This window comes from Anthonomus grandis, chromosome 9, assembly GCF_022605725.1.
Source record: "Anthonomus grandis grandis chromosome 9, icAntGran1.3, whole genome shotgun sequence".
NCBI lineage: Eukaryota > Metazoa > Arthropoda > Insecta > Coleoptera > Curculionidae > Anthonomus > Anthonomus grandis.
In genome coordinates, this window is record NC_065554.1 from 16,845,091 (window position 1) to 16,906,038 (window position 60,948).

At 31.2% G+C, this 60,948-nt stretch overlaps 6 protein-coding genes and 1 long non-coding RNA gene across 10 annotated transcripts in view; 3 read left to right on the forward strand and 4 right to left on the reverse strand.

Annotated features, from left to right (window-relative positions):
* Positions 1-536, forward strand: part of LOC126740300 (uncharacterized) — a 3,212-nt gene extending 2,676 nt beyond the window's left edge. Inside the window, exon 2 of the long non-coding RNA XR_007661858.1 lies at positions 1-536. This exon is cut by the window's left edge and continues 2,059 nt beyond it. This is a non-coding gene — a long non-coding RNA (uncharacterized LOC126740300).
* Positions 466-5,475, reverse strand: LOC126740297 (N-sulphoglucosamine sulphohydrolase). Its single transcript, XM_050446258.1, has 7 exons — positions 5,344-5,475; positions 2,369-2,498; positions 1,925-2,313; positions 1,604-1,741; positions 1,345-1,548; positions 1,165-1,290; positions 466-1,103 (listed from the first exon to the last, which is right to left on the reverse strand). The coding sequence occupies exons 1-7, from the start codon at positions 5,447-5,449 to the stop codon at positions 637-639; spliced, it is 1,560 nt and encodes a 519-aa protein (XP_050302215.1). The 5' UTR covers positions 5,450-5,475; the 3' UTR covers positions 466-636.
* Positions 5,476-5,519: 44 nt separating this feature from the next.
* LOC126740299 (phosphomannomutase 2) lies at positions 5,520-8,760 on the forward strand. Its single transcript, XM_050446260.1, has 4 exons — positions 5,520-5,667; positions 7,964-8,089; positions 8,168-8,518; positions 8,566-8,760. The coding sequence occupies exons 1-4, from the start codon at positions 5,547-5,549 to the stop codon at positions 8,709-8,711; spliced, it is 744 nt and encodes a 247-aa protein (XP_050302217.1). The 5' UTR covers positions 5,520-5,546; the 3' UTR covers positions 8,712-8,760.
* A 98-nt stretch (positions 8,761-8,858) lies between these two features.
* LOC126740298 (methylglutaconyl-CoA hydratase, mitochondrial) lies at positions 8,859-12,771 on the reverse strand. Its single transcript, XM_050446259.1, has 6 exons — positions 12,523-12,771; positions 9,945-10,085; positions 9,749-9,883; positions 9,385-9,585; positions 9,175-9,330; positions 8,859-9,118 (listed from the first exon to the last, which is right to left on the reverse strand). The coding sequence occupies exons 1-6, from the start codon at positions 12,668-12,670 to the stop codon at positions 9,009-9,011; spliced, it is 891 nt and encodes a 296-aa protein (XP_050302216.1). The 5' UTR covers positions 12,671-12,771; the 3' UTR covers positions 8,859-9,008.
* A 12,002-nt stretch (positions 12,772-24,773) lies between these two features.
* Positions 24,774-28,987, reverse strand: LOC126740698 (uncharacterized). The gene is made up of 2 exons (XM_050446824.1): positions 28,596-28,987; positions 24,774-25,255 (listed from the first exon to the last, which is right to left on the reverse strand). The coding sequence occupies exons 1-2, from the start codon at positions 28,755-28,757 to the stop codon at positions 24,902-24,904; spliced, it is 516 nt and encodes a 171-aa protein (XP_050302781.1). The 5' UTR covers positions 28,758-28,987; the 3' UTR covers positions 24,774-24,901.
* Positions 28,988-32,578: 3,591 nt separating this feature from the next.
* Positions 32,579-41,473, reverse strand: LOC126740628 (germ cell nuclear acidic protein). Of its 2 annotated transcripts, XM_050446733.1 has the most exons (8): positions 41,268-41,473; positions 40,774-41,208; positions 39,420-40,011; positions 38,860-39,296; positions 35,562-35,791; positions 35,157-35,293; positions 34,829-34,936; positions 32,579-32,999 (listed from the first exon to the last, which is right to left on the reverse strand). In XM_050446733.1, exons 1-8 carry the CDS (start codon positions 41,344-41,346, stop codon positions 32,738-32,740), a joined length of 2,280 nt encoding a protein of 759 aa, XP_050302690.1. In that variant the 5' UTR covers positions 41,347-41,473; the 3' UTR covers positions 32,579-32,737. The 2 variants fall into 2 exon arrangements, 1 of the variants encoding a protein (XP_050302690.1); XR_007661960.1 differs by lacking the exon at positions 32,579-32,999 and having other exon boundaries at positions 35,552-35,791.
* A 5,027-nt stretch (positions 41,474-46,500) lies between these two features.
* LOC126740585 (zinc finger protein 883-like) lies at positions 46,501-60,326 on the forward strand. 3 transcript variants are annotated; one of them, XM_050446669.1, is made up of 15 exons: positions 46,501-46,753; positions 46,852-47,027; positions 47,482-47,612; positions 47,680-47,774; positions 47,832-47,902; positions 47,959-48,332; positions 51,098-51,203; positions 51,256-51,371; positions 51,440-51,647; positions 51,704-51,855; positions 52,146-52,297; positions 56,855-56,977; positions 57,192-57,385; positions 59,555-59,716; positions 59,906-60,326. In XM_050446669.1, exons 2-15 carry the CDS (start codon positions 47,009-47,011, stop codon positions 60,028-60,030), a joined length of 2,028 nt encoding a protein of 675 aa, XP_050302626.1. In that variant the 5' UTR covers positions 46,501-46,753; positions 46,852-47,008; the 3' UTR covers positions 60,031-60,326. The 3 variants fall into 3 exon arrangements, with proteins under 3 accessions (XP_050302626.1, XP_050302625.1, XP_050302627.1); XM_050446668.1 differs by having other exon boundaries at positions 46,502-46,753; positions 59,552-59,716; XM_050446670.1 differs by lacking the exons at positions 51,098-51,203; positions 51,256-51,371 and having other exon boundaries at positions 46,502-46,753; positions 59,552-59,716.
* The last annotated feature ends 622 nt before the right edge of the window (positions 60,327-60,948 follow it).

The window sequence follows — 60,948 nt, forward strand, 5'->3', positions numbered from 1 at the left end:
TTGATATACTTTTTGAACAAAAATTCAACAAAACTTCATTCTGGATACCAACATTTCTATTAAGGTTTTCTCAACACCAGTAGTGACATTAAATCCTTCCATCTACGTTATTAATAACATCGTTGATTGAAAAGGGAAGCGCCTTGAATTGATTGAAAAAGCGCCTCTTCAATCAACGATAACATGTTCAATTTTCTTTTTTTTTTTAACCAAAAGATGTATGTAATGTTGCCGTAATGGGTGGGATCAGCACAGGTTTAATTGTAATTTTCACCTGGAGAAAAGCTAATCTATGTAAGTTGTCCAAGCTTCATAAAAAGTTATGCACTAGGCTACAGCTCAAATAATAGATTTTATTATTGTTACATGTTATTATTTATTAATTCTAGGATATTTTTTACTAACTTATTATATGTATAGTATATTATATTGTACTTATGTAATAATTGTATTATGATCTGTTACTAAGTTTGAAATTTTATTCAGTGTTTTGTAATTTTTATGTAACAATAAAATATATTTATATTCATTAAAAATATACGTTTTTATTTTAATCTAGAAGTTCTTAAAGTAAATATATATTTACGCCAAAACTTTTGTTTTCTAATGTCACTACGAGATTCTTAAAAATATATTTCACCACAAATTATCCAAACCCATACAAGAAGGATGCTCTCTAAAAGCACCCTTATCTTCCAAAACTGAATGAGGGGCACAGATCCAAGGATCCTGCGTTTCTTTCTGCCAATCAAACAATCTTTTTCTAAGATCTTCTAACGTAGGTTTCATACTAGGTTTCCCTGCCAAATTTGACACCTCAGATGGATCGAATTTAAGATCATATAACTCCCATTCTGGCCTTTTGTAGTATTGCTTTAAAGTTTTGAACCAGAAAGTTTCTTGAGAGGATTTTGTCTTGTTAAGAAGGTCTTGAAAAGTGGGTGATACATAGAAGTCTTGGTCAATGGGAAACGGACTGAAATAATTTATGTTATGGATCAACTTATAACGTTGCGTCCTTATCATTCTCATAGGATAGTACATCGTTACTTCGTGTAAATTATGACTGGCAAAAATGGCTTCATTTGTTTTGTCAGTTGGCTCTAAAATTTTAATATATGGACAATTCTTCCTAACTCAATATAAAAAAAAATATTTAATTACCTTCTATTAACAGTGGAAGCAGAGTTTTTCCTGTAAAATAACGTTTTTCTTTAATTTCATTAGTTTCCCATATTTTACTATCATTTGGCGAGATATCAAACCAGTCTAAGATGGTCGGAGTAATGTCTACAATAAGTGAAGCTATGAGAGCAGTTTTTTACTATTTAGCAATATTGTTACCCAAATGGCTTGCCAATGAATTAGTAACTTGGTTCCTCCTTTCTCTATGATAAGGGGATGAAATAAACATAGGTTCAGCAATGCCGGAATCATAAAAATTAGTTCTACCATTTGGAAATGGTATTCCATTGTCTGAACTAAAAATGACCAACGTGTTATCTAAATGACCAGAATCTCTCAATTCTTTTAACACTAATCCAACACCTAAAAAAATAATAGTTTCAGGTTGTTTCAATTTTTATTTTTTATAAAGACTAACCCTGATCTAGTCTGGACATGGTAATATATTGCGAAGCAATATCTCTTTTAGCGGCCTCACTGTTTGGGACATAGTAAGGAGGCTCAATTTCATCCCATTGGTAGTGAATCGGTACCCAGTCTGGGATCAAACCCATGCCTATAGTTTAAAAAATGTTTTATTGATATCAGATCCATAATATTAGGTATTTGTGTGACTAATCTTTCATAAATTTATTATAAAGAGTGATTTTATTATGACAATAAAATATAATTTCTTTTCAGTAATGTATGTAAGTTATTTTTTTACTAAATTACTGCGCATATAACTGACTTGTCTTACCTTCTTCTCCATTACCAAACTTCTGACAGAATTCCCCAAATTCTGGATTTGTATGACCGCAACGGTGAGGATCATGAAAAGCGACATATAAAAAGAATTGATCATCCGTCATATTTTTTAAAAATTCCCTGGTGAGCAATTTAATAAATGTGATATTTCTGCCCACTTGTAAAATTGAATGATTTTCTTCCGTTTGCGAATAGTCGAAAGGATAAACATCGTCTGGACCGACGTGTTTTTTCCCAATAATCCCTGTTTTAATGCCATTTCTTTTTAATATTTTCGGCAAGCTGTCAACGTTATCCAAAGAGTCAAAATGATGTACTCCTTGATGCAAACCATACATTCCATTTTGGTGAGACGGTTTGCCCGTTAAAATTGCTGAACGACTAAAAAGTTGAGAAAATAACTTAATGTATATGAGTAGTTTAATAAGAAATTTACCTGGGTGAACAGCTACTAACCGATGTAAAAGCCTTATTAAAAATTAAACTATTTTTGGATAATTCATCTAAATTGGGCGTTTGGCAGATTTTGTTACCATAAGCGCCGATTTCGAAACCCGCGTCGTCAGCTAAAACGAGAAACTTACTTCGGTATCAAACTTCCGTATACATGGTGAAAATGTAAAAACTTGAAATGACCATATATTAGGAACGAAAAAAGTTTTATTCCGTTTTTCGTGAAACAATAAACGATGAAAACAATTTCTATAAAACGAAGGGGGCACAAAAACAAGCGTATTAACTCACCCCTATCTGATGCAACTGCAACTGGAGATCGAGAGATACATCATAATATATAACACACATACATGATTAAATATTGAAAATAATTTCAGTTATTTTAAAAACAATAATAGCGCCTATTTTAAAAATTTTCACGTAACTTTACAAATGTTTCTCTGGATGTAGAATGGTATTCCTGAACTATTCTATGCTGGAGTTGCTCTAGTGACTCAAGTTGCGTTTTAAAAACCACAGAGTTTAGGTGATCCCACAAAAAGAAGTCAAGAGGTGTTTAGGTCCGGAGATCTAAATGGCTATTCAATAGGACCTCTTCTTCCAATCCACTCGATAGGATAATAAACATGCAACCATTGCCTAACGGGAACTACATAATGAGGATACTCCATCCTGTTGGAATTGTCCCTCCAATTTTCTAATTCCTGCCCTATTAGTGGTTCGATAGGCCTCTGTAGCATTTCAGCGTATGCATGTCGGCTTTTCCTGGTATAATTATTGAGCTGATAATACCATCTCCCAATATATCAGCTTAAGAGTTAATTTTCTGGGGGTACCCTTCTCTGAATACGCGTGGGTTCTCGTTATTCCAGTAACAACAGTTTTGCTAAACAAGTCGAGGTTCTGCCATAATTATATATATCTGTCATTATTTCAGAAAATTAGATTCTTCTGTCCGGGTTGTCGTCATCATGTTTTGCAGTTTATAGGGATAAAACTGAAGTACCTAAGTATGAAATTTAAGTACCTTTCTTATCGATTCACGAGTTAATCCAACTGGATTAACTCGTGATCCAACTGGTTAATCCGTTATTACTAGTTAATCCAACTCGTCAAGCAGCTGAAGAAGTTGAATTAATTGCAAACTGACCCAAAAGTTCAATTTGCGCTGTTTCGTGAGTTTCCTCGACTTAGATCCGTTGATTTCTATTTTTATTTTATTCATGACAGATCCAGTTGCTTCAAATTTGGCTACTAGTTGGCGAACATACTTCGGGCTTACATTTTGACCTGGATGCCTTTCGTTAAAACGTTGAGCTGTCCTTAAGAAACATTTATTCTGTGAACCATAAATGAAAATAATGTCCACACGTTCAGCTATGCTGTACGTTATTGTTAAAGATAAGGAGTGCTGCTTTCGTTTAAAATGAACCGAAAGTCAACTGTTCTTAAAATAATAATACCAGTACAACTTACTTTTAAAGTAAATTCTGTAATTATTATCACGCTTTTATTAAATGCGAATATTTATAAACAACGGTTTTTTTTCGGAAACAAACCACAGGCTCGACATGTTTCGAATGCTTAAGAGACATGCCAGTATATCGGTAGCCATTATTTTAACCATTTAATTAAATAGTCATATAAAAAAAAATTAAAAATGTGTTTTTATTAATTGGTTTTCTTGATAAAGAGAGAAGAGTTTTCTGAAATGTGCCTTGCTATGGTATTATTGGGAAGCATTTTTTAAGATGGTGTATCACTCGACCTCTCTTTCTATTTAAGATTTGAGGGGTGTATCTCACCCTGTCTAAGGGATGGCAGATAAGAGTGAGATAATATGCTTATTTTTGTTCCCCCTTCGTTTTATAGAAACTATTTTCAGTGATTTTTAATTCAGATTTTGTTGCTAATATATAAACCTGTAAAGACTTTTTGGAAGAAAGGGAATTTTGAAAGGCTTAGAATTTTAGATTTTTTAGGCCAGCGAGGAAATAGGCTAGCCTGGAAAAATCGGAATTTCGGGTCTTTTTGGATAATAAGTCAGAATTCTGGATCTTCCTGGGTTAACGAAATCAGTTTCACCCAGAGAGGCTGAAAATTTGGATCTTTCTAGGTTAGCGAGATCGAAGTGTCTTCATTCTGTTCTTACTCTTTTTAAGAAAAATCTTTCTTCTTTCTTTTAATATTTAGTTTTTCTGTTCATTTTGCCAGTTTTCCCAATTGAAATTTTTTAAAGACAATACTTTATCCAATTTTTAAAATTTCATTCAGAAAGCCCAAATTTTCTATATATTTTTTACTTGATATCTGTAAGATTTAAACATTTTAAGCTCTGTGGGACAATCCAGGTTTGCTATACTATAAGTCCAAAACCTGGACAAAATTTCACTAATACCTACAAATGATGAAATGCGTGGGTGAAATACATAGAAATGACCATTTATTTTTATAAAAGATGTTGAACTAGAAGGAAAATGGGACCTTTTTGCTTGTGTTAATAAGCGTTATGTAAGTTCAATGTCCTGTATAATCCAGAAAAGTTGTATTTGAATGGCTTCCCTATAGAGCTCATCTTTAGGATTTAAGAACGTTAACGAACACGTTAACGTTTTTAGCAGTATGATACTTTCGCCCCGGTACGCTAAGTAAAAATATAATTTTTCTTCGTCATACCAGAAAAATAATTTACTCACAAGGGGAGGGAATAAAAAAATTGATTAGTAGTTCGCAGTTTAATTATCCTAGTCTTCGTCTTGAGATCGCAATTACATGACCATCCTTTTTCTCCCTAGGTCAGAAATCTATTTTTTGAATTTATTGTAAATGTGCCCTTAGGCATCTCTGTCAAAAAAATGATAACATAACCTATTTTTATTTGTTTTGCTCGGCATAAACGCAAATAACTTCTGTTTACGTGTCTCTAACACTCTGATAACGATATTTTCTGCTTACCTATGATTAATAGTACATTTCGCTTTACTTTGTGGTTATCATTTATTGATATAACGTAAGCAACATAGTGCAAAACTAAACACAACAAGACAACTTTACACACCATCTTGAACTGGTTCAAAGTACTTTGAGGTCAAAAAGAAAAGAGAAGAAGTGGTAACTGGCCCGAATTATACCATTACTGATACAATTTAAATTTTAAAATGCCCGGGAAAATTTTGTGCTTGTTTGATGTGGATGGTACACTTACCAAACCCAGGAATAATATTGATGCTTCTTTAGAAGAATTTTTACAAAAAAAACTAAAAAACAAATGCACCTTAGGTAGGTTGTTAATAAATTCAAATTTGAAATGATTTACTTCCACTTACTTAAAGTTAACTTTGATTTACTGCATACATAATTATTAAAGAACATTAGAATAGTTATCATAAATTAATACTTTTATCATGTAGGAAAAAACTAAGGGAATGTTAACATAATATTATATTCAAGCATCAAATGTAAAATTTATATGTGAACTTGTAGAGGTGGGACATTAGGCGACACTTGGAATTATTAACATAAAGTTTTTGATTTAATAATTCAAAGCCCTTTGACATTTTTGAATCAAATATCAAAATGTAGTTAGTTTTACTATAGGTTTTCTTATTAGAGGATTAGTATCAAAAATGTAGGAAGAAGCTAGTGTGAAGGAAGAACAAATTCTCATGCCAATTCAAGTTTTTTTAGTACTTTTTATGAACTGAGATAAGGCATACATATGTTAATGTAAATTTATTTAAAAACCTCTTTGAACCAGACAAAAGCAATATAAATTATTGTTAAAAATGTGGTTTCACAGGATTTATAGTTGTATTAATCACTAAAAGTGTAATATTGATAATTCATTATAACCTGGAAAAGCTTGTTATAACTTGAAGTCAAAGTAAAAATATGTTTTATTATCATAACCATATTGTTATTGACAAAGAGGAAAATAAAAATATGAAAGTTACAAATGTAGTATACAAACAGCAGATAACAAAAACTCACAAACATACTGACATGTATAGAATTAAAATGCATAGGTTCAGATAGTCCTATGGTTGGAACCTTTGGTGTGATGCTCAAATTACAAGACAGTTTTACCACTAACCAAAACTCTTTATTTAGATTAAAAATAAAGAGTTTTGTAGGTGTTATTTCAACATTGTTGAAATAGACAACATACAAATTATTCAGGGCTAAAAATGTACAGTTTAAGTAGTCATTGACTTAAAATTTATATACAGTGCATTTTTTTTATCTCGGGTCATAGGGTTTTACGTGTAATATTTTCAACCCCATGTTTTGTAGTGAGTTTTTGAATGCCACGTTCCCAGGACGCTGGATTGGACGTTTTGGGCCATCTAAATGGCCGTCGCGAAGCCCCGACCTTTCGCCTTTAGATAACTTTTATTGGGGCTATCTATCATCGAAAGTGTTTGATATTGTTAGAGGCAGACCCAACAATATCGAAGAACTTCATAATAGAATTATCGAGGCTTCGCGTACCATTACTCCCCGGCAGCTCCTAAATGTTAAAAGACATTTCTACAACTGTCTGGGCTTTTGTTTGGCTCAATTTGGAGGTCACTTTGAACAATCTATTTGAAAGGTTTTATTTGTTTATTGTTGATTTTTGAGGAAATTATTTTGTGTCACTGTCAGATATTTGTCTACCTGCTTTGAAGTGTAAAGGTAATGAAGGTTACGAGGTGCAGAAAAAGCAAACTTTTTCATCAGAAAAACGTATTTTAAATAGGTTTCTCGCAAATTTTTCGCAAAATAATGGGATTTTTTAAAGTCTGTTAACTTAAACTTCACTTGTTCTAAGTTTCAATCCTATCGATTAAATAGAACAGGTTCTGACATGGGGTTGAAAATATTACACGTAAAACCCTATGACCCGAGATAAAAAAATGCACTGTATATGAGACAAGCAGCTTAACATCAATTCTGAAACTCTTGTAATTATCAAGCTGCCTGATTGTAAAGGACATGCATTTTAGTCAAAGCTGAGTGGGTTCTCCATTTTCCATGGTTTCTCCATTGTCCATGGTATTATAATTAAACATTAAACATTGTCCAAGTATTCATTATAAAAAATTGCTTTTTGTTTTCTCATTAATCTAGGTATTATTATTTGTGATTTCTGCAAACTCTAGATTATGCTATTCTCAATATTGTGGATGTGACACAGGCAGGGAATATTTTAAGTCATGTAAAATAATGACCCTATTATAAATTAATATGAGTCAGGAAATATAAAAAAATTATGTTGTGGGGTCTGATGATTTAGCTGTGAAATGGCTGCAATAATTTAGTTTTACTTCAGATAAGATTGAGTAGAGTAAGCACCAAAGAAATTAAATTATGTAACTGCATGATAAAATATATCCTTACTACATAATATAAAATTTTAAAAAGTACAGTGTTTTAGAATCTGGTATACAAGATTGTATAAAATTCTTATAAAACTCCTTACTTTTATAAATGAATGAGATGTTTCACATATTATATTAATAATTAATGGAAGTTAATAAATTACTCTTCTTCAATGCCAAAAAATTTAATTTAGCCTTTCACACTTATATAGCATTGGTTGGTGGCTCAGATTTCAAAAAAATTTCTGAGCAAATGCTGGGAGATGATGTGATTCATAGATACAACTATGTGTTTACTGAAAATGGATTAGTATGGTTCAAGAATGGAATTGAAGGAGGTATGATGTAAAATTATATTTACAAATATCCATACAATTCAGTCCATATCTAATAATGTTGGTTATGTGCCTTTTCAGATCGACAAAATATTGTAAAACACATGGGAGAAGAAAATATCCAGAAGTTTATCAATTATTGTTTGGAATATCTTTCAAAAATCACCCTACCAGTGAAAAGAGGTACTTTTGTCGAGTTCAGATCGGGAATGCTGAATATTTCACCCATCGGTAGATCCTGTTCTCAATCAGAAAGAGATCAGTTCGAAAAATATGATAAAGAACACAATATTAGAGAAAAAATGATTGACGCTTTGAAAAAACAATTTCCCGACATTGGATTTACTTATAGCATAGGGGGGCAGATAAGTTTTGATGTTTTTCCTAATGGCTGGGACAAAACCTTTTGCTTGAGATATCTTGAAAATGAAGGTAATGAGGTTATTTAATAAAAAAAAGGAATAAAATTGTTTCTTCAGGCTTTGATGAAATACACTTCTTTGGTGACAAGACTAGCGCAGGAGGTAATGACTTTGAAATTTTCAATGATAGTAGGACTGTTGGCCACACTGTAACTAGTCCAGAGGATACCAGAAAACAACTTGAAAAAATGTTTAATTTATAGTAATATTTATGTAGATTTTCAAAACACTTATTATATATAAATATTTGGATTTCTCAGAGATTTATTTCACCCTGCTTATCTTAGGGTCATATTATGAAGTAAGACGGGCAGTATAGTGATAATTTAACAAAAACAATTTTAAATATGTAACCAGTATAAGAATATATTTTTATAAAACAATAACAGTATACTTTTAGAATATAACAGTATGGAATATAGAAAAACTTTTTGTTTATATACCTAAACCATAAAAAGTGTAAAAATAATGTGTGAGTTATATAAAAGTCAGTCAGTTTATTAGGCACCTTGATATTTTGGCTTTCTCTTTTCCTTAAATGCACTTAAACCCTCTATCCTATCTTTGGTAGGAATTATTTGAGCATAACAAGCCTCCTCTATTGTTAAACCTAAAATGATTAATTATCAGCATAAATATAGACAGATGTGGTTATTCTTACAGTACCTGTTTCCAAATCAACTTCTATTCCTCTATTTATTGCCATCTTAGCCATTTGCAAGGCAAGAGGTCCATTTGGCAAAATTTCTTCAGCTATTTCTAAAGACTTTATATATGCTGCCTCACCTTTTTCATCTTGTTCGAGTACATGATTTACCAATCCTTGAACCAAGAAAATCATTCATAAAAGTTACTAAAAAAATAGATCAGTAGTACCCAAAGCATGTGCAGCCTTTCCGTCAACAATTTTAGAGGTGAAAATTAGTTCTTTTGCTATGGAAGGACCTACAATTCGTGGTAATCTTTGAGTACCCCCAGCTCCAGGAATAATGGCTAATTTTGTCTCCACTAAACCCATTTTTGAGTCGCTAGAAGCTACCCTAATATCACAGGCTAAAGCCATCTCCAATCCACCACCTAAAAGATGCAAAGTAGTACATACAGTATTTTTTATTTGTTGTACATGCCTAAAATATGCATCTATAATTAATATATTTGCATAATAATATGTATAGATACTTATTTTCTCTAAATTGGTAGCAATTAAAAACTATAATATTTCAAGTAGTATTTTACTGACCTAGAGCTACGCCATCAATAGCAGCTATAACTGGAACAGGAATATTCTGAAGCTTGTTCATTAAAGCTCTAAGGTTTGTCAGAAAATTACATACCTCTCGTGGAGTCATTTCTGCCCGTTCTTTTAAATCTGCCCCTACACAATAAGATTACAGTGATTAAAAAAAAATTTAAAAAGTTTTTCAGTAAAATCTTACCTGCACAGAATATTTTTGGAGTCATGCTTCTCAGAACAACAACTCTGGCCAGATTTTCATAATTTATTTTGTCAATGTACCGACTCAATTCTTTTACTAAATTGACACTAAAAGAGTTTTTTTGTTCTGGTCTATTAAGGCCTGAAAATTATTAAATTTATGAATGAGTTATTAGTTAAACCAATATATTTTCGTTTGTTAAAGAAAACTGAATTAAGTTGATGGTGTATGCTATTACTAAGGAACTAGTGTTGAGAAATGGGTTAACCTATAAGTAAAGGAAGAAGGAATGTTTTACATATTTCTTGATTTTTTATCATGCTTTCTCTATATATCACAATAATGATATGTTAATTTATTACTCATTAGAAACTCAGTTAGTTAGTACTAAAGTTAATTCTAAGACTAAAGCTTTTAAAAATTTTATCCCGATTTTTATACTTGGGCAAAACGAACTCATGTTGCTTGTCAGCATTTCAAAAGTGAATGAAATAATTATGTCAAAAGTATTTGTTTTATATGTAAAAAGCGTAATTTTACATGCAAATCTTGCTTCATACAAAAAAAAGGCAGGAAATCAGATTTGGTCCTGAACAAGGATTTTAGAAATAATATTCCACATACTAAGTTTTCTTTATAGAAAATTCAGTTTAAAATCCCGTATGGACACCAAGAATACATTTTTTTTTAAATATTTCACATCAAGCTTTTTTGTCTAAACCACAATAAATACACTGAAACAATCATTAGTCTAAAATATATTATTGTAATAAAAAAAATGAATGGTACAACACAAATACCAGCAATAGATTAAAACCTAAACTATATCCATTATTATTTATGAAATTTGAACAGTACTTACAATATATGATTATTATATTTAATATTTAAAATACACATTAACTGAAATATTACCTGCACCCTATAAAGCAGGTTTTTTTTTTTAAAGCAGTTAATTAGAGTAATATTTCTTTTACATTAGCAGTCTCACTTTTCTACTATATTCACACAATTCTACTATATTAGCATTCAATTTTGACCTTGAAGCTGTACTCACAACTCCAAAAGGATCTGCAGGACAGATATTTTACTTGCGCAAGTTAGCTGTTTATAACTTGACAGTTTATAATATTGGAAATCAATATGGCATTTGCTATCTATGGGATGAAACCCAGGCTAAAAGGGGTTCAAATTAAATCGCTTCTTGTATCTATGAATACGTATTATCCAATCCAGAAGTAACAGAAGTTAGAATGATGTCAGATGGCTGTGGTGGCCTGCAAAAGATTTCAAATTTTGCTACTATGTGTATGCAGCTCATTTCTGTTCATCCTAGCTTGAAAATCATAGATCATAAATTTTTCGAAAGTGGACACACTGAAATGGAATGCGATTCCATACATTCCAAAATTGAGCAGAAAGCTAAGCATGTTCCTGTATACATTCCTGAAGGTTGGGTGCAAGTAATACGAGATGCTCGTATGAAACCACGCCCATTTGAAGTGAGGAGTAGAAGCTTTGATGATGTTTATGATTTTAAAGAATTTGCAGTGCAAAAATTTGAAATGAACAAAATACCATGGCGTAAGGTTTGCTGGATTCGTTATCTTAAATCGGACATGACGAAGGTGTTTTACAAAATGGATTTGGAACAAGAATTTCATGACATAAACTGCATGAAAAAATTTCGAGGTCGACCAAAAACAGAGGAGTTAAAAAAATCATATGAATGTGAGTTACCCATTGCGAAGCCAAAATATCAGGATTTACAAAAAATGTGTTCTGATTTAACAATCCCAAAAGTTCATCACAGTTTTTACAAGTCACTAAAAATTAATAATAATGTTAGGGATAGATTACCAGAACCAGATGACAGTGAAAATACTGACTCAGGTGAAAATTAAACCATTTCACTTTATACTCAAGCTCATTTAAACATATGAATTTAGTTCCTTTTGTATTTTCAGTATTTTTTGAGAAAACCTTTTTCGTTTTTATAGTTTATTTTGCCAATGATTTAGAAGTTTAAGTAGTTTTGTTTTCTTAGATTTATAGATCCTGAGTTTATCCTAGTTTCCCAATGAAAATACACATGTTTATTGATATTTCAAATCAATAAAAATTTTGAAAATCATTGTGTCTTTAGGTTTTCTTATTGTACTGTAAGTGATTTGAAGGAAAATTTTGCAATGCCAAATCCACGAATGTGACGTTTTGGAAGGTGGGGGCTAATAAACAGAAAAAATTATAAGCAAGTCATAAACTGTCAAAGTAGACCCTATGTCTGATGTCCCAAAAAATGAAATTATTCCGACAAAAATCTGAATTTTCATAGAGTATCAAAACCTTCAAACCCAAATATCTCCAAATCACAATTTTTCACGTTCTTGGTTTTGGCATTGGGTCGACGATATATTTGTATATAATATATAATTCCCTCCACCAAAAATGTATTTTGGATTACCAAACGAACCTCTCTCTTTTCAGTGTCACCTTTGAAGCATAAAATAGAACATTAATGGAGACAACTGTACATACTTATTTATGATTTTAACAGTCACATGAAATATTTTCTTACCAATAACAGCGATGCCTTCATACCTTCCTTGTAAATAGTTGAAAATTACATCATGATTATGTCCTTTTTGTGAATAATTACCAACAAAAAACAAATTTTTGTTAAACCTAAAAAGACTACAAGTAGCAGCTGCTCGGTTCAGTAACATGGCGAATGTTACTAAAAAAAAATGTCTGTATGAAATTTTTAGGCATTTATCAGTTTTTTCCTTATCTTTTTATTTGTTTGAAATTAAAAATAAAAACAAATAATCTACATGGTAATGACAGATGTCATTACAGCACGCAACTCACACAAGTTCAAACAAACGGACACGGGACAACCAGAGATATTTGGTAGTTACCAAATGTTTTCGTTATAGCACTATTAAAAATTATTAGCAAAATGTCTTTAATATATTTTTATCATACATCTATTTACTAGTTGCCCGCTTAAAAATTACTCAAATTATCTGACACACATCTCAGCAGAACCGCTTGAATAATGTACTTAAAGATTACCAGATATTTGGTATTTACCACTTGACCGCTTGAAAATAGCTTTCTAAAATTAATACCGTTTTCCATTTGTAATGAAAGTGCAGCACTTAGTGCGCACTGCCCCTTTTTTTGTGCTGTCAAAATTGTGCACGATTGTGTCGTAAATGGAATAGTAATTTTTAATCTTGATGCTTGATGGTAAATTTTATCACTTTTTTTTGGTTAGGTTTGAATTAATTTGACAATTAATTTGTTAAGGTGTTTTCACTTGCCAATTTAAAGTATTTTTTAAAATGCAAAGATTTGATAACCAAATACCTTTATTATAAGTATAACTATATACATTGCAAATGTATTAATATGCTTGTTTGTTTTATTACTATTTCATCTTCAGACTCTGAATCGCTGATGACTGCTTAATATAGATAAAATAGCAGTTATATTATTATTATTTTGTTTTTGCCGCTATATTTAATAAATGCACTGAACCGACACGACCTCTCAGCGAAGATGCCTGAAAACCATAGAGTAATTAAAAGTTTAATATTCATTTCTCTATGATGCACTCCGTCCAATATTACCTGCAATGGTTTTTAACTGGAAACCAGGGCCGTAGCCAGGTTTCTGTTTGTATCAGGGCATTGCTGGTTATCATCAGGGCGAAATTTTTCGGCTCTACTTTTTTTTACAAGCGAAAAATGCATTTTTTTGTTTTGCAACCTTTTTCTACTATTAAGGCATATTAAACAAATGTTTTTAATAAGACGACCTTTATTGAAAATTATTTTTTGAGTTTCCATAACTACCGAACACATCATACAAATAACGTAAAAAACATAATACCAAACACAAACTAACCAATATAATTCTAATAAATTTCTGTAAAATAAATGGGATCTTGTAAAAAGAGTTATTAAGTAAACTTACAGTAACACGCACTAACAGTAACAAAAAAATATAAATAACAAAAACATATAATTTAAAATCACTACCCATGTATTCATTCCTTAATTCTTTATATTGTTTGTTATATAAAATAAAAGGTCGACACAAAAAAAATAGGAATCCATAAAAAAAATCTAAATTTATTTTAATTTAATTTACTAAAATAGGGGAATCTTTCTATTAGCAGAACTATGGAATTTTCGCAGAAATAATTCCATGTCTATTTCTCTAGCTCTTCTTCTCTCAAACGCTAGAAAGGAAAAGTCTGCCATTCGTTGGTGTTGCATTGAATACCTTTGAGGTCTATTGATGGCTGTCAATGAAGAAAAAGATGACTCGCGCCGTAAGTGCCGTACTGCAACGAAAGTAGCGACAGATGCAAATAGTTGATAAGTTGCTTTAAAAGCTTCTCTATGTTTATAAAGTTTAGGAAATATATTATCCTTTGGTTCCATGCCGACCAACTCTTTGACCACCGCCGATTCTTCCGCAGGTGGTAGGGCGATACCTGAAATAATAACAATTATAAGTTTGGTTAAAACAAATTGAGGTAAAATAATTATTTTTACCCAGTGGTTTTAAGGGTTGAAGTTTAACCAAATTGAATTCTTCGATGCTACTAATAGCCATTAATATATCGTTATTCTCGGAGAATCTTTCGTCCAACTGAAGAATTGTTAGATCCATAGCCTCGAAATATAAACTTTTATATTGCAAGCTACAATCTTCGGTGTCGTCCTTGTTACTGGGTAGGGTATCCATAACAAGAAAATCATTCAAGCTACGATTACATCGCTTTTTTCGTTTTTCGTCGGAATTTGTAACATTAGGTTCATCATAGGCTACCAGATTTTGTGCTTCATTGAAAATATCTAGAAAACATTCTGAGGTTCGCAGCAATTGAATCTTATTTTTGACGCAGGGTATTATTTCCATGGCATCTTTAAGACTTGTCGATCTTCCTTGCAATGCAGCATCTGCCGGTTCCAATAATCCCAGAATTTTTTTCATTAATATTAAAGTGAATATAAAGTCTGTCTTTAACATGACCGATATTCCAATACTTTTAGCGATGTCTTTTCCAGAAAATAATTTCGTCTAACGTTCTAATTATTTCTTTATAGTTAGCTAATATTACATTAATAATCGCCGAGTGGCCGGATCATCTTTGTTCTAGAAGTCAGACAATAGCCTTTCCTTTATAAATACTTGAAACTTCGCCATGCTGAAAGAATTCGTGCAGCATTATACACTGGTCATAAAATACATTTATTACATTGACTTCAGAAACAACCTTCACTACAACTAAATGAAGCCGGTGGTTATAACAGTGAATGTAAGGAATACTTCTTTGAATCTCTTTTTGCATAAGAGCAGAAACTCCACCTTTTTTACCACTCATGACGTTGGCTCCGTCAAAGCACTGACTCAACAAACGCGAACGTTCAATTTCATATTTATCAAAAATTTTAAGTGTCATATCTGTAAACGTTTTAGCATCCATTTTGTCAGTTACATAAATACCTAGTAAGGATTCATTAACGACCCCATCTTTTACGTAACGAATTTCTATAGACACATTTTCCCTGTTATTTTTATCTCTAGTACCATCTTCTAGCAATGTCAACCATGGTACATCAGAATTTTTTACATCATTTTACTATGCTTTCATGTACTATTTCAGCTAATATTCCTATAATTTCATTTTGTATCTCAGGAGACGTGTGCTTTGCGTTTTTGGGGATATGTTTATTAACCTCTCCAAGAAGTTTATCCTTTTTAAGAGTATAATCAAAAAGACTAGCAAATAAACCTCGCTCCTTTGCTTCTTCCACAACATAGCTTCCTCGCATAGCAAGTTCGTTGACTGCTAAAAACTGTATGATCTCAGCGATTGATTTTACATAATATCGATATTTTTCAAGCAACTCGCTATTAATAAGTGTTGAAACTGCAGTGACTGTTAAGTCCCGAGAAGATCGTTCTTTCCACATAATCATAGCTCTTAAATGAATTTCTGTTTTGTCATGTCGTGGAAATCCATTTTTGGAATCCATTGCATTTTTCCAATTCGTAAATCCTACATGAGTGTATCTTAAATCTTTATTGCTAAACGTTTGAAACTGGCGGCAAGCATAACAAAAAGCGGCATCTTTTTCTATAGAATATTCAAGCCATTTAAATGATTTAAACCAAAACGCACGAAAAACACGACCATTATTTTGTTTTGGATATTCTTTTAGGAAAATTTGCTTTATAGGCTCACCTGTTTTTGGCAGTAACTTGCATGTTAAGACCCTGTCCCTGTGCTTTTGAAGAGTTTGTCAAGTTTTTTCCGGCGGTAGAGCAGTCAGGCTCAGTATCAATCGGGGAAGTATCATCTCCATCAAGAGTTCGTTTTTTAGTGGTCAAAAATTTTCTTATATCCATACTAACACCTTTCGCACTTTAAAAAAACAAGTTTTGATTTGATTGCGGAGCAAAAATATAATATAATTAACAATTCCGAACCGAAATAATATAAAAAACCGAAATGTGCTTTAAAAAATTCAACGACAGAAATCTAACTACTGCCACCCGCCACGCCACCCGCCGAGATACCCGTTTTGCGGAATTTTTTTATTTAAAAGGGAAAAGTAAGCTTTAAACAGGAATACTTTAAATTTAGTTTAAATTACCAACAAAATTCAAGCTTTTTACCAAAAAGTTCCTGGTATGTAAAGAATGTTTATTTTTTATTTTTTAAATTTAATTTTTGTATAAATTTTTTACCAGGGCGGTGGTTTTGCCTGCCAGGGCGGTGCCCTGATCCGCCATATTGTAGCTACGGCCCTGCTGGAAACTGGAACGTATAAACTTTAAAGAGGCAATCAAATGAAATGAATACGAAAACTGCGTTTAGTGCGCACCAGTGCATCAAATGGAAAACGCTGTAAATGACGTTATGTGAAATTTATGAATGTTTGTATCAGGTCCTTCTGTTCAATTTTAAAAATTATTTAGAAAACTATACTATACTGTAGCAAATATGAAAAATAATCACCATTTAGTGGGATGGAGATATGCCGCCTTAATAGGTGGGCTATTAGGCGCTATATGCTTGGCTACTTATCCAATCATAATTGACCCTGCAATTAATCCAGATAAGTGGAAAAAGATTCAAGCAGAGACTAGGAAAAATATCAGACAGGAGGATATTCAACCAGGCAATATGAAAGTTTGGACTGATCCCTTTGATAGAAAAAAACAGGATGAATGATTAGAGTTACCATTAGTTAGGTTAATTTCTTTTTTGTAAACATTTTAGCTTATAGTGTTTGTTACATAATATAAGCCTGAATCGTTGATAAAAACTGGTTTCTTGTTTTTACACATTGGGTTATATAATTTTTCAAAGGACCACTTTTGTCTGTAACTCATTAATTTAAAAATAATAATAAAGTTAAAGTGTGTAGAGGGGTACCAATACAACAAATCAAACTTTACTTAATAAGAAAGTAGTAAAATGTAGAAAATAAAAGGTTGATAAATACAATACAAAAACAAATTAACTATAACAATACTTATCTAAAACAAATCTTCTCCTGAGTTGCTTGAATTAGTTTAGGCTATCTTTATCATTATTGATAACTTGTTAAATTCAGTCCTGTGCAAAACAGAGTTAAGGGCTGAATTGCATCAATGCAACTAAATAAATTCTGTACGATTCCTTGTTTGAGAACTGCATAGATCTCTAAAGGCCTTTAATCTATTATATAAGTAACTGGGTATTAAACCATGCTTAAGTTAAAAAATTAACAGATACATATTAAAGATACTCCTTTGTTGATATATTTAGAACACTTTAATAGATGTATGCCAGTCACACCTTAATGTCTCTCGGCTGCTCTATTCTGTATCTTCTCCATTCGATTTATCTTTTGCTTATTTACAAACAACAATTTTATAGAAGAATATAATTTGATATCACAGTTCTCAGACACTGGTGTAAAAGTAATGGCCTGATATGTAACAATTTTTCTTTTAAATGTGGTCTTCCAGATTTTTATGAAAATAATGAGTTATACTTTTCCTCCCACACAACATAAATATCTAAGCAATATTAATGTGGATATTAACTGCAAGAACAGTTTAACAAGCTTACATTCATTATGACACCTGGTTTTGGGGTTCATGGAATTACTTTCAGGCTCTTTTTTTCTAAAAAGGGCTATTAGCCATTTGTATATAGTGTATACTCAACACTTTTTATCCTATATATTATGTTTATTTGTTCTGGCATAATGTCACTCAAAATATAGTCAAGTCTTGGAGTTCAATTCAAAACAATCATTCTTTGACAAGAAAGATTGTTTTGAATTTCGAATAATTTTTATACTTTTTTAATGGGTTTTAGAGTTAATGGGTTTTAGAGCAAAATTGCTTTTAAATCTACTACTTTTTAAATATTGTCTAAGGAGTATTATGATGACGTTTTTATACTTTTCTTACTGACATGTGTAAGTAAATGTAATTTTGTACTGGATGTAATGAATTCATCTATTATATCTCCATTAAATAGCAAAAGCTTATCTTCATAGCTATTTTTGGTATACATTTTGCTTTAAAGATTCATTTGGATGGCATCTGAAATCTAATATACTGTCAACCAACTAAATGTTATCTCAGTTAATTAACTTTACTTTTAAAAAAATAATTAATAATTATTATTATACAAACTGAATTTTTAAACTGACATAGTATGACTTCTTACAAAAGGATGCAATGGGAGCAACAATATAACATATGTAGCTTACATTGTGTGACTCTAACCTGCAGTTTTTGAAAAAATATATATATAATTTTTTACCAAAAAGATAGTAATTCAACAAAATTATCAGAATATTGCAAATGGTTCAAGAAAATTGTTTGAAAAAAATACAAAAGAAAATTCTTTTGTAAAACAGCAAATGCAAAAAATACTTTTTTAGAAAGAAACACTACTTCCATATTCTCCATCTCTTATGGAGCAAACTCTGCATGCAAAGAACAAAAAAGTGCTGGTGAGAAAGGATTTCCAAATTATATTGGAAATCCTTATGAAGGCTATAGGCCAGAGTATAATCGTTGATTGAATATTTGGGAAGATACGCAACCTTATGGGCTAAAGCGTGACCGCAAATATGCGTGAAAAATAGATGGCGATTCTCTCCAGTATGCGCGAAAATAATTTCGTCCGTCGCTTCTCATTAGTAATCGGCCGATCATCCGAGTCGTGTGGGAGAGTTTTTGCACAGGTTCGTGTTTGCCGTATTGCAATTTGGTAGTTGTTAAAAAATTTTCTTGGATATCATAATCACAAATAGATAGATATATGTAAATGTGTTTAGTTTGTGAGACGATGGCTCCTTTAGGCAAAATTAATCAGTGTGCGTATATTAATTAAGACTTTGATTTATAACAACCTAATATGGGAATCTCAAAATCTTATTAGAAAATCTTTAAAAAAATCTAATTATAAACCTCACAGAAAATTATCTATTTTATCTACAAAAATCAATCCGAACTCTTAAAAATACTGTCTCTTCATGTCTATGAGAGCCATTTTCTCTTTTTCTTTTTTTTACTTTAAGAAAATTTTAAATCAATATATTATGTTTATGGTCTTTAGTGTTTTAAGTATTTTCAATAATTGTTTTCATGATGAAATTCATTCATGAAAAAGATAAAAATAAAGCCTAAAAAGCCTTTAAAGTTATTGAGAAACTGGTTATAGTACGAATGGTAGCTTTCCTAATAAAAAAAATAACATATTAAATGAATGTCGAGTAATGTTTTCATTCCTGGAGAGATTATATTTGAGCTTGAAGAAGGTCACTTTGCTGCAGCGGTATTCTGCGACTTCTCTAAAGACTTTGACTGTGTCAACCATGGAAATTGCTCGATAAGCTTTCTAGATATGGGTTTAGGGGAGTTGCTCTAGAATGGTTAAAATTTTGTTTTGTTAGACAGAAAAAAGTTTGTTTGGCCAAATGGCAGTTTGTCTGAACTTTGTGTAGTAAGCAGGGTTCGTTTCTCGGTCCTATTTTATTTCTATTGTATATAAATGACCTGGCGTTTCTCCAGATAAGAGGATTCTTCACTATTTTTGCAGATGACACCACTATCTTATGGGCAGACAATAATAAAAGCACATTAACAAAAACAATTTCTACAGATTTATTAATGATTAAACAGTGATTTGATGCTAATTTGTTGTCTTTAAACATAGATAAGACTAAATTGTTAAGTTTTTATGTTCAGAGCAGTTCATGATTCACAAGAAAGAATTGGAAGTGAATAATTTTAACAGATTTCTTCGAATTGTTATCGATCATAAACGTAAGTTTTATGGAGATATGTCAGGAGGCAAAAACTGGCTAGACGATGTTATGCTGTTAGAGTGGTTTTAAATAAACTGAGATTGATATCTGCAAAAACGATCTATTTTTTTTTGTCGAAAGTTGGAACTTACTTTCATACAAAAATACCTACAGTATAGAATAACATTTTGGAGTTGCATTAGTAAACGGCTTTTTGACTCGATGTTTGTTTGTAAAAAACGAGCCATTAAATATATGTGTCATAAATCTCCACAGGACATGCAGACCCCTATTTAAAGATACTTTCCTTGTGTTGCTTGTTTATTGTTGAGTCTGCTTGCCTAATATATAAAAAATATAAATTGTATCTTCAAAATAATGGCTCCTTAAAACGTTATAATATCAGAAAAGAATACAATATTCCAATGCCCATCCCGAAAAGTGAACTAAGAATTCTCTTATTTACTTGAGCATAAAATTTTTTAATCATTTTCCAAATGTCATAAAAGTCTCTAGAAGTTCTCCTCGCTTTAAAAAGTTCTTAACGAAACTTCTTAAAAGCAAGTATTTTTATAGCATTAGAATTTTTTTAAGATAGTTAGGAACAGGCCAATCGTATATAATTAGTTTTTAGTAAAGATGTAAAGGTTAGAATTTGTGATGTTACTCTAAGAAATTTTTAAGTCGTCTTGCTTTGAAATTGAAAATACATTTTGTGTTTATACTAGTATGTTGAACCCACTATTGTGTATTGTTTTTAAATTATGTGTTAGTAATATATCGATTAATGTGCCTATTTTATATCATAGAAGTACCATGTCAACAAGTAGGTACCATGTATTTATGAATAAAGTATGTTTTGAATTTTTTGAAATTCGAAATTGTATTTAAAAGAGAGAGAGGTATATAATATTTAATAGGGATGATTCCAACTACTCACTAGAAATTACCTCGTTGAAAAAGTAATTCTTGTTGTAAAAGGGTTATTCAAAACTGCAAGTGGCCAACATGGAGTCGACAAGAAGAAAAAAAGTTGATTATGACTCTCTAAAGAAGGATTTAAGAGTTATTAAACGTCGTATTTAAAAGTTAAAGATGTTAACTTGTAAATGAGAGAAAGCGTTTACAACGATGTATAAATGATTTTATTTTATATTTTCAAATAACGCCAGAAAAAAATAAAAAACCATTTTGCCAAATTTCACCTTTTTCCTGAATATTAGGAAGTATTTGGCATTTTTCCAATTTTTAGATTGCATTTATTCAATCATTGCATTTATATTGCGCAACTTTCGCCTAATTAAACCATTTATTGCTCATCCTTATTTTGGACATCCTGTATAACCGCGATGAGACCCTTCATACTGTTAAACAAAATATTTGTTTTTTTTTCTTATTAACTTTTTCTAGTTTTAAGAATTAGTAATTAAGTGTTTCCCTGTATTGCAAATTAAAGTGTGGCCTATTTTCGATATTTTATAGTGTTGTTACACCCTTGTTCAAAACATTTCAACCCTTATTCAAACATTCATACATTACTTAACCACCACATTTATCTATAACTATCTTTATTGTTATTTATGCGAGATCACAGCGCATTTAAATATCGGCAATAACAAAATAAATAAAAGCGCTGTTATCATCATCGCCCTTGTCTTAAAAAAATAACAAAACGGCCGGGCGGCCAAAGATTCCCGCGTCGTTAAACTGCAAATGGTCAATATAGCGCCGACAAAGAAAAACAAAGTTGATGATGGCTCTTTAAAGACAGAACGTCGTATTTTAAATTTTAAAGGTGTCATCGTATAGGCGAGAAAAAGTGGTCACAATAATTTATTCATTTAATAAATACTTTTGTCATATATTTTGAAATAATGCCAGAAAAAAATAAAATGATTTTGCCAAATTTCAGTTTTTTGCAAAATTTAGGAAGTATTTAGATTTTATTATAAAAGGACACTATATTGCTCAACTTTCCTCTAATTATTCCACCTTTATTGACGTCCTGTATAACCGTGATGCGGGGTCTTTAAACAAAATGTTTTTTTTTTGATACTAGGTATCTTTTTATAGTTTTAAGTATAGTTGTAACAACTGGTAATTGAGAATTTTCCTGTGTCGCTTAAAACTTAAAATGTGGCCTATTTTCTATTTCTATTAACATCCTCACTCACAACCCCTTACTTTACAGATGTCACTACGCTGCACATTTTTCAGATATGGAATCACATGACAAAATGGGTTACTTTTTACAAAAAATTATTGATCAAGAAGTTATATTATGATCGGTATTAAGTCTTATGAATTATTTCAATTATTCTTTATAATATTTACGTGAAACCTACTTATATCTTAAAATTTGTTCCACATATTTTTTGTATATTAGTTTTTAGTTAATTAAGTGCAACGGGCTTTTTATTTAAAAACTTGACCCTCTTGAACACAAAATGAAGGAAACAATGTTTGTTGGAATTATAACTTGTATTAAACTTTGTTGGTAGTTTTGTAAAAATAGCTTTTTATATATATTTTTGTATTAATTTTTGTCTCAAAAACATATTTTGGTAAGTAATTATTTGTTTATAAAATTTAACTTTTAAGAAATTTCAATATGCCTCCACCCTTAAGTATATCACTTATCACTTGACCACCACATAAATGACACCGTGTTGTATGTTCAAAAAAAATAATAAAAACATAATTGGCAGCATCATCCCATATCTTAAAAAAATATCCAACACGGCCGCGTAACCGGAGATTCCAGCGTCGTTGAAAACCTGACTCAAAGAAGCCAAAAGCCAAGTCCACACAGCTAAAATAAATCGTTCCTAGATATGACGCTTCGCGGCAGCACCACACGGTGCACGAAACTGAACGGCAATCCGATAGTCGACCGGGTACACTTTTTAACACAGGATTGCGTATCTTCCCAAATATTCAATCAACGGTATAATCTTAAGTCGAAATGTTGATACATTAAGGCTTGCATTAGAAATAAGTGCCAAGATACATGTACTGGCAATGCATTATTCTTACAAGTAGAATCTCTACGAGAACTGACCAGCGTTAGAACTTCTCTTTGAGGCAACTCTTGCTCCTACTAAGTCTTTCTCGAAGATTGAGGTGATTTTTCTGTGTCTTGTGACGAAATTGCCTAAATTCAAATTATTCTGCACAATCCTCCTGATAAACATTTTGCTGCTTCTAATTCAAAATGCTGATTGTCAAGTAGTCAATAATTTACGCATGTGTACCGTAAAGTTGGGTTTATTGGAAACCCGTTCCGGTTTTGCAACAATTTTTTGTCAGAAATTAAGACCTTCTGACATAATTGAGTATCGTTTTTGCACATTCGAGAAAAACCGAAATTTGCCGATTTCGTTTTTATTTTTTTCTGGCGTTATTTAAAGAGATATGGAAAAACAAAAGACACTTTCTCATGGCCACTTTTTAAGCTCTAAAAAATTACATTCCGAGATTTTTCGTACGACGTTTCGTTTCGAAGAAGTATAAGATTTTTATATTTCGAAAAGCATATTTTTTTACGATTACGACGATGTATGACACAATATGTTTCTACCATGTTTAAATTGTAAAAAATGATTTTTTATTAAATTCCGATAGTTTTGATGTAGTAGGCTGAATATAAATGAAATTTGAAGCCTATAATTTATATACAGAATTTTAAAAACTAATATAGCAAAGTAGGATTTTTACTATTCCAACAATTTTAAAAATCGTAATAATATAAAGTAAGTTAAAACAAATCAGCGGTTTTCTGTGATTTATATAAAGAACTCAACTGTGGCGATCATTGTGTTGCTCCAAAAGCTTGAGATTTATGGGTTTAGAGGTGTAGCTCTCAAAGTTTTACTTATGGGATCGTAAGTAGTCAATATCTTATACATTCAAAACCACTGCAAAATAATTGTGGAGTGCGTCAGAGCTCCATCCTTGGCCCCCTCCTGTTTTTATTTTTTCTTAATGATCTTGTTTCTATGTAAATAGGAGGATATAAGGCTTTTTCCTGATGAAACTTTGATCATTGGCATGGAAGTACTATTCCTACAATAATACTGTTTAAATTTTTTCAATCTCTAGATGTTTGGCACTTAGATCACATACGCTGAGCTAGGATATGCTTTATAAAGATCTGTTTGCCTTAATTATAGGGTTAATATATGGTATATATAATTGGAGAATTGGAATCAGTAATGCAGAAAATTAGTGGTAAGCAGTTTTGTTTAGAAAGGAAAAAAAGATGTACAGTTTATTTATCTTGGACAGTTTTCTACAAAAATCTGCTATAGTAAGGACTTTTCCCATAATCGTAAAAATGTATAGTATAGTTTAAAATGAACAGAAGATTCTCTGTCAATAATTTTTGACTCTGAGAAATCCAGATTAAAAATAATTGGGTACCCAACAGCTATAAATCATCTTTATCTCATAAAATTGCAGCTAGAATTTAAAAAAGAAAACAATATTATTTATACAAAAAGTATAATTATCTTTTTTGTTGTAGATATGTTGTAGAAAATCAAAAATAATGTTATTAGGTAAATATTATTTAACAAAAAAACTTATGACTAAAGCTTTTAGTTACACTAAAAACTATACTATTGTATGAACATTAAGATTCAATCCTAAATTCTTAACCAAATTTACAGTTGATTCTGGTGTTTCCTCTTCAAGCTTTTTAAGGCTGTTCATAAGACTTTCTAGGCCCAATTTTTTGCTTAACTTCCTAAAGCCGCCTTTTATTATCTTTCTGGCCTTTAAACTCCGTTTTTTTACTTTGCTTTTGTCTGTGGACTCATTGAAATGTATTATCCTTTTCAACCTCTTGTTACTCATACACTGAGCATTATTCTTTGGTTCTTCAAATATTGTCTCTAAGGCTGGTGAGGACAATTTTACTTTTTTATTAAGATAATACTGCTCTACTTGTTTCTCTGTGCTACTCTCCTAAAAAACAAAACAAAGGGTTTATTAATTAATTAATAATACTCATAGTTTGATATATAATTTCTTTTTCAATAAATAAACTTTTTTGTAAATCAATTTATTGTGTAAATAAATAAACCAAATACAAAGACAATGACTGTAAATCATCAAGTAATTTCAACAATGTATCTCCACAGAGTTAAAAAAGAAAAGTTAAGGTCAATAGTATCATAGAATATGGTAAATGAAGTCTAATTTTTGAATTTCCATTGTCTTTATTTTGAACTGAATTTGAATTTAACACATCAGTGCTACTTTTAATGCTACTTAAGACAATGGCAGTTCAAAAGTTAGACTATACTACGATTTTAAATTAATGAAAGACTGGTAAAGAGCCACACGATGTCCTATTTGACCCAAAAAATATAATTGGAAGCGAACAACTTGGATTCCAGGAAGGTAAGGGAACGTCTGACGCTATTTTCTCATTCCTAGAGTCCCTCTTTTTGGGACTGAACAGTGGCGGGTTGGCTGCGGCAGTGTTCTGTGATCTGACCAAGGCCTTTGATTGTGTTGATCACGGAATACTGCTGTGGAAGCTTGAGCGTTATGGTTTTCGGAGGCCGGCTCTGCAATGGTTCACATCGTATTTGAAGGATAGGTATCAAAGTGTTTCCTCAGGTGGTTCCTCCTCAAAACAGCAGCCTGTTTCACATGGTGTCCCACAGGGATCAGTGTTGGGTTCCATTTTGTTTCTGATATATATAAATGATATGACAAACCTTGATATACAGGGTATATTTATTCAATTTGCAGATGATGCAACTGTACTTTGGCATGATGTTAGTGTTGAAAACCTAAATAATGTAAATAGGGATTTAGCCAAAATTAATAAAAAAATGGTGTGTCTGCAACAAGCCAACTTTAAATGTTCTTAAAACAAATGTCATGAACTTTAAATGCAGTATGTTTGAGCAGAGTTTGCCTTGAAAACATTGATTTAAATAATTTAAATGAGAATAAGTTTTTGGGAATAAGTCTTGACAACAAAATGAAGTTTGAAAGTCATATCAGATTATTGTGCAACAAGTTGGCGTCTAATTGTTATGCCTTTAAAATCATAACAAGAGAAGTAGAGTTTGGTATGGCCAGGAATGCCTATTTTGCACTGATTGAGTCACATCTGAGGTATGGTTTGTGTTTTTGGGGTGCGTGTACCAATCAATTATTTATGAATGTTTTTATCTTGCAAAAGAGGGCTATCAGATATATTTGCAAAGTAGGTATAAGAGATTCATGTTGAGAACTTTTTATTACTCACAAAATCCTTACGTTGCCTTCTTTATTTATACTGGAAATGGTGTGCCTAATTCACAAAAAGTACAGAGATCTCAACGTTGGAGATAGGCACCATTAAAGCAGCAGAAGGGCTATTGATGTGATTTTGCCTGTACCCTCAAACACATTAATAAAAAGGTCATTTAAATTTGATGGTAAAAAAATGTTTAATCCTCTTCCAGCAGATATTAAGGAAGTGCAAAGTAATAGAGTCTTTAGGAAAAGGGTTAAAAAATTGTTGGTTGCAAGAGGCTACTATGAAGTAAATGACTTCTTTTCAGACAGATTTTAACATATGACATAATTATATTTTATATTTTCTGACGAATATTTGTCTGTGCCCTGTCAGAATGTGTATGTAGTAAAAACATCTTGTCGAACTTGCATTGTCTTATTTATTTAATGTAACACGACGTTTTGGTTGGTAAGTATCTCCAACCATTATCAAGTGTAAACTGACAACTTGATAACGGTTGGAGATACTTACCAACCGAAACGTCGTGTTACATTAAATAAATAAGACAATGCAAGTTCGACAAGATGTTTTCACTGTACCATTGTCTACCACCTTCAAAAACAGAGTGTATGTAGTACTTAAGTTTTGCTGTAAGAGATTTTCTTTTTTGAGCATTATTTTAGTTGCTATTTGATACTTATGTATGATTTGTGTATTGTATATGTGTTTGTTTTTTTTTGTTTGTACCTATGTATGGTAATGCTATTCTTCCCATACAGCTTTGTCGACAAGATTATCTCTTATGACAATAAAGCATATTTTGATTTGATTTTGATTTATTATTGATTGCACAATAAGGACGATGCTTAGGAAAATACTACAGGTTGAAATGTCTGAATGCTAAGATTAATTAATCAAGGGTTCAATATGATTATTGCTTTTAAGAAGCAAGATAAAGAGGTGCAATTACAGATAAAATTAAAAATGTTTTTTAGTTTGCATATGAAGAACAAAAGTGCTTGAATATGATTATTACACAGTTTCAGGAGAAAAAATTGCATAAAATAGTATAGTTTAGCTACTTAGGCACCTGCATTACTCAAACCTGACTACATGGATTTCACAATTAGGGACCATACCATATAGTAGTAGATCATAAAGCAATTTAGATTTACAACTGTTATAGACAGTAACTAGACTATCTAACTTTTAAAAACCTCTTGTTGACCTAATATTAAAGCCCAGTTGAGTTTTTTAAGTCATCTCACAACCTCAGCAATATGTATGTTAAATGTGAGTCTCTTGTCAATTCATCCCCATTTCATATAAATCACTGCCAGCTCCCTAATAAGCTTATAATTAAAATTTATTTTGTTATGTAAGTATAATATAAGTAAGTATAAGCTTATATAGCATTTTCTACATTGAGGCTGCTGGGCACAATCATTTAGTTTCTATTGTAAGGAATATTCTTAGGTTGTCGGCAAATTAAAGAACTTGCTTTTAGTAAAGTCATAGAGAAAAATAGAAAATGTTACTGTGACAACACTACTGCTTTAGGTTGCATGAATTGAGGTGATATATTTACACCACAGTTTCAGCAAATAGGAATATTTTCATTTGAAAAATAATAAAAAACTTATATTTCCTGTTTATGTCATAACAGTGCCTTGTCATTGGTATAAGAAATTAATCATTATGGTTTTTAAATTCTAAAAAAAAGTTGGTATATGGTTAGCAAACAGTAAACATTACTTCCCTCCAAAGCTTGTTTAATCTCAATACTGAATTTGCCTTGTGACAAATGAAATTGTGGCCTTATGCAAAAAACTTTTCTTCCAGATAGGGAGAAAGTAGTGAAGATAGCTTATGAGAAGATATATGAATAAATTGTTTTGGCAAATATAGCTTCATAAGTTGAAATAAATAATGATTTCTGAATTTACACGAGTTAAGCATTCTTTTTTGCCTTTGAACAGTTAATATCCTAATTTTTTAATTAAAAGTTTATTTTAAGAAAAATCTCTGTAAAAACTACTGTAAGCTTTTGCTTCTAAATTGACTTACACACAGAAATTTCTTCGACCTAGTCAGAATATCTTTCTTCTGTGTTGGCAAAGGCCTAATTCTTTTTCTTTCTGACCTTCTAACTTCAGGAGCAGGCGGAACTCCAGAAATGCCTTTCTGTTCCTTGATAGCAAGGAGAGCCAGATCCGCTTCTACTTCCATTATCTTAATTGTATTTTAAAACTTTGGTACAGACGTACAGACCCCTAAAGCAGCTAGGTGAAAACTGGTCAAATTTATTTCAGAAGACCTTATACACGTCTATAGTCTACATAGTGGTCAATGCCCCTTATTTTTTTTAATTAAAATATTGAAAATCCCTTATTTTTTGTATTTTATAATAATGCACAAAAACAATTCAAATCAGAATCAGCTGTGAGCGTTAGCATTAGCAGATTTTATTGACAGTTGACAGACAGGAGTATTAGAGTATTAGCCATTTTCAAACGGTGCTGAGTACGTACTGGTTATAAGCTTTTTTCAAGCGGGTAATTTTAATTGTAACCACACTTATATTTTGGTTACCCTCCGTTGACCACTTTTTCATCCCTTAATAAGACTTTTGAATGTTTCTCGAGAAAGGTTATAATATTGTTATTTGCTTTGTGATTTTTCTTACTTTTGAATGATATAATTTTGCAGTATATATTTTTATTATTTGAATTATAAAATAACAACAAACAATTCATTTCATTTATTTATAAAACATCTTTCTTTTGACGATTAATTATGATTTAATTCTAATACTTAACTAAATATCCAGGTACACCAGAAACTAGATAACTGCCATACGTCTCAGTGATGGTGGTCCACGCCTGTAAAACCGAACGAATTAAACCTTCTTTATTTCGTGGGCTTCTCTTTCCACTTCAATTTTCATAAATTCTCATATTTTTCCAATGAAATTAAGATCTGGTGAAGCTGCTGGCCATATGGAATTTTTGTCAGTTAGTGTTCTTGCATCCAAGCTTGAGTATTGGCATGAGTATGACATCTTGCATTATCCTGCTGAAAACGCCATCCCTCTGGATATAAAACATGAGCCGTTTCAAGAAGAAAGCCATTTAAAGTATCACAATAGTTTGCACTATTGGACAGTGCCATTAGCTATACAGAGAGTTGTAGCACCACGTTGAGATATTGCTCCATTATTTTAGTGAGAAATTTAGAAATTTGAACGGTAACATTTTCTCTTGACAGGATTTTGAGATAGTTTGCACCAATCTGGAAACAACTCTTTATAATAACAAATATTGTTGAAATTATCTCCTTAAAAACGTTGACAAAATCTTCGCTGCTTTTGTAGAAGTGTTATTGCAGTGACTTTTACTGGTTACCTTGATATGTAGACTTGTCTTTCCAGTGTCATAGGGGCAATTTATGGATACCCATTTATTCTTCGTTGATTTCTAACTCTGCTGATCGGTCAAAACCCTATGCTCGAATTTTATTGACCTAAATTCAGTAAAGCGTTTACTAAATTGGTCACGTTAGTATTAATATTAACTTATTATATGGGGAAAAACGAAAAACTAGAGATTAGTTTAAAATATTTGTAAATTTTTTTTTGTTTACCAGAAATAAAAAAAGCAATTATACTTATTGAAGGGTAGTAGGTGTTTGTTAAAACATGGTGATTTATGTGATGAAAATTTGTTCTTTTTCTCTCATACCACGGCAGAAACAGTTGAAATAATTGATATATTTTTTGGAACAATATAGGAGGCAACGAAAGTATGTATTGGCACTTATTGCTAAATTTCGAAAAACTGGATCAGTGGCGAATATTGGAAATTGTAACAGGCACTAGTCGACTTATAGTATTCAAAAAACTCTATATCTTGTAAAAGAACCGAATAAAGACAACTTCGATCGGCGATCACAGTTTTGTGAAATTAGGAGTGAACCAATTATTAATGATTAAAATAACTTCTTATTTACATAGGTTCTTCTCTGGTGAGTGATCTTTTTTCTTAAATGGTGTGGATACTAATCCTAGAGTATATCGCGTGACGTACATGTACATCATGAGATACCCATAAAAATTAAATGTTTAGGCTGATATCTTTAACGATAATTTAGTCGGTCCATTTTTCTTACCTTGTAATATCTAACAGGTAAAATGTACTTAGATCTACAAGATTGCTGATTGAGATCTACTTCATTATGCGTATTGTGTATTTGCTCATTTTTGTATTTCCTTTTATTATTTATTTCAGAACTTTCTATGGTAATTAAGTTAAGTTAGTATCTGTAATAAGTGGCCTTGTAGCTGTTGATACTTGTAATAAGTAAAGAAACTAAGACCACATGGAAATTGAATGGCCGGATCAATGGCTATAATTAAAAATCAAAATGACAAATATTCGAATTCAAATACGTTTTTTGGATAGAATTTATAATAGCAAATAGAAGTGTCCCTCGATGAATACAAAGACTATGATTACAGAAAAATTAACTCTCGAACCATCTATATGCAATGAGGGCAGTGCCGATGGTGGAAGAAAGAGTATAGCATAAGGAGACACATAGTATATAACATACTATTACTACTAGAAATGCAGTAATTATGTATGTCTATATTTGGGTATAACGCTCATTATGCTAAGGTGTTTTTTTAAGAGGCAATACTAAAAATTCATATATTATAAAAAATAATCAAACATGAATATAGTTTGTTCTGCTAGTATTTTTAATTTAACCTGTTTGGAAAAAGCACTCCAAGAGTAACTTTTTGTTCCTGGAAGACTGTTCCATATTTGCACGTATGACAAAATCATTGTTGTTAGAGCTGTTGTGTAAAACTGTTCAAATTCCTAAAGCTGACCCCTCAAATGACGTTGGCCGTTTGTTATTATGCGATATTAAAACGTATGAGTGTGGAACAGTCAGTCTTCTGTTTTCCGTATTCAAAACACTCGCGTTAAGGTAAGATGTAATGTGATTTTTATTCAACGCCATATTACTTGACCCCACTTTCTATTCAAGAGTTTAGTGTTTGTACCACTCTCTTTGGAGTTTGTATATTAGGTTATATGGTATTTGGGATTTTTTTAATTCTTAAGTGTACCCTTCGTAAATAAAATCGACTAGTCCGAGCGCTTTTTAAAGAAGCTAACGCGGCCTTTTCGTAATAACCTCTGTTTCGTTTTCATTTTCAATGCGTCACCCTGTATATATAACCAAAACCGCTTGTATATATATGGTTCGTTTGAAAAAACTTCTCAAGCTGATAGCGAATTCTATTGGAAAAAAATTGTGGCACTAGGGCGGCACCGACACTGGTTCGGTTCAAGTAAAAAACCGCACTGCTGCATTGCCAAGAGTTTTTGGATTTAGCCTTGTAGAGAAAAATTGGCTATTGTTAGTTGGGTTAAGTTTTACGTTACCTTCCCTTAAAATTTAGTTTTGCTTATATGCAATTATTTATCAACTTCCCTAAATAATCACGGCCATGTTTTCTACATACGGGATAGAAACTAGAGCCGCACGACCTCTCCTAGAGCTCGTGCGGAAGGCTGGGTGCACTCAGGGCAAAAAGTGCCACTGTTTTGTTATCTATAATCTGCACTAATTACACCAATGGTTTGTAAGTTTTGCCCTGGTTCTGTAGCTGTGCTACATTTTTACCCCAATAGATTTCGCTATTAATTTTTTGACAGCCATTAGGCGTTTTCAAACGGTACTGGTTATAAATCTTTATCAAGCGATTGTTATTTGGTTTTAACCATATCAATTACGTGTTGGTTATCCTTTGGTTGATTTCGCTCTGTTATTCCGGACTTTAGAGTTTTTGAAATGATACTTGATAGATTGGATTATTTATCACACACATAAAAAAGGCTTTAAGAATTAATACCTTTCTAGCTCAAAGACCAAATAAACCGACATTTAATTCTAAATGAAGAATTATTATACAGGTCAAAGAAAAAATAACAAAAATTAACAAGCTAAAAATGCTAAAACAAGTTAAAACGCCCATGTTAAGTAAAACTTAATTATATTTAGTATTTTTTTGTACAAAATACAAAAAATCCAAGTTATTTACAAGAATGAAATCGTCATAAATAAAATTGTATTTTGAACTTACAAATGAAATGAACACATGCAGAACACTCGAGAATTAACAATTTTTACTCGTTTTAACTGCCATTCTTCACCTTAAGCTCCGCAAATTTCTGTCCTAGGACTTTCATAACGTCTGCGTGTTTTTTTGACGGTTCCTTATACCGTGCATAATTTTCTTTCACGAAAAGCGCAAACCCCGTGGGCTCTTTCTTTGGCGTTGCCGGAACAGCTTTTCTGCCCTGTTTGGTGGACTTGTTGAGTAATATTTCAAATTTGCCGAAGCAGTGACCGCACCGTTTGGTCTTGATGTCAAGTGATTTTGAGTGGCGACCAAAACTAAAATAGCAAATACTGGAAGTGAAATTGTGAAAAAAAAACAATTGGATATTAGATGAATTTTCGACAATAAAAACAGTTTAAAATTAAAATTGTAATTTTGTCAAATATTATTTTGAACTTCACTACTACTGGTAAAGTCCAATGTCTGTTACTTTACTAGTAGTAGTAAAGTACCTGGGGGTTTATATTGACAGGAACTTTAAATTAAAATTGCATGGTGACTATAAAAGTAGAGAGATAAGAAAAACGATTTATAAATTCTATCAATTACGAGAATTCATGGCACTTCAATAATTATGGTATAAGAATCTGGGGTGGTGCTAAGTTAATAATAACCCAAAAATATGAATGAAAGTAATATGTATTAGGTTTTATACGAAAAACCAAAAAGATTCCCTTCTTTAGAGTTTATTTGTGAAAAGAAAGACCCTGAGAATAAGAGAAGTCTACCTCAGAAATATACTCAATTACATGACAAGTAGTAACAATTATAAAACTATCGTTGTGCGAATTAATATCACAAGATCTGTTACAAAGTTAGGTTTAGTAGACACGCTCACTTATTATTATAAAAGAACTAAGGTACCTACATTAGTCAAACCAGAAATTGTCATACATACTATGGCTAAGAGACGACAAACATACATTTCTTTAAAATTTCCAAATTTTTTTTAAATTACAAATATCATCATCGGTGAAATTAAAGAAATTTTGTTTAATCAATCATAGTGAGTTATTCCACCTCTTTTCACATAGGATAGCCGCCTTATATAGCTATGTGAATAGAGCTTTGGAGATTCCGATGTCGGCTAAAGGTAGAGAGAGGGAGTTGTCTATTGTTAGACGAATAGCCGTTATATATAACTTCAACCCTAAATTAGTGAATAAAATTCTATTGCGTAATGCATCCGAAAATTCCAATATTCCTAATAGTCAAATAGTATTTTTTTTTACCTTCAACTTATAAACAAAAGCCGAAAATATGGACATCACTCTATAAAATACAAATCAATATATTTCTCAAAACATTGTGGACTTTTCGGTTTGTTAGCAAAACGTTGGATAGAAACAAATAGTTTTCTTTAACAAGTGCACCAATGCACCCACAAAATATCACTTCATAAATATGAAATATACCAAGTTAGAATCCCGGATTTTAACGATTTAATTTGGCTGTGGTTTTCTTTAGATAAAATTATACCTATTACATTTCTGATATTTTATTATCAAAAGTTATTATCAAAGAAATAAAATTATTGTTGAACAGTCAGACGATTTTATCTCCAGAATTCTTAATTTTATTTGACTCTAAAGTTTTTATTTCAGAACATGGATAAACAAACAATACACAAATTGTAAAAAAACAGAAAAATCAAAAACAAATCTGCGACTTAAAATTTAATCTTACTCCTACAACTACGGCGAAAAAATAAGTCTCCGGTAGGGGATTGGAAGTGGTAGAATAACAAAAAGTAGTTTAATATAGCTGCTTGAGAAATCCTTTTACAACCCATAAGCCTTTAAGAAGCAACGCATAATTTTAGAAAAAAATATGCTTTGTTGACTATATGTTCATCTGTTTGATTGCAAAGGCCAACAAGGAAAAATTTTATTACATTCCTCTACTTCTTCCTTTTTTTAATAACCTTTGGGCAAATCTGTTTTTCTTGCTCCTCAGCTGTTAATATTACTCTGATTTCAATTCTAAATTGCTAATTCTCCTTTCTACTGTACAAGATTGGATCCGAAAGAAAGGCTGATCCCAAGTGTTTTTAACGGATCTAAATGCTCAATGGAAACGGGGATCATTATTGATGAAAACTCACCTGTACCCGCAGTCGGTGCATTTATACGTATATTTACTATTGATTGCATAGGAGTGACATCGGCTAATCGGAGGCAATTCCGGAAACGTTTGCATTGCTTTAAAAGCCCTAGAAAAATACAAATTATTCCCTATGTTAAATCATATAACGTATTCAGACTAAAGATCTTCAAATAAAATGACATCTTAATCTGATTTGTTTTGAACATTGAAAATGAAAATAATAAACTCCAGTAAAGTGATATAATCGTTATAAAATTAGTATAATCGTTATAAAAATAATAGTATATGTTTCACTTCCATACAAATTTAAAAACTTGACTACGCACCAGCTTTTCCAAAAGGGTCCATGTCCATCTTGAACTTCATTGACGATCCACGTTGCGGCGTGACACATTTCGTGAATCAGAGTGTCCCTTACTCTATCTGCTGAATCTAAGACTTTTGTCGAAAGAGCTATTCTTACCTTATAAATAAAAAAAGGCATTTTAGCACATAATTGTAAAATATTAACTTTAAGTAGTAAAGCAAATCGTTCTGTTTCAATGCAAGTAGGAACCATTTGATACCTTAAAGTGAGATTAAATCTTGCATTCATAGATTACATAGAAATTCATTTTATTAATAAAGAAGGTCCTAATTTTTAAATATAGCCGTAACTTGGCAGAAGTTACTAGATCTGATATTTCCATTTTTAAATTCAAATTTGCCGAAAAATAATTACATGCACTAACTTTCCTTTCCACTACACCAGTTCTCCTCGTAATCTTCTTGCAGTAGCAAAGACCGGCAGTTTTTCTTAGCTTATCGTTCCACTCCAACTCGGTATCTTCTGGCAACGCATTTTTAAAAATGTTCTCATTATACAATTTAAATAATCTATTGCACAATTCTATTTTGTTTTGTTTAAACTGACTGCGAAAAATTCGGGCTGAGAAGTCACATTTATCTAGTGGCACACAACCTGAAAATGATAATAAAATTCAGTAGTAGAAGTTTTATTTAGGATATTTTATTCTAGTTGTTAAGTAATAGTAAATAGAGGTTCCTAATAGGAAAGTCCCAGGGTTTTTTGGTGATGAATTGCTCACACATACGCTATCCGGTTCCTTATGTACAAGTTTTCAGACATCCTCAGTACGATTTTTCCTAAAGTATGGAATTTGTGATTCTCCTAATTTTTAATTCCGGCAAATCTGAACATATTTTCAAATCAACAACTGATGAAATGTTTCAATGTTAATTTTCCAGGACTTTATTACATTACCATACTTATTAAAAAATTTCACAAGTGAAAGTGTATATACCGACCTTTTAAGGCCTTTTACAGTGTCTCATAGAAGTTTGGTTGGTAAACTTGGGAGCCTATGAATTGATGGAAAGTACTTAGCATGAAATATCTAAGTACCCTCATGTATTAGTAGTAGTAATTTTCATTCAAAAACTTGTTGGTACATAATTGAAGGAAATAACGTCCAATACAGAAAAAAAAAATAAAATACTTATTAAGACTAAGCTGAAATAGAATAGATAAACTATATTTTGTCTGTCTATCTATAACATACAACATTATATAACATTTAAAACAAATTTAATAGAAATAGAATTATATTAACAAATTTAATTCAATAAAAATACCAGTAAAATACTTCAGAAAATACTTATATCGCATTAATTCATCACCCAATTTAAACAAACAAAATTACCCCAAACCACAGTATAAAGAACAAGACAGTAGGTTCACTCTGTTGCGGCCGTTTGAAGTAGGGACTTCTAAACAGTGCCGACTTTTTTTACGCGGTCGTAAATGATTATTTAGTTTCGACGGCAATCCTTTACGATATGGGGGGTGTTTGAAACAGTTTTAATAAGGAATATTTTCGTACATAGCGGCGGGCAGCGTGTAATATATGGAATTTTTTGAAATTAAAGGCACTTTGTATTATTGTTAAAATGAAATTGAAAGAATATTATTAAGTATCTCTTTTGAACAAATAACTGTAAGAAAAACACTTGGTAGATAGCTTTAAAATTAAGTTTATTAGAATGTACACAATTAAATCTTAGCTTTACGTTCCTTTCATGCTCTTTTCTTAACTGACCAAGAAACTACCTACCTAATATTACATACACTTAATTAAGAATAACTTCGTTAATATACCCATTTTTTAAATATTTAATAAAATTTACATAATAATGTGATAACAACACTCAGCATATGGAACTCGGTAAGAGTGAAATATAAAAAGGCAGTTAAATAAAAAAAACTTATTAAATGCCTAATTATTTGCTTTTTAAATATCCCCTATTTAAAAAGCAAAAGACAAACCACTAAAATTCAAATAAAACGAAAATAGGTGTTTTACAACCTAGAATTCATATAAATATTCAAAATAAATATAGTTTTACATTGGGGATTATAGTACACATCAATATTTTGAAACTTAAACCCTTAAAAACCACCCTTAATGACGAAAAAAATGCAGTTTTAAGTATGGTTAGACGGTATAAGTGGCTAAAATTTATATCATTCAAATGATTGCAATGCAACTAATAATAAATCGGATAGCTTTCACTATTAAAAACCACCACTAATAACAGAATATTACCAAAAATTTTGCATTTTTTTAGATTAAAATCACGATTTAAAAAAAATATGTACTCTAAATCGCTGACACTTTTTGAATTTTTTTGTAGGATCTCAATTTTCCGAGATATTTAAGAAATACTGAAGAAAAGCGTGTATTTTTTTCTGTAAACTAATCCATTTTTATTTTTTAAAAATGTAAATTCCCTTTTACTCCTGCAGCCATCTACGCAACTTATCGCCGGCATTTTTAAAGTACAAAATTTCCGCACAACGCTATTATAGTTCTAATATTGAAGACGCCCCTGTATAACGCAGTCGCCACCGGGCAGCAAAAAAGAGTAGCATCAGAAAGCGAGTGAGAAAGGCAACATTTTGGGCGGCGCTTAGAGTGATCCTTCTATTCTAGTTTATGTTCGGTGCCCAAACCAACATGCTACATAGGGGCTAAACAGGCCTGTACTTAGACACTGTATAATGCTCAATATTAACAAAGTGTTAAAAAAGTTTTGTTTTAAAGGTTTTGGTATGTCTTTCATGCTTGAATGCATGAAGTTTGAAAGTTTATTAAAAAAATTCATGCAGGTATACAAGGAACTTCTTTTTGTCAAAGACAGTTTATGTCTTGGGACATTTAAATTATAGCTTCTCATTCTGCTCATGATTAAGTCATAAATGAGTGAACAAATGGGAATGTTTGAACACAAATATGATTCAAATATATAGGTAGCTGAAAAAGCAAGAATGTTCAATAGCTTGCATTTAGCTTGATATGGCATTTAGTGCCATTCCCAAAATAACCCTAATTTTTTTTTGATTGACAGGAAGTACTATAACTCTATGACGCTTTATAGATGCTTAGGTAAAATTCCAATTCAATTCCAACAATTATATAAATAAAGGAAATATTTAAATGAAGTAGAAAGCTGAAAATTTGGGAGTAAATGCAAATAGTGATCTTACATTTAAATTTAAAATTATTTAAAATGATTACATTTAAATTTATAATTTTAAATTTACTACTTAACAAAACTTGCATACACTAATAATATGCACCAAATACATGAAATGTATCTACAGTAGTTTGATACTGCAAAAAAACTCAATAATCTAGTCAGTAAAGAAATGATGATAAACAGATATCTAAGGTGTTTTTACCTTATAATATTCTAAATGGTTTTATGTTGAATTTTATAATTCAACAGCCTTTAAAAGAAAGTCAAATATTGTTTTACTGAAAGTATTAGTGTTCTAAAGCATTTCTATTTTTTGTATATTATATTATTGTATTTGTAATTTATTTGCATATTTGACGGTTCTGTTACATCTGTATATTGACAAAATAAATATATTTTAATTAAAAATAAATGTAGATCATGGTTTGTGCCACTTAGGTTAACTCTTACAGATAAAACAATTATAAAGTATAATAAAAAAATTCCTACCTGATAATGACTCCAGAAAAGAATACTTTGTTGGTTTCTGTGGCATCATACTTTTTCTCTTAACTTCCAAAAATTCAATTTGCCTATCATATTCATCATCCGTTGACACATCTTCATCGCTACTTGAGGAACTTTTACTTTTGATTCTTCCTATTTGTTTTATTTTTTCAGAAATTTTTAAAGGATAGTTTTCCTTATTTGTCATACTGTTCCCTGGTTTCTTTTTTGGTACATTGCTTTTACTTTCATTATCATCAAAATTTAATTTGGTTTTTACATTATTCAATGGAGAATCGCGGTTTTCAAATCCATCGGAATCAGAATCGATGAGGCCCTTCAGTTTTTGTATCCAAGGAGACTGAATAGGTGTCTTCAGTTGATCAAAATTCAATTTTTTTGTAGCTGGTAAATTAGTTTTTTTAATTGGTTTTTTTGCTCTAAAATAAATACTTTTTATATGGACTCATCAAAAATACAAGTAAGGTTATTTATGCATAACACAGGTATAATAGAAATTTGTAAAATTTCATTTGCTAGTTAAATTAAAAAAAAATACTAACCTTTCAGTTTTTGGTTCCTGAATATTTTGGATTTTTCTTGGATTCCTTTTTTTGGGCTCAGACATTGGAAGAAGTACTTTATCCTCTTTCTCTCTCCATTTTTTTCCATATAAAGAATCAAGGAGAGAAGCAACTTCTTGAATATTTTGATTGGTTGGAGTGTTATCTACTTTTGGAGTAAAGTTCTTTTTTCTGGTAGTAATAAAGGCATTACTTTTGATTGGGGTAACAGGACTATCTTCAATCATTATTATAGCACTTTTTAAACTATCAGTTTTACTGTGGTGATAGTCCTTATTATTATTTTTTTCTTTCAAAAGAGTATTTTTTGAAATATTCTGTTTTTTTATTCTAGATTTTAGGCTTACATCTAATTCTAAACTAAAGGAATCATCTGAGAGACTTTTCTTGTCCATGGAGTCTTTTTTCTTGGGTGTTTGTACTTTTGAATCAGTCTTACTAGTGGAATCTTCACTAAATCTTAGATTAAAAGAACTATCAGATAAATCTATGCCTTTTTTGTCTTGTGTTCCTGTTTTTAAGTTGGATGAATTCTCATAGAAAGTTTCATCAATTACACTAACTTTATCATCTAAAAAAATGAAATTCAGTTCATTTCATGCCAAATAGGTTATGGAGGCTATACAAAACTAAACAAAAAATTGTATAAAACCTATAAATATTAATAAAATTTTTTTATTAGCCAGTTTGAAACAATACTTTAATCATTTTTAGGTTGGTGATTTTTGAATTTTGAGAGAAAAAATAATACAGTCATTGCCAGCAAACTAACTTTTTGCATATAGAAACAATATGCTACCATTTGCCCAAAATATTCGTGTAACTTAGGATTACAGAAGAATAACATTCCCAACCAATCTTCTCCAAATCTGGGAGAAAATAGTACAATAAATGGTAAAAAAAGTGAATTTTCTTATTTAATTTTCCACTAACTAGTTGGCCACTACTGTAAATATTATAGAAAAATATGTAGCCTAAAATTCAGATTCACAGTTTTTATCCTATATTCACTACATAGAGAATTGCTTTTTTCTACAACAAAAATACTATGGAGTTTGACTCACCAAATTGAAATCACAATATTATTGGACTTTTAAGAATTTCAACCCTCAAAAATCCTCCCTATTGTGCCACAATATAAACATAATATGTTTTAAAGCAATTTTGTATATAATTGGATTTTTGGTATTATCTGTAGTGATCCTTACATTTTCAAATGACCTTTTTCTTTTCTTGTCCTTTAAAATCACACCAGGACTTAAAATTCTGCAGACCAGCAGCATGTATCATAATCAAGTCGCAAAATTAAAAAAAAATTATTTTAAATCCTTACCATTTTTTTTGTCAATAAATAACTCATCAAACCTGTGAGTTAAATAGTCATTAAAACTAGAACAAGCAGCTATTTTATCATTATCTAAATTGGACTGCTCCTCCCCATATATTGTTGAGACTTGACTGAAAAACGTTTCAGACTTTTTGTCACCATCTACATCTTGTAACCACTGCTCAATAATTTCATTTTTTTTACCGGTACTTCCTTGTGATAAAGGAAATTTGTCAGTTTTATGTAAAATAGGTGGCTCTGAGTCCTCTGAATCTGTTGAGTCAATAATAATATCTGGTTTGCTGAGAGAGTTTGAACTGTGAATACTTTCTGAGCTTTCAGTATTAACTTCTACAATACTTAAGTCCTGGTTTCTCATATTTAATGATTCGTCAAATGCTGCTGAGCGTCTAAAGTGTTTTTTCAGAGCTAATCTCGAGACTAAAAAGTATTATTGCTATTTTTTAAATAATCTCTATGCTATTAACGTATAAACTTACCTTTTTTTATTTTCAAAGTTTTCTGTTTACCCTTAACTTTTGGGGACATGGAGCTGAGCAACTCAAATGATTCTTCCATTTTGTTTTCCTTAAAATTCCAAGGGTTTAATATTTAATCTCGAAATATTGTAAATGTAAGATATATTTTAAAAATTTAAACTATTTATTAGTCTCAAAATTAAAAAAAAAAAACAGTAAAATTCCGATTGATGATTCTGACATTTCTGACAGGCAAATTTTTTGACATGACCATGAAGAATGCTATAGAATAGGAAATCCCTGTGGCCTAATTTTAAAGCTGGTGAATTGCCGAAAATGTCCCTATTGATTGGATTCGAATTTATAAAATTTATAAAATGCCGGCAAAACTGCTTTAATATTTTTGAGAATTGTAAAACATAGTTCAAGAGGCCGCGAACTAATTCGGAGTAATCTTGATAGGTCATTGATGTCTCTATAATGGTTTAATGTTAAATATTATAGTAAGTGTTTTATATTCGAGAAAAAATAGAGTTGATATGAATCTAAGAAATTATTCTAAAACGTTCTGGAAACATCTAAAGTACTTAAATGTAAGTCAATCTGAGAGTGATACAGGTTTGGAACTTCTGCAGATGATTTTAATAATTTATTTATAAATAATACATTTAGAGTACCTTCTTTGAGTTCTGAGAAAGATGGGGACATATTAAGTATCTACAGGCGTCAAAGTTTTCGGTCCACTTAGTAAGTAATACTATAGGTGTAGACAATATTAATCTGAAAATGCTTGCATTTGTCTTTCCAGAATTGATGGAACGTTTTACGTCTATTATTACTTTATGTATTACAACATTATTGTTTTTCATTCATTATTCATTATTGTTTCATTCATTCATTCATTGATTGCCATAAGAGCACGTCAGTTTAAAAGTCATCCATTGAATACTCAACGGATAGATCCACCAAAAGCGAAGACTACAAGAGAACGACAAGCAGACAAGAGAGAGAGCGGGGTAAGACTTCGGACGACTCCTCTAAGTTCCTTAAACCCCATATTAAATCCCGTACTGATCCCAGACTAGCAAAATCACTCCAAACCCCGATCTGGGAGCTGGCAAAGCGCCACCCCAGAGTGCGGAAATTAGGCAAAGCGAGGAAAGCGTACGCAAACTCGAGGAGAAAATTCGGGAACGAGATTTGCAAATTGAGAGAAACGCAAACGAAATGTATGAGATTAAACTTAGATCTCTTCTCTCAGATCATCGAGAGAGTACAATTGTTTGAACAAAAGATAAATAAGTTAATCTCTGAAAACCAATCTCTCAATGGGCAGATCTCGGACTTGAAATGCAAACTCGGGGAGGTGTTGACTCAAAACGAAACCCTTACCATCAAAAATTCCGAACTCAAAGAGAAACTGACGGCACAGGGGGGTCTGGCTAGTGATGATAATCAAAAGGAACGTAAAAATAAAAGAACCAGGGAAGACGCGAGCCTGTCTCCGCCCTCACAAGACAGAGGCGAGCCGGCCTCGGAAATGGTTCACCCTGAAATAACAACAAACAGGGAGCCAGTCCCCTCAACATCGTCAGTGTCAGATCCCATCCAAAACTCCACCGAAAATCCTACGCCAAAATTAAAAAAAAATCCACTGTACATGCCCTTAAACGACCTTTCACGAGCACTGATTCCATCACAAATATTAACAAAGTCCCAAAAGTAGTGTTAAGAGACACAAAAAACTGGGCCGCAAAATACAAGTTATTTTGTGAAAAAAAAATAAACATCGTAAAAGTCCAGAAAGACAGATTGGGATTAGCGCTCTTTCCCAAAACTCCTAACGACCACCGGGCACTAACAGGACTTCTCAAGGAGGAGGGAATGGAATTCCATTCCTTCTTCCTTGAGGAGGACAGGAAACTGAACGTGATATTGAGAGGACTTGACCAAAAAACTTCAAGCTAGAAGAGGTCGAGGAGGAGCTGAGAGCGATGGGGTTTGAGCCGGAGGAACTGGGCTGGCTTAAAACCAGCCCACAGACCTCATCAGATTCCTCGTCCCCAAAGAACAGGAGAATTTGTTTGAAATTGATAACATTTTAAAGATTAGGGTCCGCGTTGAGCGCTTAAGGACTCAGACTATTGCAAACAGGAAGCAAATTGGGCAGTGTCATCGCTGCCAGGAATATGGTCATTTACTGAGTAATTGCAACGCAAAGCCGCGTTGCCACAAGTGCAAGGGCAAACATTTCTATTCAGAATGTGTAAAAAATAGAGCAACCCCGGCTGAGTGTTGCAATTGCGGCGGTGACCATCCGGCGAGCTAATGGCGCTGCCCAAAAAACCCAAATATAAAAAACACAAACAACCAAAAAAAAAGCTTCGCTGAGACCTTGAGAACGACCGACTCGGACTCTAATAACAGGAGGGCGGAGCCAAAGAATGGCAATACATCATCGTACATGAAACGGCCCGAGCTATCAGTTAAAAACACAAATCTCCTAGATCTCTTAAGTTTGGCCGACGGGATCCTGGAAAAAAAATCGATAACTTAATGGCAAAACTGGAGAAATTAAACTCCAACCCGGCGATCAAACTATTGCTGGGAGTCGAGGTCTAGGTTCTCGCAGTGTCCGTTCGTTTCCTTCCTAACATGTCCAAATCCCAATTCCCATCCTTAATAACCACACAAAAATAAACCTCATACAAAACCCAATCCAACCGGCAAAAACCTAATTTATCATCAAAAAGCACCGTAAAGGACCGGTTACGTTCACACCTCCGCCCGACCTTTTCTCGCTAGCCAAAAGTTCCGCAATCTGAGGGGGCGTGGTCTGCTCCACAGGCTCGCGTCCAATACCATCACACCCAGACCTCATAAATACATGCAAACCTATCCCGACCAGTCGGTTCCTATTCTCCGAGCAAGTCAAAAGTCCAAGCACCTAGATGCGACCCAGAATTATAAAAAGATGGCGCCTAATCTCAACGAAAGGATCAATCAAAAGACCCGCAAGAGATTCGCTGCTAGACCGGAAGTATCAGTGCAAAGATGATGATGATGATGTGTTACAACTAAATCATATATTCAGATATCTGGAAAATGGCAAAATGTAATTCCGATACCCAAAAAGGATACTGCAACTTAGACCTGTAAGTTTGCTTCCCATGTCAAAGGTTCTGGAAAGAATTGTTGCTTCTCAACTTTCTAATTTTCTTCCACAAAATAATACTCTTACACAGTCTGGTTTCATACACATCAGTGACTTTTATTATGTCCACAGCACAACAGCCTAGCTGAAAGTCACTCATGATATTTTTACAGATCTTGACAGAGTATTGAATACTTCTTTAGTACTACCGGATTTCAGCAAAGTCTTTGGTATTCTGAATCATAGTCTTTTGTGTGGAAAACATTCTTATTTTGGGTTGTCTAAGGAAGCTGCCGAATTTTTTTTAAGTTGTTTGTTAAATCGCAAACAGAGGGCGATATACAGGGGTAAAGATTCAAGTTATTTGACGAATTCAGGAGGCATTCCTTAGGGTAGACTTTCATAACTATTTAAAATATTCAAAGTATCAGTCATATGCCGATGATTCCCAAATTTATTCTTTCAGTTGCTAATCTGGCGCAGAAAATGAATGATGACCTTAAAAACATTTTAAATATTTCCAGAACCCACTCCCTACTTTTGAATAAAGCAAAAACAGAAGTCAAAGGGTAACTAAAATAGTTTCGGTCATCCTTGGTCTTAAAAATATTACTAATGGGTAAAAATTCCAATTTTTTTTGCAGAAAGATTGGTTTTGAATGACAACTAAAATTTACTGATTTTTGTCGTACCTTAGGAATTCTTGAAGATGACTTATTTTCATTAATTTTGATTCACTTGTTGTCCACTATTTCATATTGCAATGTCCTTTACGATTGGTATTAAGGTAAGAAAATAGGATTTTCCTGCAAAGGATACAGAATTAGCGTATATAAGATTTGCATATGGACTGCGAAAATTTGATCATGTATCAAATAGTTTGCGTGATTCTCACTGGTTGAATCTGGATGAGCGTTTTAAATTACATATGGCTTGTCTTGTTCTTAAATTAAATATGAGTCTAGCTTACCTTCTTTCATTTCTAATAGTTAATTAAACGTGAAAATATCAGTAATTGTCTCACAGCATCTGGCTCTCTTATTTCTAGACACTACACTGCCTCATTACAGAAATTATTTTTAAACAATACCGTAATAATATTTAATGCTATTCCCACCAAAATCAAATTACTTAGGGGTAGTCAGATATTTATAAGAAAAAATGATTAAACGATGTTTTATCACTTAGAACGTAAGCTGTACGATTTTTCTTTTGTCTGTTCAAGGAAACAGTATAATTTTTATTATTATTTAGGTTTAATATTATTATTTAAGACGGTTGCGTAAAAAAGCATATATCTAATATGAACGTCGCCATCAATAGAATAATTACTAACGTAAAATTTATTTCTTTATCATAAATAAAGACACTATTATTATCATTTTTGAAAAAGACCTCTAGCTCGACCAATTAGTCGTACCATCATTAAGAGATATAAACATGCCAATATTATTGTTGTTATTTTGCAAAAAATAAAAACAGCAAATATCTATCAGACCACTATGCGTAATCATCAATTCCCCAATCTGTATTGATACGTTTTGCCTTAATGGTGCGGGCATAAAGTACACCGTATTAGCAATAGCCAATCAGTGATCGAATTTAAATACCTATTGCTAATCCGTTATACCTTTTGCCTGAATGCATCCCGGTCAATGTATACGCGTCTTTAGATATACCTAAACAACATAATTATACTCCAATCTGCACGGAGCTTGGAGTGCGGAGCTATTTACATCTGTGGGTATACCTATGTGAATTTTTTTTTTAATTAATTTTTAATGCCAATATTTTTCAAATTACCCAATATAGAATTATAAGAAAAAAATTAATAATTGAAAAATTTCTGTTTTTAAAAATTATTACGAATTGATTTAATCTAGCACTCTCTATCTTCTTAACATACAATTTTTTATAACATCATTAATCATTATTTTAATATCACTTCCTAAATAACTATTATTTTTTTTGTCTATTATGTCTATGGGAAGCAATCAAAATTTGCCCAAATTAGCTTCATCCTTCACATGCTCTCTCTATTACACTGCGATGAAACCGATATAGTCGTGCGACGTCACATGTGTCAGTCGGTAAATAATTATATCCAACTTCTCTCCGTATCCACCTTTTGCAACGTGAAGTTAGAACATTTTTAAAAATTCAAATTCTGGAAACCAGAATAAATATTAAAGTGTAAATCACAGCGTTTTATCGTTTTGAGCGCAATTTAACATTAATAATAATATAAATTACTACAATTTTGTGATTGAATTTGCTACGTAATCTTTGATTTGTATGCCTAGGCACAAGGACATTTTTCTTTTGGATTTTGGTAGTAGTATTTATTCATAATGTAAGGCTTAAAAAATAATTTATTTGATTGTTATACTTATCTATTTCCTATACTTTCATTCTACAATCAAAAACCTAATGAACTATTTTATTTTCCAGCACATAAAATCAGAATTTCTAGAAGCATATACCCCCTTATACCAATACAGAGTTAAGAAATCAACAACACAAATATAAAAGTATTATTAAGGATTACTATAGAGCCTCCATTATCCTAAGAACTTAGATGACACAAAAATAAACCAAACTCTTAAACATGGATCAGGAGCAGGATGGTATGTAAAAACACATATAACAATTAATCCAAAGAAGAATATAACAGTGTATATGGCTCTTAATCTGTTTACTGTTTAGATTGAATTCCTTTGGTATTAAAAATTGCGATTGTTTTGTTTGCTTTTATATTTTCTTCTTTTATACTGTGTTACAATAATGAATTAGTTAGCGAACATTCAATTCTGAACAAAAACTAAACAAGAGTCATGCTAAACTGAACTGTTAACATCAATTTTATTTTATTGGTATTGGCTCATATTTCCTATATTTTATATATTCCTATATGTTTTTTTATATTTTATTCCAGATTAGTTCTAACCACATTCATTCAGATTTTGTATCATTAAGAATTCAATTCTTATAAAATCACTGTCCTGTCACTCTATTTTTTAATTAATGCATTTGTATTGAACAGTTGTTATTATAATAAAATATTATACAATTTAATTCAAGATACAGTAACTGTTAAGGAAGAAGACAATGTTGACCCTACTGTGCTTTATTCCTGTGAAGCTTGTGATATCACTTTTACTTGTGTTGAGGAACACCTAGCAGAGTTTCATGAAGATGAGGAGGTTATATTGGTAAATATATCAACAATACAACCAAATCCATAATATTTGCTTAAAATTTGTATTTTCACAATTTAAGGAAACAGAAGAACCAGAGTCAGTAGATCAAGAAGACGACAATGAGGAAGAAATCACAGAAAATAATGGAGAGGATCCACATAATAGTATTGGAAAGTAAGTTTAAGCCATTGGGTACTGTTTGTTTTATTAAATATATAATCTAATTTCCAGCTCCATAAGTCATGAAGAGAATGCACTACAGGAACCAAAACCAGTTTTAACTAAATATGTTGTGAATTTTGGTATGCTATTACATTCCTTGTTAAAATGTTTATTATATTATTTTGTATTATTTTAGGAGAAGCCCGAGAAATAAGTGAAGAAGAAGCTTGTAACTTAGATAAGACAGTAAAAGTTCTAGAGATACTTTCGTGTTCGAATTGCAAGTTGCAGTTTCCAAATATCACTCATTTTAACAAACACATTTGCTCTAATATATCAGAATTTACAAAAAAAAACACAGCAAAACTTTTAGAGAAACATTCATGTCCAAATTGCTCATTGCAATTTTCAAATATCACTCAGCTTAGAGAACATAATTGTTGGAATATTGAATATGAAAACAAGGTGAACACATCTAATAAGCAGAGCAAATCTATCACAAAGAAAAAGAAGAAAACAAAGAAGCCAGTGGTAGAAGAGAACAAAACTGTTGAGGTACAAAAATCTAAGGTATGAATTCTGTTCTTCTCTTTGAATTGTCTATTTACAGTTCAAACAATGGTGACAAATATCCCTTACTTCTAAAGATTATGGGTTATAATATAATTTACCATTGTTATTTTTTTTTTAAATTATTCTTATCCAGAAATCGCTGGCTCAGAGTTATAGGGTTCTATCTCACAATTTAGGACTTTTATGAATTAATATCTCCCTAAGTTCTACGACAGCTATGTTTATTTGTTAATATAATAAATAGCAGTATCTCATAGAACATAGAACTAGATAACATAAATATGTCTTATATGTTACAAAGTTCTATGTTCTACATAAAACTGGGTAACTTAAATAATATCACAGTGTATTAATTTCATAAGTTCTATGTGACAACATATAACTTTTGCAATATTCAGGGCTTGTTTTGTAAACATTTCACACTACATAGGATTTTGTTGCTTTTATTTATTGCAATCGCGCGTTAGAAGTTTTTTGTTTGAAAGTGATATTTATCTTACAAAGAAAAAACAAAATGAATATAGAATCTGGTGAAGAAGATCCATTTGCTGGATATGACAGCGATAGAGATAAAGAGTATGTCCCCTCGGAAAGCGACAGGTAAATTTAAATTAGTGAGGTTAGTAGAGATGTACGGATAGTATCTACTCAATACTTTAATATCTGATACATGCGAAGATTCGAAGTAATTGAATCCTTCGACCACAACTACTCGTTACTCGAATACTTGTTTAAATCCCAAATTTCCATGTCACCGGTGGCTGCTTATGCGTACTAAATATATTTTATAAGTAAAATATGGCAATATTGTTAATGAAATAAACCGCCGCCGATCGGCCCAACAATAATCTTCTAAAAATAATTTTCTAATATCTTACTAAAACTTGAGAATCCTCTATTATACTCAAAAAATATAACAAACGCCAAAGCAAGCCCTAAATTTAATATAGGTTTTCATATCAAATCTTAATATTTGGCTGTATATTCATTAGCAACTAACAAGTAGACACGTAATGATTACTTTGTAACGAATACAAAGTATCTGATACTTTGATATGAAGTATCAGTATCTACTCGATACTTATAAAAGTAATCGTTGCGCATCACTAGAGGTTAGGTTTACATACAATTATGTTTCCACTTTTATGTATTTTAGCAGTGATGATAAGGTAAGTCTTAAAATACTGCAGCTAAAGCAAAAGGTGAAGCAATACTATAAAGCTACACTAAGTACAATGGCTGAAGCTATAATACGTCTTCTGTTTCCCAACATTTTCTACACTGTTTAACTTCAAGAAAGAATGAATTAAAAAATATAGAGAAAGAAAACGAGATCCATCCAAAAGATCGAGAGTCATTATTGTCGAGCTGACACGTCAATAGAATACTGGGATCCAAGTCTTAATATTGCAAAACTTTATGATCATTATAGGGAGGAAATGGCCAAAAAAGGTGAAAGTGTCATTAAACTCCCCTACAATCGAGAAATTTACTCAACAGAGTTTAAACTTGATTTTCAACGACCAAAAAAGGATCGATGTGACGTTTGTGAATTACAAAGGATTGCAGGATAATGAGCAACAGGAGATTCATGGTGTATCGCGACAAGAATACGAAAAACACATTAGAAAAGAAGGCATGTCGAAACAAGAACATTGATAGAGAACATAAAGAAAAGGCAGTATTGTGTTTTGATCTTCAAAATGCCCTTACATAGTTTCTTTGGCAAGCAGATGATTGCAAAGTATAATTGTCAAATATTAGATTCCTGGTCACTCTTGTGTTCAGTAAGTTGATTCTACACATAGTGCAATGGCAAGGGTACTAAGCAAAGTGGAATATTACTCTCACTTATCAGAATTGTTTTAAAAGTTAATCGTCACAGGCACTACAAAATAATCCAAGTGAAAGCCACCAACTAAACTCCAAAACGTGTCCTTCAAACTACAATATGAGAAAGTACCTTTTCCAAATAGGCTGTTACAATTTTCAAAATCAATGCCACATGTTGTATACTATAACCTAACATATTCAAGTAATATATTAAGTGAGTGTAAAATAAATTACGAATGTACCATGAAAAGTATCTTGTTCATCGAAGTGATACCCAGCAATGTATCAACAGATCTTCCAATTCATAAAATAGAAGCATTAAAATTTACGTCAAAGTGGAGGCCACTGACTAGCAAAAACTAAAAAATTGTTTTTTGTTTAATTTTATTATGTTTTTGGCACTACTAAAATGTGTACTAGATCTTAAGTTCTATGTATTCCTTCATCAAATTTTTTCTTGATAATAAACTTCTAGGTCCCATAAAATACACTCATTGTTCTGTGTTTACCTTTAAACAAATAAAAGTTTAGATTACAAAGTTCTATGTTTCTTTGCTCTATCTGCCACTGAAGTATGTATCAACGCGATTTTAAGAAAGAAGAGCTTTATTTGTTAGTTAAATTCTATCCAATAATTATTTTTATATTTAAATACTTTTAAATTAAACATACAATAATCCAACCTTTAAAATCAATTTTCTCAAAAACCATATTTTATAACATAGGACCCTATAACTATTGACCCTATAGGAGCCAGTGAAATATATATTATCTAATATTACCTGAATATTAATAACCGAAAAATATCAATTTATGCTTAAAAAAACATATCTAAGAATTTCAACCACAGGAATATCATGTTGATTTAATTAAAAATAATATAACATAATCTTATTATGTTGGTTATACAATAAATTTTATATATACAGCCGAACGTACCCTGCCGCTATCAATGCGCTCTATGTATGGTAGACTATGCCAGTAAATCGGAACTTAAGGAACATATGAAATCCCACTTGATTTATGATAGCTCAGGTTAGAAATCCCTTGAAATAAAAATTTTAAATACATATAAGGTTATTTTAAGGTTTGGTAAGCAAATCGATTATAACGATGTCCTTACACCCGTGTAATATTTGCGATATCAAATTTCCCACTTATAAAGAGATGCAATTACATGAGAAGATGCATTTACAACAAGAAGTGAGAGTATTTTCATGTAAAATTTATTTAAACATGTAATTACTAAAATGAATTATTTGTTTTTCTAGCTTGAACTTACATACAGTACAGGTGGCAAACAAAACAATGAAAAACAAACAATTCGTGAAACATTTAATTGCGACATTTGTAATAAAGTATATGATAAAAATTATGAAGAAATTCACATGAAATCACATCTTGACGGGATCGACAATCTTTGCTTGATTTGTAATAAAAGGTTCGAGCCAAGGGAAAACTTGGAAATGCATGTAAAAGGTAAACTTTTAAAATGTACTGTATTTTTTATTTTATTTTTCAGTATACTTTTTCAGCTCATTCCAAATCTTCAAAATTATTATGTTCCTATTGTAAAAAGACTTTTCCTAGATATGAGCTATTAAAACAACACGTGGAAACTCAATGCCAGAAGCGAGATTTTGAATGTTCATTTTGTGGCAGGAGATTTGCTAAACCCACCGATAAGGTGAGTTTTTTTAAGGAAAAGTTTTCCATATTATATATTTTTCAGTTAGAAGGTTGGTGAGTAGTGGGTTAGGCCTATGCATATATACTTTAACTCTTTTATATCTCAAATACATAATTGATACAGTGATTATATCTTAAACACAGTGATTTATATCTTAAAGTAACTTATTTCCAATAAAAAAATCAGAACTTTTAATTCCAGCTCCTGACTCTACTCTCCTTCTTCAATGTTCTTAAGGAATCGTATACACTCTGTTATAAGTTACTTAAACATTTTTTAATCTCTAGGCTATCCATGAACGAATCCACACCGGCGTAAAACCGCATGTATGCGAGGTTTGTGGAAAATCCTTTAGAATTAGTTACTGCTTGACATTACATATGCGGACACATACAGGAAACCGGCCATATGCTTGCACTTTTATGGCATGCAATAAACGGTAAATTTTACGAATTAGTTTTACCAAATTAAATCGGTTAACCTTTGATTATCAAATTTTTATTAGATATATTTAATAACCTTTAAATAAGTTGATTATTTTGTTAAGTTATTTATAATAAAAATCAATTTAGAAAATACTATCTCATACGCTCAAATATTGAAAAGAAGTATTTAATGTAAGTTCAATATGTCTTAAATACAATAATTTACTTGAGGTATAATAGATTTTTTTATATACCCAGGAGCTGAGGTTTAATCTATTGAGCTTGTTTCTTGTCAATATCGTACTTAATTTTATTATAAATATTGATATTGGAAACTAACCTACTTATTTAATAAAACTACCTAATTTGAACCAATGTTTCGGTAGTTATATATACTACCGTTATCAAGGTAAAAAAAACTAAATTAAAAATATGAAAAAATATACTTATTTTTTACAATTTTTCGTCTACACTTTCTGTAAAGTTTGTTGTTAATTCGAGAATTGTTACAATACTTTTTTTATAATTTGACGTTTGATTGATAGTTTGATAAACTGTTTTGAAAAATTACAAATAATTCAGGTTACTTCTCTTAAAATTAAAGGGGTATGATCTAATGTAATTTAATGAAAGAAGATACATGAATAAAATATATTTCAAATTATCAATTAAGTTTCAGAATGCCCTGTTCTACCTCTCTCTTTAGCAAATGAATCCATGTATTATAAAAATCAACCGAATAAGTAGCTAGGCATTTATTTACTTAACGTACTCTATTTACTTAACATTATAAATGCGCTTTCCTTTAATTTACGTAATTTTGAAATTGGTTTCTTTGCTAAAATTGAGGAAGCAGTTTATTCTATGGTTATTGTCGAATGCATGTTATGTGATTTTGGATTTTCGAAAATCATTGTTTTTTATTATTTATCTTCATTAATTCTTTTTGGTAATGGTCTACAGACTTCACCTATGTAGAATTGAAAGAATTAGTTTTTCTTAATAGATATCGTAGTGTCTTTTGCGATTTATAAATAGTTCTTATTCATATATCTTCTAAATACGTGAATAAGTCTATTTTCATCTTCTTTTCAATATTTGAGCGTATGAGATATTATTTTCTAAATTGATTTTTACTATAAGTGACGCAATACCTAACAAAATAAGTAACTCATTATGAATTCCTCACAACAATACAAATTTTAACCTTTAAGTAGTTTCAAAGATCGCTAGTAAATTTGATAAGTAGGAGTTTTTTTGACTTATGCTTTCTGTTTTGCCGAATTTTATGGTGCCTCCACATTATAATTTTTTTAAAGATATTTGCTTTTAAATAAATAAATAAATAAATAAAAAGGACTTTATTTTTGACTCGGCGAATTTCAGCAATGCTGCTTTTAACCGAGTACGTAAATGATCAGTATACATAATAAATAATGTTTGGAATACAAAAATATAAAAGATTACCACTGTATCTAAATTCACAATCTTAATAAATATAAAGAAAAACAGAAAAAAATATATAGGTAAATCCAAAATAATGAAATCATAAAAAATTAAATCATGAATTTAACGAACTAAACCATAAATTATAACAAATAGCAACAATCCATGCATACAAAACAGTAATGGCAAGAAGTTCAATGTAATATCTAATTAAAAGACACAAGAAATAAGCAGTAAGATGGAAAAAATCATGTAAAAAAAGCATTGTTATTAATCTAATAAAGTCTGTCTGTACTTTTTTTTAAAAGCTTGTCTTTGCAAACCTATCAAGCTGGATGGTATTTCATTTAAAAGTTTGCTGGCCTGGTAGCTAAAACAACCTCTGAAAAGGCCTGTTTGGTATTTTGGTATTTCCAGTCGATTTCTGTACCATGTATTTAAGTTGTGTACAAAAGTTCTATATGATAGTTTGTCTATTAAATACTGAGGTATTTGTGTTGTTATGAGATTATTTAGAAAGGAAGCAAAATGCAACTTTTGTCGTTTTTCGATATTAAGCCGCTGTAGTTCTTTTACTTTGTGACTTATGTGATCCCTGATTCTTAAATTGAAAATTAATCGTGCACAAGAATTCTGTATCTTTTGCAATTTAAACTTTGTCCCACAATCAATGAAAGGTCCGTAAACATAGTTGCCATAATTGGTATGAGAGAGCACCAGTGATTCACAAAGTATTTTTATAAGTGCAAAATTGATAAAATGTTTGCTTTTATAAAGATTTCTCAGCGCATAGTACGCTTTCTGGCATATTTTAGCAACATGCGATTTAAATCGCAAATTGCTATCTAGAATGACGCCCAAGTTTTTGTACTCAGTAACCACCGGTACTCCCTCGTCCATCATTTTTACGTTTACGTTGGACAATACATAGCAGCACCACTGACTTCTTTGGATTCAATTTTAGACCATTTTTATTTGAATAAGCATGAATTTGATCTAAGCATTGGTTAATTTGTCTTTCAGCTTCAACACAGCCTATTTTCTCCAAAGAAAGCTGAATCTGACTATCATCAGCAAATTGCTTTAATTTACACTTGTTGGTTATACACCAGTGCATGTCCATCGTATAGATTACAAAGAGCAGCGGGCCTAATATTGAACCTTGCGGCACACCTCTTAAAACAGGCAGCAACATTTGGACATATTTGCTGTACAGATTGAATAAAAAAGTTATTTATTTCATTTGGATCCTCTAGTTGCATGGGAATGTGATAATTGCTTTTATTTTTATTATAAACATTCATGTCATTAAGACCTTGCCAAATTTTTTTGCTATTATTTGTGGTGCTCAGAAAATTGAGATAAGCTTTTTTTTCATTGCGAACCGCCCATGTAAAGAGGTTTCTAGCTCTTTTGTAATCCTCCCAATCACCAACGTTTTTTGACTTTTTGTACTTTGACAAAAGGCTATTTCTATATTTTTTCATTGTTTGCAAAACCCCAGTAAACCAAGGAGATTTTGGTCTGGTTACCCTTATTTTACGTTTTGGCGCATGCTTATCAAAAAGTAACAAAATATTATCTGTCAGCGTACTAATTTTGTCATTAAGATCAACTTGATCAAATATTTGTCCCCAGTTTAGGATAAATAAGTCGCTATTAAATTTTTCTAGATCAAAATTCCTGTAGTCACGATACTCGAGAATTTTCGGAGGCAATACTGGCAAATTAATTGTAATATTACAGTATATTAATTGATGATCAGATGTTTCATGCATGTCGTGATGATAGACCTGACCATTCAGCAATTTCTCTTTTGAAATGATAATCACATCTATTAAAGAGGCCTTTTTTAATGAAAATCGAGTGGGATTGATAACAATCTGTCTGAAATTAAAAGACTCAAGCAAATTGTTGAAAGATTCATTAATAGTCGCATATTCTAACAAGTTTATATTAATAGCGCCCAACAAAATCAACTCATCACAAAGAGGTAAAATGTAACCAATAGAATTCTCCAAGAGATTATAGCATTTAAAGCGTTGAATTTTGGAGGACGATAAAAAATCCCTAATCCCAATTTAATGGTATTTACCTTCATAATAAGCCATTGTTGCTCCAACTCCTCGTTCTTATCATAAGCATCAAATTCAGTTACACAAGCTTTTGAAGATAGATATTTCCCAGATATTTGCTATGGAGCAACTTACTTTAACAGGCAGGATCAATAATATTGGATTTGTTTATTACACTTAAGGACAGCGTAATTGATTTGTTTATCACAGGACAAATGTTCTTTACTGTTTTTAAGATTATATTTGAGCAATAATTAACATTTGAAACTGATGATTTAAAATTGGAATTCAGACATATTCCTAATAGAGAATAAGAGGTAATAAGGAAATAAATTAAGTTTTAATTTTATCCAGTGTTATATACCATTCTCAAGTCTTATTCCGCAATTTTTTTTTCAAGTCATTCCTGAATAAAAAAATATATCATCAGTGAAACTGATGGTATTGTCCCTTCATTTGCCCTTCAAAAGACTAAATTTTAAGAAAAGCGGTCTCAAAACTGTCCAACATGATAAACCACCACTCTTTATTTCATCCAGTTTAAGGATTCTGTAATCCGTAGGTTTTGCCATAAGAATAGTGTGACCATTTAGAGAATTTATTGTAAATATTTAAAAAAAAAATAATTTTTCACCTTTGAAATCGAAATAATAAAATTTTAATTGAACATTTGAGAATTATTTATTAAAAAAAGTTTTTAAAATACACTCAGACCATATATTGAAGAGGGCTAACTTTGGCAACATTTATGAATTATTAGATTTTCTTTAAGAAAGTTTTTATTGAATTATTTACTAGTATTTTTTTAGGTGGGAAAGTTCGGTAGGTTTTGTGGCGCCCTCTGTAAATACGACAAAATATACAGCAAAAGCCAAAAAAAATTTCTGATCAAAAAAACATTTACTCGCCAGATTGACTCCGGTATGTCCCTTATTTGATTTTTTATGATCGAGCTATGTGTTACCCTGTATATTAAAACATGGTGAAATAAAATATCTATTCATACCTTTTTAATAATCGAGTCATTTTTAAACCCATCAAATATTTTAGGTTTAAATCTTTAAGTATGTTAACCAATCACCAAAAAACTCATTCAGATGTTAGGAATTACAAGTGTCCATACTGTCCCAAGGCGTTTAAAACTATTGTCCAATTAGCTGGACATAAAAACAGGTAATTCAAATATTTTACTTAGTGTTAACTTCGGAATGGTATAAATCTGAAGTTAAGTATAAAAAAAATTAAATAAACTTGAGGGAAAAAGTGTATAATTAGTCATTTGGATCGTAAATTTATATATTGTATGATTTTGTATTTAAAATTGGCTTAATTAAAATTATTTAATTAAGTAAAGTAGTAATAACCCTTACGTACATCTTTATTTTAGTCATACAAAACCATTTTCTTGTAAGGAATGTAATCGGCCGTTTTCGTCTTTATACGCGGTAAGGGCGCATATGGAAACCCATAAACGGAATAATAATCTAAAATTCGAATGTTGGATTTGTGGAGCGAGTTATGCAAGATCTTTTGCCCTTAAGGATCATTTGAACGAGGCGCATCCACAAGAAACCAATACCGGTATGATTATTTCATTTAATTTATTTTTATGGAATATGCCATTAACAATGGGATAAAACTTTGACAATGAATTCAACAGTTATATTCACTTTACATTTTTCATGTATTTAGGTTCTAGAAGCTACAATTTAAATTAATTAGTACAAATTCTAGTTGACCAAAAAGTCGAGTTACATTTCATAAATTTGAAATTTGGCTCTCTGGCTTCGATTGAATATTAGTACAGCGTTATCAGATTGCTCGCAATATTATGTTATAGCTATTAAGATATACATACGAATACGATTACTGTACGTCGTGCTGAATATCTTATATCAACATTTTTGATTTGTTGCTGGGTAGTAAAGAATTGTTAATTCATTAGATGTTATTTGGTGATATTCCATTTTACTTAATAATAATATCTTTTTCTATAGATCATTTTTAACTTAAGTGTAATTTGAAATTACTAAAGGTATAATTACCAAATCCATGACCCACATTCAATTATGGGACTTCAAAATTTATATGGTTGGTAAAGGTTTAAAGATCATCACTACAGTGTATAACAAAACCATGTATGTAATTGTGCAGGTTATACGTAGTGGAGAGATCTAACTCGATGACGAGAAATTGTTATAAGACATTTGTTCATGTTCAGTTTCAAGAAATTCATGATTCACCAATTAGAGAAACTATATAGAGCCCGCTGCTGAAGTAAGCTAGCAATATTGAGTGGTGTGTATATTTTAACATCATCTGCATATAGAAGAAATAAGAAGTTGTTAATACATTTACTAACATTGTTCATAAAAAGCAGAAAAAGAAGTAGATCACAGTGGGATCCTTGTAGAGCACCAGAGCTTAAATATAAAGTCTGAGAAAAAAATTTACCAGCTTGGTGGTGATTTTGTCAGAAGTTCTTGAATTATGATACTAGAGAAACTAAAATACATTGCACTCAGCATTGCCAATAAAAAGATCAGATTGACCTTGTCAAATGCTTTGCAAAAATTAATATACATTCCATCTATCTGACAATTATTTTTAAAAGCATAGAACAGGTTCACAGATTAGCCTACCAGGGCTAAAGTGGTAAAATTATACAGAAATTTTCGTCTTATTACAAATGTTTCCATTGTCCGGATTTATGGATAGGAACTAAATAACTCCTTTCAAAAAGTTATGCAAATTAACACTGTTAATTTGTATTGTAAATATTTTAAAGAACAGTTAAAAGTAACTATATATACCCTTATAGAACTTAATTGGAATGCCATATGGTCTACTGAATGGCTTAGGTGGCAGGACGAGGAGACATTTATAAACTCCTTTAGATTATCACTTAAATTTTGCAATTTGTCCATATAAGACCAAATGATTTTGGTTTATGGGAAATAACCTCAATATATTTTAAATACTTTCATTCTGCATGAAGAACAGTCATTTTTATAACTTTCTCATGCATCTCATATTACTTTGCGATGAACGAGCAATATTTTTATCAATAAGTACTGATTGTTACAAGTATAATGTAGAAATTGTTGACTAATTTGGAGATCTAAAAGATCTCGATCCCTTCCACAGCTCATATAGACCCCTTAATTAAAGCATAAAACAGTACTAATCGAAATGTTTTTTGCTCTTCTTGATCATATGTTTGATTTATTTTTATCTATCTGTCTATAGTTTATAAAAAATGTTACTGTTACTTAATAGTTGCTTTAATTAACTCATTTTATGTATCTCGGTGATCCCGTTGTATAAAATGTGTACATATATAAAAAAAAATCGAAAATCGCGCAGGAAGCTTATAACGGCGTTTTAACAGTCTTGATTGGCATTTACATTTTTTTTTGGTTGTATGGTGAGGTATAAACCCTTGTATATCCATTTTCCAAACTTATTTCAACAAATCTGTTTACTACTACATTTAATCTTAACTAAAAAAGAAATATATTATTTAATTGAAATAATAAGTGATTATTTTAATTGAAATAATAAGGGAAATTTTAAATGAAACTCTTATGATCGACCTATCGTTGGAACCTTTGGTGTGCTGGCACTGAAATCACAAAACAGTTTTACCACTAACTATAATTCTTTATTTTATTCGAGACACGTGTTTCCCTAACGATTTTTGTACTTTCGGGTGAACAATATCTTTATTTAGGATTGTTTTTACAGTAGAAACTCAAGACCTTCAAGCCGTTATGCAGCTGGACGCGTCCACAGAAGAAATTCAAAATCCCGAAAATGTAGAGGAAGCGATGAATCAACGTGAGGAAATTCAGACAGTTCATATTGCTGAACAAACAAATGTCGAAGAACAGGGAGAATACGAAATAGCTGGTAACATTTTGTTTTTTATTATTTCGCATTTAATATCTAAAAAAACTGAGAGGGAATTAATTCAGTCAATTATTTTTACATTTTTTTCGTTTTTTAATCCTTTATTGTTTCTTGAATCTTAGTTGTTAGGATACTTCTTGTCTGCTTAATAAATAAAGTTGAATATTAATTTGGATGTTGGTGTTTCAGAAGATGAAGTTGGCATATGCAATGTGCAAGTTATAACTTCTGAAGATTCAGTGCTCTATGTTGACGAAACGCCGAAAACTAATGCAATGGTCGCCGTCGAAGCTGAAGTTAAAGCAGAACCATAAGAGATATTGTTATATGTATATTATTCTTTATTAATTATTTGCCATATTTTTTAAAAATAATTGTGAGTTAATATATATTCCCACTTAGCACAAACACTACATGCATATGCCCCGAATATATTATTTGGTATATGATAGAGGATATCCAAGGTCACCATAAAACATACACCAGCAATATCTTTTTATCTTCCATAATATATCCTCGGCATATTTAATTATTTATATACATATTTTAGGTGGCAAATTTAAAAGTTTTAATGTGGTTATCTTGCGAAATATAATTTTATAACTAACCATTTACGTGTTTCCTTTATTTTTTAAATGTTTAATAAATTCGCCTTAAGATTCTTTGCGTTAAAGGTAGTAGACATGCAGAGTAAAAAAAAGTTTGTTGAAAAAAGATTTTGCAATGTCAGACATATCTCCAACCTGTCTGAAGAATATCAGAAAAAAATTTTACTGCTGATTTGACAAAAAAACTTATTGTAGTTGTATTAAGCTTACAATTTTTCTTAAATAATTTATATTTTTGGGTATTTAAACTCTTCAGTAAATAGTCCCTTAGTGAGCTTTATATTAGACTATTAAAAACTAAGAGCAATGAATATTTAAATATAAAAAAAACTTATGAAAAATTGTTAAGTTACACTTTTTTATATTCTATACATTTTATTTTGTCTGTACTTGGCATTCGAGAATATTCCTATTTCTATAAAAGAAAACAAACGTTAATATAGGACATTAATTAAATCAGAAGATACAGTATACAAATGAATAGTAAAAGCAGTAAATCATATAAATCCTTGCCCAGTAAAATATATTATGATAAAGTCGTCATGAAGGCACACAAGATTCACTCATCATAGTACATATATTTTTCTGTTAAAGAGCTCTGATGCTATTGTATCTTTATAAATA

Excerpts from the sequence above, each read along its gene's own strand:
- LOC126740297 (XM_050446258.1), bottom strand. The coding sequence starts at position 5,449 with ATGGTGTGTAAAGTTGTCTTGTTGTGTTTAGTTTTGCACTATGTTGCT. Across the intron at positions 2,499-5,343 it reads AAATGTACTATTAATCATAG|CTGACGACGCGGGTTTCGAA; the intron begins GTAAGCAGAAAA and ends TTCTCGTTTTAG. Across the intron at positions 1,291-1,344 it reads TTCATTGGCAAGCCATTTGG|ACATTACTCCGACCATCTTA; the intron begins GTAACAATATTG and ends CACTTATTGTAG.
- LOC126740299 (XM_050446260.1), top strand. The coding sequence starts at position 5,547 with ATGCCCGGGAAAATTTTGTGCTTGTTTGATGTGGATGGTACACTTACC. Across the intron at positions 5,668-7,963 it reads AAAAAACAAATGCACCTTAG|CATTGGTTGGTGGCTCAGAT; the intron begins GTAGGTTGTTAA and ends ACACTTATATAG. Across the intron at positions 8,519-8,565 it reads GAGATATCTTGAAAATGAAG|GCTTTGATGAAATACACTTC; the intron begins GTAATGAGGTTA and ends TTGTTTCTTCAG.
- LOC126740298 (XM_050446259.1), bottom strand. The coding sequence starts at position 12,670 with ATGTTACTGAACCGAGCAGCTGCTACTTGTAGTCTTTTTAGGTTTAAC. Across the intron at positions 9,884-9,944 it reads TCCAAAAATATTCTGTGCAG|GGGCAGATTTAAAAGAACGG; the intron begins GTAAGATTTTAC and ends CTTATTGTGTAG. Across the intron at positions 9,586-9,748 it reads TATTGATGGCGTAGCTCTAG|GTGGTGGATTGGAGATGGCT; the intron begins GTCAGTAAAATA and ends TGCATCTTTTAG.
- LOC126740698 (XM_050446824.1), bottom strand. The coding sequence starts at position 28,757 with ATGGAAGTAGAAGCGGATCTGGCTCTCCTTGCTATCAAGGAACAGAAA. Across the intron at positions 25,256-28,595 it reads GGTCGAAGAAATTTCTGTGT|GAGAGTAGCACAGAGAAACA; the intron begins GTAAGTCAATTT and ends TTTGTTTTTTAG.
- LOC126740628 (XM_050446733.1), bottom strand. The coding sequence starts at position 41,346 with ATGGAAGAATCATTTGAGTTGCTCAGCTCCATGTCCCCAAAAGTTAAG. Across the intron at positions 40,012-40,773 it reads ATTTATTGACAAAAAAAATG|ATGATAAAGTTAGTGTAATT; the intron begins GTAAGGATTTAA and ends TCATTTTTTTAG. Across the intron at positions 35,294-35,561 it reads CTGGTGTAGTGGAAAGGAAA|GTAAGAATAGCTCTTTCGAC; the intron begins GTTAGTGCATGT and ends TTTATTTATAAG.
- LOC126740585 (XM_050446668.1), top strand. Across the intron at positions 51,648-51,703 it reads CTTGGAAATGCATGTAAAAG|CTCATTCCAAATCTTCAAAA; the intron begins GTAAACTTTTAA and ends ATACTTTTTCAG. Across the intron at positions 52,298-56,854 it reads TTTATGGCATGCAATAAACG|GTTTAAATCTTTAAGTATGT; the intron begins GTAAATTTTACG and ends CAAATATTTTAG.